The sequence below is a fragment of the Rhea pennata genome, unplaced genomic scaffold (genome assembly GCF_028389875.1).
Source record: "Rhea pennata isolate bPtePen1 unplaced genomic scaffold, bPtePen1.pri scaffold_40, whole genome shotgun sequence".
In the NCBI taxonomy this organism is placed as follows: domain Eukaryota; kingdom Metazoa; phylum Chordata; class Aves; order Rheiformes; family Rheidae; genus Rhea; species Rhea pennata.
The window spans coordinates 1,714,532-1,770,791 of record NW_026907681.1 but is presented as its reverse complement, the minus strand read 5'-3'; the positions used below and the strand labels follow the sequence as shown (position 1 = coordinate 1,770,791).

The window sequence follows — 56,260 nt, the reverse complement described above, 5'->3', positions numbered from 1 at the left end:
GTAAGTGTATCCATGCTGGGAACCCCGGATCACGTGCGCCTATCTGCATCCAGGCAGGGAAAAGCAACTCCCTGTTTGTCAGGCTTAGGCGGCCCTAAAACGAGGGTTGTCCCAGGAGCTGACAGCTCTAGCAGAGGGACAGTGGGACAGACGGAACTGAGGGGCAACGCAGAGCACTGAAATCTGCTGCAAGCAGATCCCTGTCCCGGCCTTTAGAGAGCCACTGCAGCTTCACAGACCACTTTGTGCCAGTGTTTTACGCTCAGCAGGAGCTGCGCACGGTCGAGGCGCAGGCGGGAAGTTCCCACAGCTCGACGGCTTGGGGTAAGGGTGAACGAGCCCCGCAGTTACGCTCCTGACAGCGAGCGATAACAGCACCAACGGTCTCTGCAGCTGTATCCACTCGTCAAGGTATAACAAAATACAACATAACACAATACAGTATAAATTGTTGCTCGTCCCTCTCCCCTGCTCCCTTTCCCTAAGAAGGACCACCCATCCAGCACTTCCAGCAGCGACCGACACGGTTCTGTCGCAGTAACCGAGTCTGTCGCACTGATTTCAAAACCCCCGGGGGAAGGAGGCGGCTGTGCTGGAGGCCACACTGGCCTTCTACAAACACCAGGAAGAGACATTGCTTCCTACTACGCCCAGCCTTCACTAGCTCCAGAGGGAAAAGCCAGCACCTGTTTTCTCACGGCCTAGACTACAATACGGCAGAGCACAGTCATTATTTCAGCGGAACTGAATTACTGAGGACTTTCCTCTTTTTCTTTCACACAACAAGCTCGGTGACCCCTAACTGCAAACAACCCAGGTTTCACAGCTTGACTCTGTGGATGCAGACCTCACTATGCCAGCATAAAACAACCTCTTTCAGCTTAGCCTATGGCATGGCAGAAGATGTTTAAGGTTTTTTCAAAAAAATCACAAGTGCTTTTATATTAAAATGAAGGTGCTCAGTTAGCAGAACTCAAGAGCGCAGGTACAGCAGCTTGCCACTGCGGTATAATCCAACCGGCAGTATTTTCCTATCGCGACAATAACACAGAAATTGTTCTGATCGTTCTGGCTACCTGGTTTGGCAAGGGACGGACTACGTATTTTCACCCAGGCTGTTCAGGGAAAGGAGTGTGAAGTGCGGAGACATTTTTCAAAGGCTTTAGGAAACTCCTCCACTGCTTTTCTAGCAGGACTCCTATCCACTATTGCTCAGGGCATGGACGAGTTAGTCTTGCTTCTGCTTTTCCCTCTGCAGGTGCCGAGAACATCACCTGCTACATGCCAGAAGGTCTACGCGGCTTGAAAATGCCCACAGTGGAGGCACAGCTCCAGCTGGACTGCCTGATCCAACTGCACAAGCAGGACTACATCTTTCTGTGTCTCGTTGGCTTCTGTATATTCTCAGCTGGCACTGTGGCAGCCTGGCTGGCTGGCATCTGTGCAGTGATAGATGAACTCCACACTGCAAAAGGGGAGGAGGATGAAGAGGAAGACACAACCACTTAGAACGGGCCCTGGAGAAGCTTCTGAATGCCTGTCCCGAGACCTGAAACCAGGTCCTTCCTGTCCAATTTTGCAAATTGTGCGTCCCCCTCCAGAAGTGATTTTTGTGAACCAAAATAAAACTACAGGAGAACAAAGTCCCTGTGTTACAGTTTTGCTCACTCTGCTGCCTCCACATTTATTCTTCCACCGGGGCGCAGGACATCATTGGCAAAATAGCGAGTGGCCACTAGAACTGTGGACAGTGCCTATCTGCCAACCAGGAGCATTAGCACTCCTCCTGTACCACATGACACCCGCTGAAAAGCAGGATCAGCATGGGGCCTACCACGTCCCACAAACAGGCTTGAGGAATTATGTCCCATGCACAGGAAAGGCCCCAGAACTGTGCTGTAGCCAGGGAGTTTACCTTTACCAAGGTCTTTGGGCCACAAAACCCAGCAGAGCTTGCTGGGACCAGCCCCAAGAGCTCACTGGTGCCCCAAAGAATCTGAGAATCTTCTGCTGTGCAAAGGCAGGTATATGAGCAAAGAGATTAAAAACAGGGTTGTCAAGTCAGGATCTTATATTTACATCTAGGCTCTAAAGCAGGGTGCTCCTGTCACCAGAAGCCCAGGGCTCCAGTTGGTGAGCAGTATTTGGGGCCAAAGGCTGCTGGAAACCAGGTCACCTGTTTCCAAGCCTTAATGCAAGCACAAGAGTTTAAGTTTAAGCTCTGAGTTTCTGAAAAGCTTGCATGTGCCCCCCCCACCCTTAAACCTGGGGAGCTCAATAAGAAAGAAACAAATTTTCTCCCCAGAGAAACTATAAAGAAGAAGCATCCACATGTCGCAGTTAAATGCAGAGACTGACACTTTGGGGGAAAAATAATCTGGCATTTTTGTAACTGTTGAAAAAAAAGACGCCCCTCGGTTGGATCCAAAAATCGATTTAATGGCCTAAATGAGGATTTTGACCAGTCGCTAAAATTCCAGAGGCGTCTAATTCCTGTAGCAGGTACTTCTTGGATTCTCCTGAGCGCCCCACGAGCCCCTTGCAGGCCAGCGAGGGGCAATGCCAACACCTGCCCTGCGCAGACGAGCACCCAGATCCTTCATGCGCCACAACTGGCATCAGCAGGTAGGTTTGGTCCCGACCCTAAGGGCTGCTCGGAGCGGGCCTCAATCACGCTGGATTAGCACGGGCTGAAGTGTTTTGCTCATTTAGGGTTTTCAGGAACCTGGGATCCCACCGGGTCCTGTTTTCTTCCTTTCTTACACCAGCAACGGTGAAAAGATGCCATCTGTCCTCCTGCAGTGGGACCCCACTACACCGCCACTGGTTTAGGAACATTTTGCATGTTTGTCCCCTTACAGACCTAGAAAATCCTCCTGAATTTAAAGGTTTGTATCATATATCGCTGAAGCTGGAATCTTTTAACATAAAACGTATTGCCTACACATTATCAAAGTATTCTTGGAAATGACTTGTGTTTTGATACCAAAGTGTATATACAGACCAGAATAAAGGGAGGTGCAAATAAAATCCTGTCATTTGCCTAACACTGCCATTTGCCTAGGGAGGTATCTGCTTGCATGAAAACACACAGCAACTCCACGTGCCAGACGCTGGCTTCTTCGTCCGACACCAGCGGGATCTGGTGAAATAAAAGGGAAAAGCATGATAAAATTCCATTAAGCATGCTAAACAGGCTATCTTATAACCATTACAGTGTGACCTGTCTGCAGACTGTGAATCAAAAGTGAAATTACCAAGAAGTGATCTTGCCTCTAATCCATAGGCCCCAAATAGGCAAGAGTGGACGCAGAGGCGCAGTCTAACGGGCGACAGACGTGTGTTTGTTCACGCGTATACCAGAGAAGTCTGTAAAGGCTAAAAAAAAAAAAAAAAATCACCGGTTAGTTGCAGTAAAGTTTCTGTGGGAAAAGCAAAGCTGAAACAGTTTTTAAAAAGCTAAAAATCATCTCCTGAACTATCACGTTACCGAGCTCCAAGACTAACCTGATCTTAAAGGCAGAAAGATGATCAATTAGCTGAACTGGAATTTAAACTATAGCCTATATCAAGGTACACTCACCAATTTTCGGGTCCTCTCTGCAATATCTGACTCTTTCAGGGGAAGAGCTACCTTATACTAAGCTAATCTCCCAGATGCAAGCCACAGTTAAGGTCGTACACCTCACTGCTATTTAAATCTCACTGATAGTTTCTCTGGAATGCCACAACTAGCAGATAAAATAGCAGTCTGTAGAAACTTAAAATATAGGGAAGGAAAACATTGTTGAAAAGCCACTGGGAGCATCGAGGAGGCAGGCAGCCGCAGGTGACTTGGAATAGGGGTGACAGATGGCACTAACTTCGGAAGGTTCTCTCCATCAGAGTGGGCAGGCAGCGCAGAAAACAAGAACACAGCCCATAGCTCCCAAGAGCCAAAACAGCTACCTCTGTACTACGCAGTGCTATCAGCACCCTTCTCTGTACTACCACGCCAAAGCCTTTTCGGCATGCTTGCATGTCTCACTTGCCATCCCAGCTCCATCCCAACCTGCAAATACTGGTGCCATTTTACTTCCTCTGCTCTCATCAGCCCTTGTGGTTTGTTACACACACCCAATCTTCTTTGCCAGAGGTCATGTTTTTACTTTGAGAAGGCCTACATTAATACACCAGCTCTCCAGTAATAAGAAGGTGAAACATGGTTAATATTAAAAGCAGACAGACGGCTTACAGTAGCACCTCCAAAAAAAATACTAACCAGATTTTCATTTCTCTGAAGTGACAGAAAAGGTTACCTGTGAAACCTAGAAGAAAGCTGCCCTTGCTGGAAAGTAGCACTCTTCCCTACCAACATCACCTTGGCTTTTTTTCTTTTTTTTTTTTTTCTTTTTTTTTTCTTTTTTTTTTTTTTTTTTTAAGAGTCTTTCCTTGGGTAACCCTTCTTAGGCCTCAGTCTATTTCCCAACATAGTTCACCCTCAGTTCTGAGTAAACCCTTCATATTCTGTTCCTTTTAACAAGAAAAGAGGTGCCTCTCCATTCACCACAACAATGTATTTCAAAAGAAAAGACCCTAGCTCTGATTCCAAGCATGTTTCACATCACTTATGGGTAAACAAAGAGGTAAGGGGAGGGATTAAAAAGAATGTGGTGTTGTAATACCTTTTTTGTTTTAAATCAGAAAAGTCCTCTTTATCCTTCACAAAAGTAGGGGAAGGGGACAAAACAAACAAAACCAACACAAAAATAAGGAACACCTGTGATCAGAAGCTACAGCAGCATTCCAGAGAAAGGGGTAAAGAGATCATACCGTTTTCCGACGATAGTCGTGGTTTAGCAGTTGCTGCAATTCCTGAATGTCATCAGACAGCTGCCTGAACTCTGCTTGCTCTTCTACAGGAACAGTGCTAAGCAAACGTAAATAAATAAATAACACAACCACACACTGAGATATTGACAGTTTCAGCATTATTAGTGAAATCGATAGATTGGTGAGGCTAGAACAACCACTCCAGAAAGAATTCATCCTTAAGAGCTTAGACGATCAAAATGATGGTTTCAAATTAAAGATCCACCACAGTCTCTGAGCTACAAAATACAGTTTTCCTCTCACAGCAACCAGGCACTCCCAAAGTCTTATTCTTTGCTCACAACAGCTCTTCTGGCCTCTCACCAGACAAGCCCCTCCTCTAACAGGGCACAACCCAACAGAAACTGCTTTATGCTTCCGGGCTTGCTTCCCAAAGAGGCTAAACAGCAAAGTCAAGTGCCAGTGGAGAAGCTGAGTCTGCCCAGACTAAGCTAAACAGGCTTGGAGGAAAGCTCAAAAATATTACTTCGCTTTGAGAACCAAGCTACAAAGCATGGAGGTGCACATGCTGAGAACGTGTGATGGGGTAAGGGAGAGAAGGTGGACAGTTTGAAAGAAAACTCTCCTAGGAAAGCAAGATATGTTTCACTGCCAGGAAACAAAGCTAACTACTGTCTCAGCTTACTGCCGCTACACCGTCTGCCCTTCACAGCAAGCTAGTCCCACACACACAAAAGCCCACACCCGTTACTCAAAGCAAGTACTTTTCGTCTAGTCCAAGAGGAACTACCACCTCAGCTGTCACAGACAAGCAGAAGGGAGGTAGAGGGGCCAAACTTCTGAGCACCGGTTGGGCTGTCCACTATCTACACCAGGTGCAGAGAAGCCTGTTGTTCTCGGTCTGCTCTATCAAACCACAAAGCTCAACTAGTAAGTTCCCAGTTGCACACCCCACACATGCACTGGGAACAGGAGAGCTAGCCAAGAAGGTTAGTGCAACTCAGCTCCTACTCCTTATACTCACTTCAGCTTCTCCAGCTTCACTGCTGCCTCTTGATTTGCTGTCTCCAGCTGTTGCAGTTTCTCCACAGCTCATTTCTGCAAGTTAATTACGTGGAGATGTTTTTATTCTAGGGGAACACGGTTTACATTTTGGGTTCTCTCTGAGCTCTACTAATCACGTATTTCACTTGAAACACACCATCTCTAAACCCACAGGAAAACCCCAGCGTGTTTTTAAAACATGCAATTAAGAAGTACAACCTCTATGTTCTCAAACTGAGGTTAACATTCCTTATGTTTTAGCAAGCATCAGGAGTAACACAGCCCCGAATCTTACATAGTTCGCCTGTAAATCCAAGTAGACTCCACGGCGTGATTCTCGGAAATGTATAAAGTTGAGAATGCCACTCAAGAAGCGAGCTGTCCTCTTTGCTTCTGAAATTAGAATTGCAAGTCATCACTGTTTTGGTCTCCATGCATATTGCAATCACTTAGGAAAAGGTGGGCCAAGCATAATTCACAGAGGAGGCAAGGGATCGCAGAAACAGGGCTTGTCTTCCTCTGCCCCCCCAGCAGGAACATCAGTAACGGGCAACACTCTCACAAGCTAAGACAGACCCAGAAGTGAAAGCGTTCTTCACAACAGCCTGTCCTAAGCTGTGCGGCGCAGCAGAATCGCCGCAGCTGGGAACCGTGGAGACGGAAGAGCAGCTTTCACCATCTAACCGCTCCCTGCGGAGGTATTTGCCTAAGGACTCCAGAGAGAACTCCACAGAGTTCAGGCTACTTTCCACGGCCACGTATTCCCACACCATTTCAAGAGTGCCACAGCTTGATGGACAAACTATTAGCAGTCGAGTGCCAAGCGGGCAGGAAAGCAGCCTGCCTGTCAAGTGCCACCACCCCAATCCCCCTACACTCCCACACGGGACAGACAGCATCACAAGCACTTGCTTACTTGGACTTAGAACATCAGCAATCTCAAAGTCATTAACACGGCACACCGGGAGAAAGCGCTCCCTGCAAGGAAGCAAAACATAGATCTATCTGCAGCGACCATTACAGTTTTTGTGCTATAGACGCTCACTCAAAAGAGATTTTCTCCTCTTACCCCAGAGCCCAGGTGCAGTAAGCACGCAACAGCAACAAGTCCTCTCAGGAGACTAACACAGTACGATCGCCCGCACAGATTAGTGTTTAACGCTCCCATCCCTGCAGCAAAGGTATCTCGAATTTGGGGGGGCAAGTTCACCTAACAAGGGCTTCAAACCCCTTTTTGGGTATGATGATGAACTTCTGGCCATTCGCGGTACCCCCAGGCGCTCCAACCCGCCCTTTCACTCCCCCACCCTCTAAATCAAGTCACTAACGCAGCCTCCTAGTCCTCACAGTAAAGGTAACGCATCGATTTAGACAAAAGACAGCTGCCAAGGTTTTTCTTTTCTATTACAACCTTGCTGCCTCTTGCTCGCCTGCAAATTTCATTTTGCTCCAAACCAGAGAGCACAGAGAGCGCTGCAGCCACCACCAGCTCACAGGTGCTCAAAAAAATAAAAAACAACCCGCCCCCACCCCCACCCCCATTCCCATTCCCTCTGAACTGAAGCCTTGGAAGAAGTAACAACCAAACGGATACAAACTTGTGTACTTACATGTGAATAAACAAGTTACAAACAGGGAGAAAGCCTTCAAATATTTGGGGATACACGATGTCAATGTTGACGGGCATCTAAAGAGGAAAGAGAGCAGAGTGAATACGCAGGCACAGCAGACTTCCAGAAAAACAGGCAGGTTTTCTCCACAACAGAACATCACTCAGACAGGCTGAAGACACACCTGATGGTCTCTGCACCCCTGGGGAACACAAGCTGCTAAGGCTCCATCTGCGGGACATGCATCTTCTCTCTAGTAAACTCCAAGCATGAAACACCCTCCCCTCCAGAAACACACACAAAAAGGGAGGGTGGGAGGAGGACAGAGGGAAGGAGGGAGGAGGACAGAGGGAGGGAGGGAGGAGGACAGAGGGAGGGAGGGAGGAAAGAAAACCTCCACATAGTCACTGCCAAGTAACAAACTCACCCTGGAGAGACACGTCCTAGGATTTGTCCAGAGGCTGCAAAACAAGGCCGTTGGAAAAATGCTCCCCGGACAGTGCCACCCAGAAGCCAGAACTGCTCCCTAAGACTGCACATTTCAGCTTAAAAACCTCTCCCTCTCAGGGCAAGGAAACGCAGCCGACCCTAAGGAGACAGCGCGCTGTGGCCACGTCAGGCGCCCCGCACGCAGGCCGCCTCTCGCGGCGGAGCTCAGGCCCGAGTCGCACAAACACGAACCCCTTGGCAAGGGGAGCTGCTCGGCTCCCCCCACACCACCACGAGTCCCAGCTCTTCCTCTGCTACGTTTTGGCCCGCGAGCTGACTCACAGCTCTGCTCAACGGACGCCGAAGGCTGCCCTCGCTTCTGCCAGCAGACTGCCTCGAGCACCGCTCTGGGCTGGTCACGCCGTAACAGGACGACGACAATCAACGTGACAGCGCACGAACAGCTGAGCTGCCACGAGCACGTGCTATCCACAAATGCCCCGAGACTACCATTTCCCACGGGCTTCCAGGAATAACTTCCCGCGTGGCGGAGGCACAAGACGCGCTTGGCCTCACCTCAGCACGGCATCCGTTTGCCGAGGCCACCGGCCACAGCCGCCCTCGGACGCTGCGCGGCAAACGCACAGCTGCAGTGGGCCGAGCTCCGCAGGTAGCGTTCACTGCCCTTCTCCACGGCGCCCACAGACCCTTGGAGCTGGCACCCTCCCTCCCACCGGGGCCAAAGGCAGAGGCCCGGACAGGGCAGGAAGCGAGGAGGAACCCTCACCCCACCCCACCCCCTAGAAGAAACCAGCCCCAAAAAACAAACCCATCAAAACAAAGATTTTTTTATTTAAGAAAAAAGAGCAACTCGGATGCAGCACACCCAAACCCCACTCTTTTGAGAAGCACCTTGACCTGAACCAAACTCCCAGAAAACAGGGAGAATCTTCTTTGATTTTCAGGTGCAGTCAGCCGTGCCACAGCAACAGTCCGCACACACATCATACTCCTGCTTCAAAGAGGTCTCTAGCAAAGGACCTACTGCAAGGACTATGCCGCAATACTGCACTCGCATCCCTGCCTACACACACACAGCAGCCGCTTCCCTGGACACGCGCACAGCAAATCCCCACGCTACACAGTGCCTCCAACGCTCTGGGCTTTCTGCAGCACAGGCAGGATTTCCAAGCTCCTCCTCACTGTCAGCACGTGGAAAACCGTACCTTCCTGGCGGCGTCCTCCTGACCTCACGACACGCAAAGGAGAGCAACGCTTCAACATTTCATCTCTACAGCCAACATTTATTATCTGCCCCACGCGTTCCACTGTACGTGAGCCACCACATTGCACACGAACCACATAGAAATGCTCCGGGCGGATCCCGTACACCTTCTGCAGGATTCTCATGAAAATCACGTGCGAGATTTCAGGCTGCGAAAGCAAAGACACAAACCAGCGTGTCACCCGCACCGCGCAGGGCTCCCGGGCCGCCCGGAAAAGCAGCCCCGCCGCTACCGCCCCGAGGCGAGGGAGCCGCGCGGCACCGCTCCGCCGCGCTCCGCAACACGAGCGGCGGCACCGCGCGCTCTGACAGCTGCGGGGCACCGGCCCCCCCCGCCCGCCCGCCCGCGCCGCGGGGGGCCAAAGCCCGCGCGTCGCCTCAGCGCCCGCCCCGCCCCGCCGCACCTTCGGGCTGGGGAACAGGTCGCCCTTGGCCAGGCTGCGGGCTTCGGAGCCGGCCCGGACGTGGCCGCGGAGGCAGGTAGCGATGTCGGCGGGGCTGCAGCGCCGGAACGTCAGCACCTCCATGGCGGCGCCGCCAACCGCCGCCGCCAACCGCCGCCGCCCTTTGAACCCGGCGCCGGCCCCGCCCCGCCCAGTCGTCACTTCCTCCACGCCCGGACCAATCCCCGCGCTCCGCCCCGCCCCCGCAGCCAATCAGCGGCAGCCGTGCGCGGCGGGACCGCCCCCCGGCCCCGGCCCCCTCCACGCGCTGCGAGGTCCCGGCAGCAGGAGGAGCAGCACGCCTGCCCGGCGATCCCGGGCTCTCCAGCCAGCTGCTTCTCCAGCCTGGAGAGCGCTCCTGCACGCTCCGGGCACTGGGGAGGCACGCAGTGAGCCCCAGGGAGCAGCTCCGCGCGGTGGGATTCAACTCCGCACCCTGGCACGCGTCCCACCCCGCTTCTCCTCACCCGTCTCTCCCCCTTCTGTGCTCCTCCTGGAGAACCTCCAGGGGAGTTCCCATCGCTCTTCTTTTCACCCACTCATCTTTTGGCAACAAGTCTCCGGGGAAAGGCTCCCGTGACCCTGGCCCAAAGGATCTCCGGTGGCCCCCCGACACCGCACCGTGCCCAGCGGCAGCATTACCTCATCTGGAGAAAGAGCGCCGTGAAGAGCGTGCCTGGAAGCTCCCGGTCCAGGTCGGGCTTCTCCAGCTCCGTGCACTGCAGAGGGAAATAAATGAATGAGTGAATAAAGCCGACTCGCAGAGGCTCTCTCCGCAGAGATCTCCTCTCCCAGGGAGCCGGGGCAGCACCTACCGACGTCGACAGAGAGGGGCAGATTTCCCAGGCTGAGGTGCAGACGGGACAGGGCCTGGGCCAGTTCTGCGGCGGTTAACGCCCCTCCTCCTCCAAAGGGCTCGACGCCGGAGCTAAGCTGGACGGCCGCCCGCCCGCCCGCTCTCCAGCCGCTCCTCCTGGCGGCCCAGCTCCTGGCAGCACTGCACATATTCCAGGTAGGACGCGAGGATCTAGAAAGGTCCAGACAGCAGAATGCACAAGACTGGATCTCACCAGGGTGACTCTCGGGCCTAGAGGGCCACAAACCCCACCGCCACTTTCGCTCTTCTCTTTCACTCGCACGCCTCCCACAGCCACAGCCTGCCCAAGGGTGACAGTCACGACACAAATCCAATGAGAGGAGCAGCCCAGAAGAACAGCAAGCCCCGTCTCCTGGGAGCTCGCAGAGAGAAGCCCCGGGACGGGGACGTCCCCGTCCTGTTTGGCCTCTCCTTGCCGGGGCAGACCCTGCGGCTGCTCTTGCCGGGCCGGGGGAAAGGAGCCGTGTCGGACGTGCGGCCGCCTGCTGCGGCTGCTGCGGTGCGGAGAAGGCACTCACGTGACTCGCGTCCTCGGACTCCTCGGCCGCGTTGACCCTCATGAGCGCTGCGAGGAGCGAGAGCCTCCGGCCGCTGGAAGTGTTCTCCAGGCTGAAGAGCTGCCGCAGCAAGGAAAGGCAGCGGCTCTGCTGGAACAGCCAGGGCAGCCTCTCCGTCCTGCCACGCAAGAGAAACTGCTGAGCCGCAGCCGTGAGCCGCGCGGGGCCGAGTCCGGCAGGGCCGGGGAGGCGCGAGGCCCACGAGGCGGCTGGGGCAGGCAGGGCTGCAGGGGCGGATGCAGGAGCACCGAGAAGCACCACGGGGAAAGGTGACTGCTCGCAAGGACGCGACGGCACTACAGCCCGCGGCGGCCCAGCAAAGCCGGGCACCGGCAGCAGAAGGGGTGCTGTGCGGCAGGCTGGCACCCAGCTGCGAGCCCTGAGCTCCCTCCTCCCCGCCCCTCGCCTCCGCTTCCCCCCGGGCCCACCGCCTGCTCCCTCCTGCACACTCTCTTTCCCTCTGCAGCCTGTGCACCCCTCTGCTCTCACCCACGCCGTCCCCCTCGAGACGACACAGCCCGCCTCCCCCGACAGCAGCCCCCAGCGCCCTGCGCAGCGTCGCCCTCGCCAGGACCTGACTCTAGCCCTAAGCCTAGGCAGCTGGCGGCCGAGGGGCTCAGCACCAGCAAGGAAAGGGCTCTTTCTGCCCTTCTCTTCTCCCTGAGCTCCTTACCCCGCCTCTGCGGGAGGGCAGGAGCCTCTGCTCTTCTGGTGAGAGGCGTGCGCCGACTGCTCCAGCAGGAGCTGAAAGAAGGCGCCAGCCGAGGTGCCCGGGAATTTCCGGCCCAGCAGGCTCAGCGCCTTCCTGAGGGTCGTCTTGGCCAGCTCCACGCGTCCCACGTTGTAGCACACCTGCCCAGGAGAAGGCTTCTTCAGGCGGTGCCCGAGGGCTCCGACTGAGCTCCCACCACATTTCCCGCCCCTGCCCGACGCGAGGCCGAGGGCCTCGACCGGCTGGGGCCGGAGGACGCGGCGGTCGCAGGCAGGGCTGCTCAATGCGGCCGGGCCTCAAAGTGCCAGAGGTGTCCCCCCCGCCGCCCCCGCCGGCTGCCCCGCGCCACCGCGGCATCCCGCTCCTCCCGCCCCGAGAGCCCTCGCGGCCGCCCTGCCGCTTTACCTCCCCTTGCAGGCTCAGGAAGGTGGCTTCTTCAAAGCAGGCTGGCACCGGGGCTTTCTGAGCCGCCGAGCTCCTCAGGGCCTCTGCTTTGCGCAGGCTCGTGAAGGCCTTGGAGCAAGCGCACGGAGAGCGGGTGAGCGGCGCTGCGGAGCCCGCCTCCAGCCCCAGCACTCCCACCCGCCTGCACAGCTCCCCGCGGAGGCCGTGCCCCTGCCCCTGCCGATGCCACCCCAGCGCACGCCGCGGGCACGAGCGCTCCTCCGCACCGCCTCCCTGCTGGGGCGCCTCGCGCGAAGGTCCCGCTCCCCTGCCCCGCGGCTCTTGCCCCGGGACACGCAAGCGGGAGGAAAACCCCGGCTCCGACCCCAGCCCTTCGCCCCCAAGGGCCCACAGAGGCCGGTCCTAGTGCAGGGGGGAAATGGGCTTGCCCTGGGCAAGGCCACCGAGAGGCCTCCACGTGCAGCGGCCTCTGGCACGCAGGACAACTCACCAGGTAGTTGTCGGAGACGTGCAAGCAGGCAGCCGCGCTCTCCAGCAGGTAGTAGAGGGCTCTGGCATCGTTGCCCATTGCCGTGTGGTGGTGAGCCAGGGGCACGAGCACCAGCTCCACGACGGCCTTGCACTCGCAGGAGCGCGCGGCCCCAGGCGTCCCTCTGCTCTGGCCGGGCACCGCAGGCACCCGTTCCGCCTGCGCCAGAAACCGCTCTGCCTCCCTACGCCGAGACGAGGGCACGGAGAAAGAAGAGACACGCTAGCACCCCCGCACTGCCCTGGCCGCCCGCACTAACACCGCGCTCCAGCGCGGCACACGGCCGCGTGCACGGCTGCCTCGTGCGGCTGCGCTGCGTTTCACAGCCTCCCCAGGCGCAGAGAGCGCTGCCCAGTTATTCTCGCTGCCCCACGCGGCAGCAGCCGCGCTCTCGCCCGGCTCCAAGCAAAGCCAATTTGGTCACCAATTGCTCCTTATTTGGAGAACAAAGTCATAGGTAGTAGAGCCTTTGAAGATCCCAGAAGTGCTCCATGGCGTGTATGTAAGAGCTAAGAATGGGTTGCATCTCTCCAGCAAAGCTAACTTAAATCACCCTGACCTTGTCCAGCTATGTCTTGAACCTCTCCAAGAACACAGGGCTCCCGCCTCTCTGGTGCCTCTCCCAGGGCTGCACCACTCTCAGGCACAAGAATAGTTTCCTTTCTACCAGTCCTAATTGCTCCAGGGGCACCTCAGGCCAGCTGCCTCTCGTGCCTTCACTGAGCACCTCTAAGAAGAGTCTGCCTCCATAGCCTCCTCCGGGTGCTGGATCACTGTCTTAGATCCCCCTTCATTATCCCTTCCTAAGACAGGACAAACGCAGCTCCTTCAGCCTTTCCTCCTACGTTGTGTTCTCCAGCCCTGACCATCTTCATGGGCTCTGCTGCACTTGCTCCAGCTTACTGGCAGCTCTCATGGTCCCTGCACAGGGCACTGCATTCCAGATGTGGCCTCACTGTTGCCACCTAGGGGGGATTCATCTGGCTCAACATCTCTGTGAGAAGACTTCTGGGAATAGTGGAAGGCTCCGAGACTCTCTGTCCAAGAGAGGCCATCAGCCAGGTCTGACACACTGGCCAGGTGATGCCGGGTGGCGGCTGCAAGCCATGTCCACACTGGCAATGCTCGAGGCCAGCCCAAGCTCTTCCACAGACCAGCTTGGTAATTTCAAAAGCACTTTGCCAAAACCACTGCAAACTCATCCTCTCTCTCATGCCACCCATTGAAAAAGCTAAGATCCTGCCCCAGTGCACCAGGCCATCTCCACTCTGGCCACGCAACAGGCCTGGGGCAGCTGCCACATCTGAAAGTGCCCCACCAAAGTCATGCAGTTGCCTCAAAAGACGAAAGGCTGAGAGAGTGCCTCTCCTCCGCGACAGAGCCCAGCATCAAAGGCACATTCCTCTTCCCACTTCTCACTTGTAGAGTCTGGCAAGGTCCAATCTGTTTCCCCTAAGCTTCGGGGCAATACAAAGCTGATCTGCCCTCTGCTTCAAATAGCTGCAGCTGGCAATAATAGCCCTGGCAAACAAGGGGGTGCATGTCAGAGCTTCCCCTGACCTGATCTGAGAGTGCCCTCTCCCGCCCTGAACATCCAAAACCACAGAGGCCTGACGCTGCTTGTCAGGGCAGGCAGAGCATGGCGCGCCTGCCTGGCTAAGGCCATAGGTCCCTGCCTGGTGCTACGTGCCAAGCTCTGCTGAGCCTGCCGCACAGCACTGCAAAGGTGACCTAACATGCAGTCCCAATGTGTCTGGGATGCAGCCATGGTTGCCTCATCGGGAGCCAAGGACAGTGCTGGGCCTGGAAGAGGGAACACAGGAGTCCCCATGCAGGCAGCAGGGACCACCACACAGGACAGCTTCCTTTGCTGGGTCCATCTGGATGAAGGAGCAGTTGGGAAGCCCTTGCAGAAAGTCTGCTGCTCATCTACTGCTCCAAGAGGCCACCCAAAGCAAGCAAGACAAGAGAAGGGAGAAAGGAGGGTCGGAGCCTCACCTCGGCTGGGGCTGGGGGCGGGGGGGAAGCAGACGCGGGGGAGGGGGTGGTGGGCTCTGTACACCCCAACATCCCACACCTTGCTTGGTGACTGTGTCACACCCTTGACTTTGGTGAGGATAGAGCTCTCCGGCTGTCTCCCATTCCTGGTAGCCCTTCTGAAGGATGAACACAGATGTATAGGGAAAGGACAGGAAAAGGAGCTCTCAGTGATCTCCTCGCCTCTGGGATCCAGAGTGCTGCATCCGTACTAGGTGATACTTGGTGGGAATGGTTCCTGTTGCAACTTTTGTATCCGTACTACGTGATACTTGGTGGGAATGGTCCATGCTGTAACTTTTGTGTGTCTAGAAAACTACCGCTGTGTTAAGCAGGATACAAATAAGTAACTAAGAAGGTCTTGGAAATCTGTGAGAAAGAACAGCGGTTGGTTACATAGAGATTCGGTGGCTCCCAGCCACAGAATAACCATGAGAAGCAGTCAACATGAAGGTCTCAAGTTGAAGAGTAATGAAATAGTGACCCCCAGAGTCAATGTGGCCCCCGAAATAAGTCTGCACACGTGCGCAGTGTCATAGCCCGGTTATGCAACTGGGACGGAGTTGGGCTAAACTCCCTGCACTTGCTGGGCCCACGTGCCGGGACTTCCGCCTACCATGAATAACCATAAGTACCAGAATTTTTCCAAAGGAGAGGGTGGCTGCTTCACAACAGAGGGCTACGTTGCCTCCTCGGGGACACCCGAAAGGATTGTGCCTGCCAACTCTCTTTCTTTCATCATGCAGATGATTGGGACAAGCATTGGAGTGGTCCTTCTCGAGATTTCCATTGGGTCGGTCTCTTTGTAAGTATTTACTAATTAACTGCTTGCTGCTGAAGAGTGCATGTGTGAGTGTGTGTGTGTGTGTGTGTATGTGTGTGTGTGTGTGTGTGTGTTAGTGCTGGCTTGCCAAAGCGGACACTCGGCCCCCGGGAACCGGAGTGGAACAAGTGCTCCCTAAACCATCTGTGGGCACCAGCACATGGGGCTAGGAGACACAGGGCTCTGCTGCCGTTTGAGGTATTTGAGGGCAGCAGGCAGGATGGGAAGGGCTCTGCTCGGCTACTTTGTTCACCAGGCACCTGTCATCCATCTCCTGCAGCTCTGGAAGTCCCTGGGATCTGGCACTGCAATGCTCCAGCTGCGCCTCCTCTTTCCTATCCCTCTGCTCCACTTCCAGTCACACTTCCAGGAGATCATGGTATGGGGCAATATGTGGGCAAGGAGGCAATCTCAGAGCCACCAAAGGCAGGCAGAGTGGACAGACAGCTAAGAGAGAGCTGCCACACTCGCCTTGCCCTGTACAGCAACACATGCCCACGGTCTCTGCGGTATCTCCCGCAGCCTGCGGGCATGGCCCCTCCGTTACCTGGTCCCAAGCAGCTTCTGGAGAGCATAGGCTCCAGCGCAGCTGCTTTGTGGCACAGGAGAGGGTGGAGGTGGTGGGCGGGGAGTCGTGCCAGGGCAAGCACCAACACCCTGCTCTCTCTGGCTGCCAGCAGAACCTGCTAATCTGGGCTTTGCACAGCTCAGGAAAGGTGAAAGTATCCCAAAGGCAGGGATGAGATGAGGACAGCGTCAGGTCCTCAGTGCCACAGGGGAGCTGCGGCAGCCACCTCAAACAGCCCTTGCCATGCTGCTCTGCACAGGCAAGCAGAGCGCCCCAGCAGGGCAGTCTCAGGAGAGCCAGCCTCCCTGGACTGAGGTTTGCACCTCACGGCTACCTTGCCCGTGCAGGGCAGGCCTTCGCGGTTGGCAGAAAGCACAGGCAGAGCTCTGCCACCCACTTCCTTCAGCAGCCAAGCATTACCCATCTCCTGCAGACGTAGAAATCCCTGGGATCCAGCATTGCCACGCTGCAGCCGTGCTATCCACAGGTGTGCATGCCAGGAGATGCTCTGCAAGCTGCTCAGGCAGGACTGGCTGGCTTGGGCACAAATCAATGAATAAACAGCCAGAAAGCACAGAGAGATGAACTTGTGCCAGATGGACTGAAAGGCACAAGTTATCACAGGGTTTTTCACTGGCTATTACAGGGGAGCTGCTCGCAGGAGGCCAGACGTCGTGGCAGGATGCACACATACCGGGGAGGAAATGGTGAGGGCAAAATCTCCAGCACAGCTGCAGTACATAGGCATAAGTGTCTCCTTCACACCATGACACTTCTTGCACACCTAGAGGCAAAGGGGTTTTAGCTGGGATAGCAGACAAGGCTGAGCAGCTCAGTCCTTTGACAGGGCTCTCTGGGGAGACACCACTGACACAAGGTCAATGGGTCAAGCCTCAGCCAGCCAGCAAAAGGCTGCAGCTATGTGCTGAGAAGAAGTGGAGAGCGCTCGAGCCAAACTCTCCTCATCATATCCCCACTGCATCACATCAGTCAGAGAAGTAAGGTTGGGCTGCTCGGTTTCAAGGAGCAGAGAGCAGCTTCAGCCCTCCTGCTGCAGCCTGCCACATCAAGGGCAGGCTCCTGCAGCGCAGCAGCCCAGCACTCACCAGGTCCTGCAGCAGCAAGGCCATTAGCTTCTTCTGCAGCGCTTCCACCAGTGCCATTTCAATGGAATCCGAGTCATACTGGGCCTGGCAGTTGGAGCATACCCAACTGGGCAGCACTGACCCATCCGAGGGGCAGAGAGAAGGGAGATGAACACAAGTGTGACTCTTCCCAAGAGAAAGCATGGTGCAGCCTCAGCCCTCGCAGCCTAACAAGAGCATTCAGAGAGCCCCGAGTGCCAGGAAGCCATAACCAATTTCGGGAGGGGATAAAGCATCAGCCAAAGCACCAGCACACCTCAAACTGTCACAGGCAGCTCGGAAAGGGGATGAGCAGAAAATAACCCTGAAGGGAGGTTTATCACTGTCACGGAACCTTCAAAGCAAAAGGATTGAGAGAGAGAGAAAGACAGACAACATGTGAGTTCACGACAGGCCAAGAGCACAACCATGCTAGGGCCTCTGGTGTCCCCAAGAGGGACTTCATGCATGCAGCCAGGGCAAAGGGGTTTTCCTGGGAAACGAAGGCTGTACCTGCGAGAGGGCAGGGTCCTTGCACAGGTCCAAGTCCCTGCAAAAATTGCAGTTCCTGCGGGTGACTTCAGGGAGCACATAGGAGCGGCAAGGGACCCGAAACTGGGCTTCTTCTGAGAACTCACCCACCTCAATGAGGCGCAGCAGGTCCAAGCACAGTTTGTTTACTTGGTTAGTTATTCTGGCATCCAGGGACAACACCTAGAGGAGAAAGTGTTAGGGAAGGCCACCAGCAGAGAAGACAGTCCTCATGGGGACTCACTCTGATGCGAGTGCTAGCTGGGCAAAACAAACTGATTGTAGAATTGCAACAGATTCTTTTTTAAAAAAGAAAAAAAGAAAAAAAAACACGGCCCACCCCACTAACCTTGCAGACGTATTTGATGAACTCTAGAGCTGGGTTGTTGAGTGGCAAGTAGGAGCCAGGTAGCACTGAGAACATGTCTGAGGGCTCAGTGGCATTACGGGAACCAGCCATCTTCTTCTGGATCTTCTGAGTGATGGTGAAGAAGCTCTGCGTGAGCTCGTTGGCCACGTAATCCTGTGAGAAAGTGATCATGCTTGGAGAGGAGGAGCAGAGAAAGCTCTTGAGCCATATGGAAGCATACGGGGACAGCAAGGTGGGCAGCTCTCTTCCTGCTGCAGGACTGGCCCAGCAGTGCTGCACACAGCTCTCCCATGCCTAACTGTGGCTAACCGTACTCACCAGGCATGGCTCCCGTCTCTCCCAATGCCTCCTGGGACACCTGGCTCGTGGCCCTCCTCTTGATGGGAGCGCTCCCAGGGGCATTGCACCGCAGCTCCTCCTTCATGCTGTGGTACACAGCCACAATGTAGGCTGCAAAGACACATAAGAAAAGCTCCAGATGCAGTCCACGATGGGAGAGTGGCACAAGTGCTACTGTGCTTGTTGACCCTCCTGGGGCACCAATGACTGATCAGGAACTAATGACATTTTTCCCCTCTCTGAGAGTTCACACTGGTGCTGAAACCACCCAAACAATGATATTTACAGACATGGAGGTGGTCCCTTCTGTACCACATCTAGCACAGTGCAATCTTTGACTGTAAGGGGTTTTTTGGATCAACATCAGAACCTTCTCAGTAGCACACAGAGCTTCAAGAAGCTGTGGGGAATGCTGTGGATATGGCTTGGGCAGCAGAAGAGTGGGGATAGCTCTAGTCACCAGAGGTAACATTCAAAGTAGGACCAGGTGAGCAGCAGACTGCACTCACCCAACACAATCCTGAGGAAGCAGTTCTGACAGGAGGCAGCCTGGGGGAGAAACTGCACAACGTTCCAACTATTCTCTAGCAAGTCCTCCACATTTGCTTCTCCATCCTCCTCCTCCTCTTCCTTATTCTCCTCTTCTTCCTCACTGTCCTCATCCAACACTTAACTCTTGCTAGTGTCCTGCTGGAATGGAGCACAAGCCATGCCCAGGCTTTCGGTTGGTGATATCATAGCAATTCCCTATATCCAAACCAATAGCTCCCTGCTCAACTCAACCCACTGCAACCCTGTCTCTGGAGCTGAGCACTTCCCATCTCTTACCTCCCCAGAGTGGACGCTAGAATGCACTCTTCCCTTGATACCTCCGTAATTTGCTGGATCCATGCAGAGCAGGAATTCCCAGCAGTGGCAGAAGGAAATAGTCAGAGAGTGGAAGATCTCCTTTGAGTGGATGCTGGAGGGAAGAGACTGCAGTCACACACAGTGTTGGCATCTTCCCTAGCTAATAACCTTCTCCATGGGAGGCAATGAGGAGCAGGCGATGTTAGCAAGAGAGCAGTTCACTTCTCACATCCAACCATGCTTCAGCGAATGGACTCAGTACAAAAGGCTGCAGAGCAGTCATTAGCAGAACTAAGGGCTGCAGAGGAATCATACCCACGCTTCAACTGCCTCTTGTGTCAAGACGCCTGTCTTAGCAGCCCACACATCATAGCTGGGATGCTGAGAGCTACCAGAGTATAAGAGACTGGGTAGAGCGCAACTGCTCACATTCTCCTGAAGGTCTCTTTAGATTGAATCACACAGATATTTTTGGAATATTGCCCCATACAGCACAGTTAAGGGACAGATCCCTACTCCGGGCATGATGGCGCAAGAACCAGGTGACCTTGTCCGCTTTCTTCCAAAGCTAACTTTGCAAGAAATGCAGTGCTGAGGACCAAGAAGAGGCAAGAATCAGCATCCTCCTTCCACACCTTGAGCCATGTCTTAGCTCAGCCTCCAGAAGATTATCTCCAGGCCTGGCTTGCTGAGCGTACCCTTTGGCAGCCAAGTGTGCCCCACCTGTTGATGATGTACTCCATGTAGCCAATGGCATCCTCAGTTCGCCGTTTCTTGGTGCACAAGATGATCTGGTTGAAGTTGGCATAAACCACTGAAGAACCCAGACGCTTGAACTCAGCCACTAACGGTCAAGCAGAACACAGGATCTGGAGGCAGCAGGCTGGAGGAACTGCTGCTATTTAGCTGCCATTAAACAGGGAACAGCAAACCACAGCACAACATACAATTCAGGAAGGATGTGCTGCTCCAGCACAGCCAGTAGTCAAATGCGTTGGTCTCGCCATCTAAGGGAGCTCCAACCACAGGATGGCAGGCACTCCAACAAAAGTTGGACCAACTATGCATCTGGAAGTTACTGGGCCTTTCCAGAGGTTGTGCCACAGGTGCTCAGAAAGACACAGCTATGGGTGCCAATGGAGTACCACCCATGGCTATGTCCGTCTGCTCCACGCACAGGGCATGGCAAGCTCCATTTTCACTTACTGTAGGAAAAGCTTCTTCATCACGTTGTGCAGAGGGCGATGCAAAGCTGGGTTATAAAGCAGTGAGGAAGGAGAGCAGAGCCAGCGGTAAAAACAAATCACCTGGTTCTCTGCACAGATGTTGGGATACTGTGTGATCTCCTTCACCCAGCTCACCACCATGCTCTTCAGAATCCTGCCACGGAGCAGAGATGAGCATCACACCAGGCACATGAGCCCTTCCTCCTTTCACACACTGACATGTTTTCAGATAATGCTAGAGCAAGTGGCAACTCTGCCAAAGCAGAGATGCACTAGCTCTCAGCACATAAGCCACAGGGCAATTATGTGCCCCTATGACCTTGTGGAGATGAAAAGAGAAACAGGAAAGGGCAAACTCTTCAAAAGCATCTCCTCACATATGCTGGCTGAGCCACTAGGGAGAGCTGATCCTCAAGCCTAAAAGGGAGGATGTCAACAGACAAAGCTGGGCTTCGCCTCCTTCCCTCTGCCAAGCCAGCTGCCTATTGTGCTTCAAGGCACCCCACAAACCACATGCTAGTAAGAATCTGGAGAGGCTAAAGCCAGCCAGTCAGCTGGGAAGGAGGACCCTGCCCTCTTGCAGGTACAGCCTGGGAAGCAGGACCCTGAGGGCATCAGGCAGGATGAAACAGATGCTCCATCTCATGCTGACCCTTACAGACATACCTGAAGGGGTTGGAGCACAGGGCACTCTCATCATAGCTGGCTGGAATGTTGGCACCTTGGTTCCCTGTCACCATGTCTTCTAGAGATGCCTGCTGGATCACATCAAAACTGATACTCACGCTGGGACCTTCTTCCATGTCATTGATGTGATGGGACTGTAACACTGTGTTTACAGCCAAGCTCTGAATATCCAGCTCCAGACACATTGTGAACAAACACAACCTGTCAACGGGCAAGCAGGGCAGAGAACCAGCAAGCACACAATCCCCTCTCCAGGTATGATGAATGCACCCACTTGCCAGGACTTTCCACAAGTTGTAAGAGCTCTTTACAGGTGTTGCTGCATCTACCGAGTGCAACATCAAGATATTCATATAAGGAAATGGTGAAAGCCTGTATGCTACTGCAGCAGCATGGGAAACTGTGCTGCTCTCCAGACTGCCACACACCTTGTGTTACAGGCCTTAAAGGACACTTTTGGCACATGGCCAGACCTCTCCCCTCTACGGCCGTGATGCTATGTACAGACGGCCCCATTCACTGCACAGTTAAACAGCAGAGCACCTTCCAACAGAACTTGGATCTACTTCCCCTCCAGGGGCCACCAGCTTTTTCTGGAAACTGCAGCAGAGGTGCTCAGAAGAACTATCAGTCAGCTTGTTTTGCATCACAGAAAGATTCATCCTAGGGACCACCAGAAGTGATCTTCTGAATGCTGCTATGAGAGGCCACAAACTAGAAAATAATCTGTACTTAAATGCCTACATGCATTTTTCTATTGCATACAGGACTCTATCCCCAGGAGATGCCAATTGCATATATCCTGTCCAGATCATTGCTCAACTTCTGAAGCTGTCAGAAACTGCAGAACTGCTCAGATACTCTTCTGCCACTGCAGCCATCCTTCTCCTGAGCTCATAGAAGAGCACTTGGCTCGGCTCCCACTCAGTGCTATCCTACCTGTGGAGTAGCAGCCAGGGTTGTTTATCTCCACTGAGGCTCTCTCGTCAAACTCCGTAACTAAACGGTTGTCATCAGCCTCTTTACCCCCCAGCTCTGGGCGGGCCGTGGGTGAGAGCCACGCCAAATGGTTGTGGCGATGGAGGTGGTGGGAGAAAAACAGGTCAGAACCAAAGGTAGACATGTCATCAGGGAGATTCCCAATGGGGATGTGGTAATATCTGAGGAAAGGAAAGAGGTACAGTCATCGGGGTAAACACATCAATAGAAGAACTGTGCCAGCATCATAGTTGCTTGTCCCAACAAGCGCAAGAGCACAGAAGGTGACAGCATCTGGCCTAATCTTGGCCTCAGGCTCCTGCAGTCTCCCTTTCCCACCCAACCAGGAACAAAGTAACCTCCCTAGGGGAATGTGGCCATGGCAGCAGGTGGGCCCAGGATCTCTCACCAGGACTGGGACAGTTCCAGATACTGGGACACCTGCTGGATTTCCTCTGCCATAGGGACCTGCTTCCCTTTATTTGCGACTGGAACCAATGGCTGAAGGGGCTTAGCAGCCCCCAAATCCTCTATGTCTCCAGTCTGGGAACTGGGTGTTCCCCCCTGGTGCTGGTTAGCTAGGACCTGAGAGAAATGACAGCAGGAAGATTTGGGGGCTGAGGCCACACTATCAGCAAGAGATGCCCATCAGCACAGCCAACTCCTTTCTCTCACTCTTATTACCTGTCTCTTGCCTTCAGAAGTGAAGAGCTCATTAATTTTCTTTTGTTTGTACACATCATTCTTCTCTAGGAGTTTCTTGTGCAGCCAGTCGGGATGCCGGACCCATGTGACAGGATTCTTTACCTGAGGAATATTGTCAAATCACACATAAGAAGTCCCCAGAGCCAATGCCCTCTGCCTTTCCTCCCGTCACCACAGACCTGCAGCCCTCCTGTCCTTTCCCACCTCCACACCTGCTGCAGTGCTGCAGCAAGAGTGATGATTTTCTGCATGGTGCTGCCTAGTCTCTCAATATAGTAGTCCCAGTCCAGAATCTGGGCAAGACGCACAATAGTAGACAGTGAAGTAGATGGAGTAGAAAGTGAAGTAGATGGAGTAGAAAGGTGCTGCTCTGGGCTCTGCTGGGTGATGCAGGGACCAGCATTTCTCCTTGCTTGCAGCACTCTCCACAGCACTTCACTTTGTGACAACAAGTAACTGCTGCCCACATAGTGCCTCCTGAGGGAGGAGCTGCAGCCTAGTGCAGGAGAATCAAAGGCTGTGCTGCTCCATAGGGGCGTTCAACTCACCGCCCGCATGCTGAAGTCCTGCAGTGAGGGGCTCTCCAGCCATTTCCGGAGGTAGTGCTTCCGTACACTGGGCTCTGCTTGGAAGACAGCAAGTGGGATGGCCCTGGAGAAGATAGGGAAGCACCAACCAGCAGCAAGGTCACTGGCAGCACAGCACCCCATCTTCTCAGCCTGCACACACCTCTCTGGGCTTCTCCTCTCACCCCTCTGCTATGCCAACAAACAGCAGGCAATTGCACAGCATTACTCACCATTACAGTCTCTTTTATGGTCTAAACCAGTACACCAGCAATCACTTGGTCATGCCACATCAATTCACCCTGCCATTCCCTTCACATCCTCCCAAAAGTCCTGGCCCCTCAAGACAGGTTTACCTTTCTGTGACTGGAGACCCTTCTGCTTTCTTAGCAATGATAAACCGGCAGCTTAGCCCTGCATCCTTCACCATCTGGGCTCCCAAGAATTCTGCCAGACGCTTGGAAGTGCTGATGCAAGTGGATTTCTGCTCCCCGGAGTCTTCTAGCCTGTGAGACATGGAACGGTTCTCTGAGATCAGCTCAAACAGCTCTCAATCAGGCATGTTGGCAGCCTGAAAAAAGTAGCAAGGAGAAAAAAACACTATCAGGAACCTCATGATCAAACCTCATTGCTATTACATACATGGAACATTTAAACTGATTGTCACGGCTGTCTTTATGAGGAGTTTGTGAGCAATCTCTGCTCCAGTTGCCAACATGACCTATGGAATATAGAGATCATGGACATGAGGTCAGCATCAGAACTCCTGCTGTGAATGCAATGCTTTGAAATGATGTTGTACGGCAAACTCTTAGTGGGCCCAGCTCTGTAGTGCCAGATGCAAAATACAAAGGGGAAGTGCTCCCAATAAACTCCCAAGCAGAGCAGTCGCTCCGGTTTCTCATCTCTCCTGCTCCCCAGTTTGAGGCTCTGTTTTCTGGCATTGTCTCTGCTCTTGCTGGTTATTTTAAAGCTAATCTCTTCTGGGCTCCTCAGAAAACATTCTGCAGGCAAACGGTTCTGCCATCCTCTGTCTCAGTGAGTGGCTCTAGAGAAAGTCCTTGGTGGAAGAGGACCACCAGGCTACCTCTGTGAAAGAGGTGACTGGAGGACAACGCTTACCCACAGTTAAGCGGTAACAGCTGAAAACAGTGTTGTAATAACAGGTCTGGTGATAAAAGACCCTAAAGAGCAGCCCTAGAGAATCAAAGGGGCAGAAATTACAGGCAAACAGCCATCAGAGGCACAACGGACCAACCATTCTCTTCAGACAAAGTCCATCCTCCCTACAGTGTTGGGGCAGCTTTGACATCTCTTCTTTGGCCCCAGCCTGAGAAGACAAACATGCAGCGGATGCATATCCTGCAAACCCTACACTCACCTTGCTCTACAGTACATCCAACCAGTAATCAGCCACCTTGGCTACAGAGGCAGAGACCTCCTCCAGTGTGGTGCCTTTCAGAAAGGCCTCAAATACAGAAGACTGGAATATCTTCACCAACTGCAGCTCTCCCCGTCACTTCACCTCAAACCCTTTCAGTTCAGCCAACGATCCATCTTCACTGAAGACTGCATACCTAGGATATAGAGCTTGTGCAAAACCTGGTCTATGCCAAGGAACACATCACCCAGGATGCTACTTACTACCCTCCTGCCAAAGTACTTCCAGTATTGCCAAACTAGGCAGCCACCAGGTAAGTTAATCCAAGCTGTGGGGCTCTGGACTAGCAGGATCTAGGCATATTTACACAGCTAGAGACAGTAACATCATGAACTACTTCACCTCCAGCTGCAAAAGCACATCAGCCTCTGCCCCCAACTTGCCAATACTAACTGGCAAAATGTTCTTAAATGCACACAAATAAAGGGCAAGAAGTGAGAGTCAGGGTGAGAGGAGTAGAGAAATGGAGTGAGATACTAGGAAAAGCCTTATAGAGGAGAATCAAGCTTTGTTTGGAAAATAGGAGGGGATGCTGGCAAAATGGACTCAGAGGAAACTGGACATCGCTATTGAAACACCTATGACAATACACTGTCCACTTTTTTTCTATTGTGTTTCGTGGATTTCATATGCCTGCCAATTATTTGTATCGCTCAATATAACCATCACAGGAAGCTTCAGTGGAACAGAGGTGAGACTCAAGCGTACATTGCTTTGTCACCCCTCCTCCAGGCAGTCTTTTCTTCCTCAGCTGGCAGTGGTTCCTGCCAGCCAGCTCCACACTACTGCTCTTTCCACTTGGAGAGTGGGCAAGAAATAAGTGCACTTGCTGACATCCCTAAAATCACAGAAAAAAATCAAGGGCCCCGGAGATAAGACTCCATGAGCAGAGTTCATTCAGTGCTTGACATCATCTTGACTTCTGCGACAGACTCCCTTGGCATGCAAAGGCACTCACAGTGGATGCTGGAGTTCATCCAACAGAGACATTCAAGCAGAAACAAACATAGTCTTGTAAGAGCAGGGAGTGCTGGAGGACAGTGACAGTATTTTTTGAACCCAGACCCAGGTCTGTGGGCAGTCCTCTCGTGATTGCTCGTGCTCGTATTTAAGCAGGCTGCATGAGAAAGTCAGTGAAGTCAAGTGCAATTGCTTTTCTAGAACATGACTGCAATGGCAAGATCCATTCCTTCCCCTAGATGGGGATTAAAGTGGAAACCTCTGGGAAAAGTATTACTAGAGGTCTGTAATTTTGAGAGAGGGACAGACAGATTAGTGAATTTAAAGAGAAAAGATAGAAAGAAAAATTTGCCTGTGCATCTCAGAACCAAACAGGCAGACCATGACTAATCAGAAAGTTTGAGAAGTGCTGTTTCACAGTTATCTTCAGAAATTTACTGTCAGAGTGTGTCAATTAAGGCCAGGGCATAGCTGGATTCAAAGACTGATCTCATGCAAGGAACTTGCCGTTTAAAGACAGCATGATCTCGGTGGAATGCAGCAACAAGCAAACCAAACATGCTGCCAGCTCCAGAGGACTGGCAACACGGGGCAAGGACTAACATGCCTCAAATGTAGTCAAGGAAGAGGACCCTCAATCCCTTCCCTTGGGGAAGTGGTGATTTTTCAAGCTTTGAACTCTTACCTTTTCTTCAGCTTCTTGCCCTCCTCCTTGGACGCTGGGAGGATCATGGCCAAATAGCGCCCATCCACTTCAAAGAAGATGCTGTTCTCTGAGCGTGTGACATAGGTGAGAGAGGCTGGGTCCGCCAGCTCCTGGTACTCATCATTTGTGAAGCCTTCCTGCCGGCACAGCCCCAACAGAATAGCCTCACTCAACAGCTCGGCTGATTATACGAGCAGACTGCCCCCAGATACATCATCCTGTCTGAAGGGATCACTGACGGCCTTTGTTCCTTCCGGATGATGGGAAAGATCAATCCCTGCTCTCCTGAGGGAACATACTTTATTCTCTGCTAAGATAGGGTAAGTTAGCTTGATCCCTTGTGACCAAACAACTCCTTGGAAAGCTACAGAACAATTTAGCAGGTAGGACTCAAACATGTGACTTGAAGAAAAGTGCAGGAGACTCTGAAGTCACTTCTTTCGGCTTATAGCCATAAATGGCTGAGCAAGCAGAGCATGGGACCTTGTTCTTGTCTTGACTCCTGCTGCTTCTGGCAGTCTATGCACAGAAGGAGACACCAACCCTGGTCTCTTACACTATACCCTCCCTGCTATATCAGACTCTCTCCTTCCACTCAAACGCCAGTTTGAGCTATGAGCTGTGCAGGGCAGAGAGTAGCTGTGTAGCAAGCAAAGCTGTCAGCCCCAACGTCCTGCTCATTACACAGGGGGCCAGAGACAAAAGAGAGGCTGTCCTCTCGGCTGAAGCCAACTCCAAGAACAAAGATGCATACTCCGCTGCCAGTAGAGCTACTCCATTCACAAGAACTGCCTGATTGGCTTGCAGGCCTACAGAAGGCTAAAACATTTTCTTCCCTTTCACTGTTTTCACCAGACTGTACAGCTGGCTGGTACAGATGCGAGACTCACCTTCACCGGGATGTTCGGCATGGCACCTGGGTAGCAGATTGTCACCTTTGGCTTCTTTGCATTGGTTGACTTGATGACAAAGTTTTCCGGGAAGCTGTTGGGAAGGACGTACCAAATCCCATCTCTATCCAGTTCTAGAGGTCTCCTAAGAACGGAAGAAAAAAAAGTCACCATCAGGAAGAGATTGGAAAATATGCCAAAGAACTGTTCTCTGTCCACAAGTCAGGCAGAGGCAGTGTCCTTTCTGCAAAGGAAGTCCTAGTCATACAACAGCAGTTGCATTAATAAGCCATGGCAATGTCAGAAATCTGCATCTCCAGAACACCAGAGCTTCCACTGATTAATCCCACATCTATCCCACTGCTCCTCTTCTCTGCCGGTCAAATTCTGCCCTTACCCATCTGCTCACACTACATACAGGAGAACCTTTCTTCCTCAGCTCAGCACATACTCACCCAATCTGCTCAATCAGCTCCCTAGCCTGTGTGATCATATTTGCTCCAGTGAAGCACACAATCCCAGCCATTTCTAGGGAGTACCAGCGAGCTCTGTGAATGGAGGAGGGACAGTCAAAAGGATGCAGTGCCACCTCTTAAGTACTGCTGCGGGGAAGCGCATCAGGTCGTACAGAAAATAAAGTCTCAGGGAAAAAAGACAACCACAACAGCCCTTAGGAGATCATTTTCCTTTCCTTCCCTGTGATACTTCAGGAAACCGCACACCCTGAAGAATCACCTATAGACAAACCCTGCCACTCATTGCCAATGCTACAGGGCCTTGTTTAGCAAAAGTCCCTGCTAAGGGGACTAATAAATAAGAAGTCATTAGTAGGAACAAAAACAAGTGTTACAGGGATCACCTATTGTCGCGAAGAAAATGAGACATCACCACACATTCAATGTGAACGCTGGAGAATGTCCGACTTCATTGTGCAAGCGGACATACTTACAAGCTGCAATCAAGCTGCAGAGTCTGTGTAAAATCACGTGAGAGCATATAACAGCATAGTTGGCAAGTACCCAGGGAGAGTACAACGGGAGCTCATTAAAAAGTCCACTAAAACAAATCAGAAGCCGCTTATCCTTCCAGAACTCCTCCATGTCCTGTCTCACATCTTGTTTTAGTTTCACAAGAAGGTCACCAGAAATTCTCATACTTGTACATTTCCATCACATCTGTCTTTATACAACAATCCTACTGTTTCACTTGAGACAAGCAAATCCCACAACCTATCATCCCCCTTGTGCTTCGGAAGCAGGTTAAGAAGGTGACAGCCTCACTAGAACAGCTCTGGTTTACAAGGCTCCTTGTTGGAGGACTCCAGCAATGACCACAGGTGAGACTCACCCTTTACGCATGACATAGCCATAGAAAGAACTGAGGACACACTTGTGTGCCAGCTGCAGGGAGTCATAGAGGATTTCCATATTCTTGCAGCGCTTCCCTTCAGAGGCATCGCCTGTCTCCACAGCAGCACACAGTTTTTTCTTCCACACCTGACGGCAAGAGGCAGAGTCAGGACAACCCTACATTCCACTACAGGCAGCATCAATAGTCAGATATTCCCCCCATCGCAATCCTAATTTGACACTGTGATCTAGAACAGTATCAGTTATTAAGATAATTCCTCTTTCTTTTTGCTCCTTCTGCATTTGAGGGGGAAGCGTTGGGCATAGGCATCATGCTATATTAGGGAAGAGTCTTGCAGCATCAACTGTAACTCACACCCATAGTTAGAATTACCTAATCCCAGCAGAACTGCCATCCTACATCAATTCTGCCACACCATGTATTGTGCTGGCAAGAACTAAATGCTTGCAGCAAGAGATTATATTGAGACTAACAGCAGAACCATTTCAGCAGAAAAGGCCTCCCAGCAACCTCCGTGATTCACAACAGAACTAGCAACAACTGCAAAGCAAATGGCTCTTTATGAAACTCTTCCAGAGACAGAGTCCCAGGGTCTTGTCATTTCTTTCAATATATTAGCAATTACATTTCAGTCTCCTCCCTCTGCCACAAGACTCCAAACATTTGAGAACTAGAACATGCTGCTTCTTTCTCCTAGAATCAATCATTTCTTAACCTAAGATCAAGTTTGTTTCTCTGCTTGTCTCATCCTTCTGTTTGAAGAGTACCCTACAGTGAACACAAACCAGATCACAAAATAGTTGAGCTGAGGATTTTCTAGATCCAGTAAAAGCCAAAAAAACCCTAGTTGTTTTCTTTCCTAGCACTGAAAGTGATTGCATCAGAGAGCTAGGAACCACTGTGGTAGCAGTTGTTTAGGATTCAGCAGGGGAAAAACTTGCACTTGCACCAGAGCTGTCAGGAAAGCTAATATTTCTTATTGACCATACAGATTGAGCAAAACGATCCTTTAGGGTTCAAGTTTTCAGTGAGAGGTGAGGACCTTCTAGCTTTGGCAGCACAAATAAAACAGAAATTCAAGCCCAGCACCTTATGCAGCCCCTTGAACTCACAGCGACAGTCTCTGAAAGCTCGTACACTGTCTACACAGAAAGAGTTCTCTCGCTGGCAGATGGTGGTGACACGCTCCTCCACTTTGGTGACGTGGATCTTCTCATAAGCCTTGTGGCAATAATCTAGTTAAGGGAATAAATAAAGCTTTCTCAGAGATCAGTGCCCCACTATGGATGGGAAGGATGAACACAACGGCATTGGGCAAACCACACAGATCCACAGATCTGAAGCTTTCAAGGCACCAGTCTGAGAAAAATTCCATCAATGCAAATAAACACCATACCTAGAAAAGCAAGGAAGCAGACCTGCTACACAGGCAAGGGCAGGAAGATACTAATGTGGGGAGAAACAGCACCTCTCTATAGAGATGCAGAGGTGTGTGTGGGAAATAAATTGCCCATGAGGGCTCACCCACAAATTCAGCCTCTGCTCAGAGCCCCCACTACCTAGATGCTTCTGCTGAGTAGTATCACTTTAGGAGCAAAAAGTGAAAGGATATTGATGCATGTGTTTCACTGACATGCTTTAATTAGCGCTCATTAAAGAACAACAACAAAAACAAAACCAAACAAAAACCACCTTTCATGTTTCTCAGCTCAAATACATGGCTCTCAGTGAGAAAAGAGAAACACTGAGACAAAAAACAGCACTTGCCTCCTCCTCAAAAAACGTACAGGAATTGGTTGGGATCCTAGGGGAAAACTGTTGCAGCACAAAACTGAGATCAAATTCAGTCTGAGCCAGCATGAACTAAGTAGTCCCAGACCTGAGAGAGAAGTAATTAATGATGTGTTTATAGTCTAGGCAGCAAAAACCTGCTCCACATAACGCCATTTATTTTTACCTGCCAGTCGCTTCTTCTCATACTTGGCCTGCTCTTCACGGGAAAGCTCGTGGAACGCCCGGGGTGCTCCATCTGGATACAGAGGAGGAAACTTCTCAGGCTCCAGCCATTGCTGGATGTGGTGATACTCGCTGCAGCTTGCAGGCACTGCAAAGGAACAGCAACTAGGAGCTTTCCAGGGGAGGAACAGGAAGCGGTCTCTGTGTCTTCAGCTCACACTGCAAGCTCTATCCATGCTGCCATGCAACAGGGAACTTGACAAAGCAGACAGCAGAATTACACTTACTGAATTCTCCTCTCCACTGCCAAGTCATCCGGCACTGACGATTAGCACCTGGCTTGTTGAAGTCACAGGCAGCACACGTGGCCTCATCCACCATTGCTGAGGGCTGGACACAGGTCAGGCACATCCATGTTAGAGATAACAGAACTGCCTCCAGTGACATATGCCAGAAGGAATCGATGTTGGGTACTAGAAGAACACAAATGTGAACATCACAGAGGTGATGTTCAGTAAGTTTTCCTTTCTAGAAGCTTTTTAGAACACAAGTTACAGAAAGAACAATGACTATTCTTTGGAAGAAGCCAGCTAAAGCTATTGCTCTACCTTGGACAGACCTTTCGGCTCTGCACACCTGCCAACTGTAACAGCCTGACTGGATTTCAAACCGAGCCTTATTTTATCCCCCTGTCCAGGGCAGAAAGTTTATTGTTTGCCGCTAAGGGGATCAAATCGGAGGGACCTCCTAGACCATCCGCAAGACAAAACAGAAGACTCCTTCCTGACTGGACTGAGGTTACCCACCTGCAACCTGTTGGTCAGAATGATGTTGGGGTACATGGCCCCTACATCTAAATGGTAGACAAGGGGGCATTCAATTCCGTTAGGAACATCCTTCAAGGAATTCAGCTTGACTTTGATTTCATCACAAGCCTGCGGGGAGATGTAAAAAAGTAAAATTCAAACAAGAAGGAATTAATGATGCAGTCACATATGCACTATATTTGGTCCTTTACTTCCGACATGCACAGAGACACCTGCCACTGATTCTGGGGAACACAGGAAGAGTATGAAGAACTAAACGAATAGGATTAAGAAGAGTGGCAGCGGCGAGTCTTCTTTAGCCACCAATCTTTAAGGTTTTCTTTTGGACCTCCAAGGTAAGTTTCATCTACACTGCAAATGTCTACAGATAAGTTTCTCCTGTCTCTCTCCATGGAGTATCAAATGAGTCTAAACAGGCATCTTTAACATGTGCTGTCTCACCAGACATATTCAGGACGAGAAAAATCAGCCTTGCCTCCAGCCTACACCAGTTCTTCATTAATATGAGAAATCAGGCATAGATGTACATGGGGCAGAACTCAAAGTTGAAGAAAGTTGTTATACAACACCAACATATGTGCACAGGACCCAGGCTTGCCTAAAGAAACGTGCTGCAACTCCACCCTCACAGTTCTGCTCTCCCTGGAAAGCCCGGTCATGCCTCTGGCCCTGCAGGCTGAGGCAGGACGACAGACCTCCTGGAAGTTGGTGACTTGATCCAATGGCAAACCTGCTTCCTCTTTGACAGCATGCCGGAGCGTCTTCTCCACATACTGCACCAGGAAGTCAAAGCCAGCAGGATTCTGCAAGGATACAGGAATGATACTGAGACCTCTTCTAGGCACGACACCCATCCTCGCACACCGCCCAGGGAAGGGGGGCAGGGGGTGACAGCTTCTGCAAGATTATCCATGCTCCAGCGTAACTTCGGGGATATTTGAAAACGGGCTCACTACTTAGCAGAGCATGTCTCAGTATGGGTAGAGAGCAATTCATCTCATCTGAAGGGCAGATGGCTGAAACAGGTCAGCTGAATGGCATCTTGAAATGCCCCTTCGTTCACTGATCAGCTCCGATGTGAGCAGGCAGATAATGTTGGCCAATTAGCTGGCCTGACCTCCATAGCCAACTTGAGCTCTCTAGAACTGAAGGACGGTGGCTTTCTGCTAAGAACTCTACAACTCACAAAAGTCTACACCACTGGCACTAGGGCAAAACACAAAGCAGAGAAGAGATGGTGGCTGCTCCCCGGCCCTTGGAGTTCTCCTGCAAAGGAGGCTATATAGGGCAGCTAACAAGAAGAGATGATTGCATGTATGTTCCACAGGGCAACACTTATGAGGCGGGGCTGACCCAGTAGTCAGCTGCTCACACATCTCACTGCTCTAAGGGGCCAAGGAGTTAGATTTAAGATCCTTCTAAATTCACAGTGCACGTTCCCTTAAGATCATTTACGAGATTAAGGCCACTAAAATAAGCAGCGCTGAGGTGTGGTGTATCACACAGCAGAGAGAGAAGTTGCCTCTAAAACTTACAATTCAGACAGTAGTAGTAATCAGAAACAGGTAAAAGAGGCCAAATGAAGAGGGCAAAAGAAGCTTGGCTTGAGTGGGAGAAGGACAAAGATATAATCCTGATGAGACAAAAACAGAGTCATCTCTGCCAACAACCACTGGCTCAAAGAAAACCAACCCTCCCCCCCCCCCAAAAAAAAACCCTTCAACCAACCAATAAACAAACCCACACAACAATGAACCACTCTCCTTGCTGTAACACTGTCTTTACCCAATAGCCAGCCTGAGGTCATGAAGAGCAACTTCTCCAACCCTTCCCACCTAAACTCTAAGCAGGTTCATGCACTCAAGCCATAAATTAGGTATCCAAGTTTTATAATAAGTATTGCTATTGGGTATCCCCCAAAAGAACAGAGGATGGTAATTCCAGTTGGAGGGTTATTCCCTACTGCCATGTTCTCCAGAAAGAAGAGCATGATTGCATTACCATTTTAAAGCCTCCGTTGCAACACCTTGATTGTGTCCTTACCATTTTAAAGCAGCAAGGGATGTCACTGCGAAAAAACTCAGATTACAGAGCTTCCACGTGGCCTCCTACATACATCTCCGAGTCCAGCACATGGCCATCATCTGTAAGTTTGTTGAACTCCTGCTCCTGCTTGTTGCGGAAGATGATGTTGGCGGGATAGGCCTGAACCATCAGCAATGCCTCACACAGTGTCCTAGAAACTTTTCTTAACACCTGTAAAAAGACAGACATCAAAAACTGGACTTAGAAAGAAGAGCTGTAAAGGGTGCTGCTGGAATTAGGCTGGCCTTATCACTGCATCATTGAACTTAAATGTCTGATTTGGTGCCCAACATGATGTGTTTATTCAGGTAGTATTGAAGCCCAAGGCAAGGAGCACAGTAAGGAAACAAAACCAACTCCTTCACTTAGGCTACCCATAACTGGTCTATGGAAAAACAGCTATGACTGCTGTACTGCAGAAAGGAAGCGCATTTGGAGACTACTTTCCCTCCTTTCCTTGTGTAAAACTATCCAAACTGTAGAAATCAGTTCTATTGCCAATGTGTCACTGTTGCAGGAAGGATGCAGCTCTTTGCCCAGAAAAGAAATTGTTTCAGGCATGCACTCACCTCATCAGGCTCCATGGGAAGGATGGTGCACAACGCGAAAATGAAAGGGTGCACATACTTCATATACATGTAATAGGTAGCAACTGCATCAGACACCGAACAGGTGGCCAGAGTCTGTTGAGGAGAAAGACAAATCAATCCCAGTCACATTTAATACAGCAGTTAACACGTACAACGGGAAACAAGGAAAGGTTGAAATCAGCAGGAAGATGCAAAAGGTATATTTCTGCACACAAACATCCCAGCGTGTAAAGAGTTATCAGTTGGCTTAAGACTGCATTCTGCTTTAACCCGAATTACATAAGCCAGCTCCGAATTAGCAGAAATGGGGAAGATGAGCTCACTGCCACATATCTGCACAGATGCCACTCCTGAGTGGTCAGGAGGCCACTCTTGGCCTAGAGAGATCTCCAGGGCTTCAGCAGAAACCTCATTAAGGTGTCTCCTGGACTCTAGCAAACTACTGCTCCGTTGCAATGCCCCGAGTACTACCATTTTGCAGAAGTGTAAATAACACAAATATACAGTGCAACACCAATGCCAGAAACACATCAAAGAAATTCTATTCTTCCCTAAGCTTAAATTCTTTCAGGTGTCTGAAATTCAGCAAGATACACTGACAACTTCTCAAAGACACTGCATTAACTTAAAGGATTTCACAAAGCTCTAACTCAAAGGTTCACTAATATTGCAGATGCCCAGAGATACAGCACAGGGTGGGAATACCTGAGGCTCCTCTGTAGCCATCCGGCACATCTCTTCAGGGTCCAGCTCCCCTGCATCATAACCCAGTTTTGCTTTCGCTGCTGCTTTCAGGTTGTGACTTCCCACTGGTAGGTAACTCTCTCTCTTCACCCACCTAGACAGAATAATGAAAATGCCAGTCTACGAAGAGACAGCCCTGCACTTCAGAAAGGGCTGCTACGTACACGTACAAAAAAGATCTGGATTACTGTAACAGGGAAACGTGAGAGCAGAACATCCAAGTGCAGTGGAATAAGAAGCTGCACAGCTTTAGACAGTCTGCATATCTACCCATGCTCTTAAATCCTGACTCGTACAAATTCTGCCATTCAGATCATTTCTATTGCTCAGATTTTTCTCAACCCTCATACTTCAGAGACTTCAAAGATAAACGTTTTAACACAGGAGGAGGTATCAGCAGGACTGTAAAGAGAGGCAGTTGTTTTCCAGAGTCTGGACACTGGTCCAAACATTCAAGTCACAACTGCCAAGACAGACAGCCCTCTCCTGCACGCACACACACACACACACACACACACACACACACACCCTTTCTTTTCCTCTCTGTGCGAGGCAGGCTGTTGGGTTAGAATATGGCCCTGTGCCCACTACAACAGTTTGGTCTTATCCTGTCCTTTTACCTGCTATCCAGGACAGTTCTCAAGCCCCCAGTGACAGCCACCAGCAGACTGTATAAACACAGTTAGTCATTCAGGCTAGTGTGGATGAGACGTAACTTCTGTACATAATGGCACACAACGGAGTACCGAGTAGAAGCAGCACAACCAAAGATGGGGGTGCTAGTCCTTTCCTAATAAGATGTAACCCATGATAGCAGTGCACAGAGATGGAAAAGGGACAGCATTCAAATACATCAATTGTAGGCATTTTATACAAATTAACAGATAAAGATGCAGTTATACGGTACAGAGGCAGCATTCGGTACCTCAGACAATCCATGTGGATGCACTGCGGGGCTTTGTACTCTCCCTGGCTGCCCTTCTGAAATCCAATCTCCTGATACATATTAATTCCATGAGCTGCTGCTCTTGCTTCCACAAAAGGCCTGAGGAGAGAGACAATGCAGAAGAGAAGAAACAAAGCAGTCCCTTTCCTCCACCCCAACCCCATCCCAAGGGTTTCAGAATTGCTTTCTTGTAAGCTACTTAATGAGGAATTTTTCTTGTGAAGTCTCCTTTGCTCCAGACCTTACCCGTGAGAGCTGGCCACAGTGAAAACTCCCTGTAGGGCAGAGCTACTGCATGAAGGAAGCTGCTTGCTTACATCCTATACCAGGAGGCAGAACATTATGATCGAGTTTCCCTCGCTCCCCAAAGGCTTGGTTGCTCTGGTCTCCCTATTGTTCTGCAGTTCTCTTTTGACACTTTGCCTGTTCTCCAGTTACTGAGGTCATCAGTGTACAAACATTGCCAAATCAACAATCTAGAAGTAGCTCCGCAATCCCAGGACCAACTGAGGAGACTCTATAGAAGTTCATATTTCAAAGCCAATAAACATAGCTCTGCTCAGGGAAAAAAAAAAAGTTCTGAATTCCACCTCCCCCTCTTCGACAGTCCTCTGCAGGCTGGCGATCCAAGACTCAGCCCAGCACTCCAGATAAAGAGCACATAATCAGGATGTAAACAGGTTCCCAAACTGGTTGGATAGTCTGTGTAGATAAGAACACACGTGGCCGCTATGTGACCTCCAGACAAAGGACATACAGGCTGGTATCCGATCGCACCCCATGGCCTAGGCAACATTTCCTTTTAGAAACCAGGTCAGTTTTCATTCCTGATCTTACCAGTCAAAGAAGTCTCCATCGTATGTGACAATGATAGTAGGTTTGGTCTCCTGGACATGTTCAAACCACCTCTGGATTAAACGAGCCTAGTATGCAACAGAGGATTAAAAAAAAAAAACCCAAAACAAAAAACATCTCCCCCCCAAACACAAACACTCAGCAAATTCACCTCCTGCAGGCAGGCACTGGATATAATACAATTGATGCAGTCCTTCCCCTCTGCTCTTGACCTAGCTAGAGCCCGATCTGCCTCATCATCACACCACGAAATGAAAGCATCACCAGCACCGTGACTGTACGCTGTGCTCCCCAAAGATACACTCTATTGGGTGATAAGCTCTCTTTGGCCTACAAGAGACCAAGGCAGATAAAAAGCAGCCTGATTTCCCAAGTAGAACCTACTTACCTCATCTGGTTCATTAGACACAGAATGGACCCTCACACTCCGGCTTGGGAGCAAATTCAAAGTCCTCAATATCCTCACAGACAATCTCCTTGTTTGTGATCAGATAGCCCTAGAGAGTTGACAAAGGAAGAGTTACTGAGGACTCAGATCCCTGCTACACCAGGGACACGTTCCTGAACAACCTAACTAAAGGATGAAATAGATATTTCATCCCTAAAGGATGAAATAGTCTTCCATCGATGAGATAATCCTTGCACAGCTTGATAGGTAGAGCTTTTGTCAAGTGGGAACGGCTCTTTGGAGGTCACCTTCTGAACAATTGCTTACAATCAACTAAGGGTGCCAAAAGGGAGACAACTTAAGGACTATACTCTCCGAATTACTACTGCCCCTCAAAAGGGGCACCAATAGCCTTAGCTGGGTTCTCCAACATACAAAATGAGGAAATCCTTATGCATCATTCAGACTAGACTTCAATTTTATTTCCACAGACATTACATATAGACCAAGCAACTAGCAACAAAGCAAGCCAGGGACGAGACGGCCAAAGGTGACATGCTCGTTTGCTGTCTAGTATTTTGCTCCAAAGCATGAAGAAAAGAACTGTTGTTCCATTACCTGCCCATCAATCCTGTAGGAGATCATCATGATCCAGTCTGCCTCTGCATCAGGAAACTTCAAAGGGAGTTTGGTAGTTTCAATGTCAAAGGCGAGAACAACCGGATCCTGAATATGACCACATACATCAAACTCAAATCAGCTTTAGAATATGATTTAACGAGCAGTTCTCATCAGATTAACAACTAATTTACGTAAGTAGGTTTATGCACATCTCAGACCCAGCAGGCTTGACTGTAGGAGACAAGGTAGCAACAGTGGTACCCACTGATAACCAAACAGCAAAATTCATTAACAGGAGAGAACGGAATAACAAAAGCTTCTCTTTTATGCAACAACCCCCTTCGAGAAAGAGAGTCATCAGGATTGACAGCATGTGAGGAAACATTGCGCAGGCAAAAAACACTTATTACCTCTATGCCTTTATAATAAAGGTTTCTTATGGCACTGGATTTATAAAGCATAGCAACGAGTTTAAGAATAGTTGGGCACCCCAGGAATCACCTGGAACAAAAAATGTACACCTCTCAGTGGGGCAGGGAGTGCTCACTTCACTAGATTCCTCTGCCTTTGAAATGGTTTAACTGAAATCAGACATCAGGTGTAGGAAACCAAAGAGAAGATTGGAATTCTCATTTGTACTTTTTAGTCTGTGTGACTAGGGGAATCCTAAGAAGCCGATGGGCCAACCGTCCTAAGGAGACCTCTTTCCTTGACAGCATAGACGTATAGACATCGCTCGCCTGGTCTCGCTCTCTGTTTTTCCTCACAGCAGGAGAGATCTCTTTCCGCATCTTCACCAAGTCATCCACCACGTGGAAGGATAACTTAATGTAGTTCCGCTTAAGACCCACCAAGTGATTTGGCTACAAAGCAACAAGACAGTGCCAGCTAAGGGTGGAAAAGAGTAATGAGGGAAAGGGAAGACTGCTAACAGTAAGAAAGCGTTGGGAAGGCAAATTATACTGGCACACATGGAAGAACTGGCCAAAGAAGAGGTAGTAATTGGATGGAAAGACTAGGAGCGAGAAGAGATGCTAGCAAGCACGTAAGCCAGCAAAGAACATGTGATCTATGCCAGTTCACACCAAGGGCCATCTTGTCTTGTTGTCTGTTTCCAAGCGCAATCACCAGTACACACCCAAGAAAGAGTAAATGTATAGTATTTCCTTCTGCCACAACACTCTTAATCTCCAACCATTTCTAGCTCAGGAAGTTTCTTGAGCATCCTGTGAAAAAGACTATGTGCTGGAGCAGAACATATATTTTATTTACTATTACTATAATAAGCAATTACTATCAATAAGCAATAATTAGCCTATTCATGATATGCAATGCAAACAGTGCTTGAAGATTAAAGGTAAGCATACTGCTTCCCTTTACTGCTTAGCCCCTTTCTACTCCACTTGAGCTCGAAAGAAAGAAAGAAAGAAAGAAAGATTAGGGTTATTCAATAGTACAGCAGGCAGAGGAATACTGACCAGATCCAAATCTTCTTTGGGGACAGTTTCTAGCTCTGAAATGTTCCCTTGAAACTTCTTGGAGAGGAAGGATGACACTTCTTGTTCACAGCCCTGCAAAGAAACTGGAGAATGAGCAACAAAGCCAGACACTTTTCCAGAGGAGAAGACAGGCTCACAAGAGGTTCTGGTACTAGTGTCCTAGAAGATGGTTGGTCACAAGGCCTCTCAGCTTACTGGGGGACCCTTCAAGTCAAACCTGCCCTTGTCTCTGGGACCTCGGCCACTAGTTTACTCAAGACCCCACTTGCCAGTGCGCACCTTCCAAGTCCATACTCGCCTTCTGGGTAGCGATGTAGAAATACGGCTTATAGGGCAGGGCCACCCAGGAGAAATCAAAACCGGTGAACATTGCGCGACCCCGCAGCCAAGGAGAGAAACCAACCCAATGGTTCCCAACGGAAGCAACGGGCACTTGCTTCCGTGCACTGCCCTTGCTGCGCGTTGCTGGCATTTGTGCGCCACATACACATCCCTGCATCTCTGCAGCACCCACATTGGCCCCCAAGGGTCCCAGGTGGACCCAGCGTAGGGCAGACAGCGCTGCTGCCTTGTGGGTGATGCCTGGGGCCCAGAACAGCCAAACCGGTGGGGGCAGGCAGGACGCCCAGCCCGGGCACCAGCGCTGCGCTGGAGGAACGGGATGCACCTCGAAGCGGCTCCCATCCTCCGGGATGAAGTAGTCCACAGCGCTCACCAGCCGCCGGTCCTCGCCCAGCACCTCCGTCTGCACATGCACATGGCCTGTTACGACACACGACCCCCCCCGCCCCCTCCCACCCCAGTCCTACCGGGTGCCTGTCAGTGACACCTCCCCTGCCCCAGTCCTACTGGGTGTCTATTGGTGACACCTCCCCTCACACCCAGGTCCTACCAGGTGCCTGTCGGAGACATCTCCCCCTCTCGTCGGTGACATTCGCCCCCTGTCCTACAAGGTGCATGTCGGTGACCCCCCCATCGTTGTCCCCCCTAGTCCTACCAGGTGCCTGTGGGTGACACCCCCCGCCGGTGACATCCCCCCCCGGCCCAGTCCTACCGGGAGCATGTTGATGAGCCAGCCCGTGCGCTCGCCACGCTCCGTGGGCCGCTCGAAGCCGAACAGTGTGTCCAGCCGCTCCGTGCGCTGCGAGCGCTCCAGGCGCTTGAGGGAGGACAGCGAGGAGCCATCGTCCCTGCAGGACGCCGCGCCGCCAGCCGCCGCCCAGTCCCCGCCGCGACCCACCACCCCCTCCCCACACACACCTCCCGCTGCCGCCTGGCCCCAGTGCTCACTGCCCCCCCCAGCCGCCGCCGCCGCCGCCGCCCGGCTCCGCGCCGCCCCGCAGCACCATCCCGCCGCGGCCTGAGCAGCCCCGCGCGCTGCCCCCACCTCCCGCGAGCGGGAAGCCTGCCAGCCCCGCCTCCCCAGGGAGAGCACCAATCAGAGAGCGGCACCGCAGCCAATGGTCGCTCTCTTCCTCGACCTCTGCCCCGCAGCAGGGCGGCTGCGCTGGCCACGCCCCTCGCGGCACCTTCCCGGGCAGGCCCCGCCCCCGCCCCGGCTGCCGCTGCCGCGCACGCGCCTGCGCGGCGGTGCCCGGCGCCGCCCGACCCGACCCGGCCCGGCGCGGCGCGGCCTGTCGTGGGGCGGCGGCGCTGCGCGGGAAGCGGCGCCGTCGCAGGGGCAGTTGCGGACCGGCGCCGCCGTCTTGGCCGCCTCTCCAGGTAGCCCTCCGGCTGCGAGGGAGCTGGGAGCCGGCTGCGCCCCCGAGGAGCCCTGGCCGGCCTTGAGGCGCGTGCCGGGCTCCTTGGGCCGTGCGAGTCTTCCTGCCTGGAGGCCGGACGGGCTGCGGGGAGCCGTCGGGGGCCGAGGCGCAGCGTGCGAGCTCCGTCCTTGCTGCGCTTTGGCGGGGCGGGCTGAAGCCCTGGCGAGCTGCGCGGAGCAGGCCTGGCATGGGCTCGGCGAGCCTGGCCCGCCCCGTCTCGCTGAGGTGCTGTCCGGCCGTTCAGGGCGCGGGAGGGAGCTGGCCGCTGAAGCTGGCTGGCTTGCAGTGAAACAACAAGCAGCACTGCGGTCAGTCTGTGGAGTCACTGCCTGGGAGAAGAGAAGAGGGGCAGGTGCTCTGCAGGGACCCTAAAAAAAATGTCTCAGACGTCGGAAAACTGCACTGTGGAGGTCGTGCACAGGAAGCGCTTTCTGCACGGCTGTACGAACCGTGTGTTTGGGGTTTTAAGCATATGCAGTGTGGAAGTTGGGAGGCTCCTGGGAAGTTTCTTTCTGGGCCCCAGCCAGCTGTGAGCCGGCACTGCCAGCTTGAGCAGCCCGGATTGCGTTGTCCTTCCGTGGTGCTCGGGCGGTGTTGGGAGCACGTAGGAAGCACCGCTGCCTTTTGCCCAGGCTGTGCTCTGTCAGCGGCCCCTTCGGCACAGCCCCCGCTACTAAAGCAAGCCTCTTCTGTGTTGGCCGTTGCTAAGGCTTTTGTAAATAAACTAGGAGGAGCACACTGTTTTTTTGAATTTCCTTGTTTGTATTCAGTTGAACTTCTTGAACTGGATCCTTTCTAATGACCCAATACTAGTATTATTTTAATAAGAGTGTAAATTACCAAAGTTGTTGTTTTTTTCCAGATATGAATGTCATCATTATAAGATAGATGGGATGTACAGGGTTTGTGCTTCCTCATCATAATTAAATAAGCAAATATTAAAGAAAAACGTGGGGAGAAAACAGGTGGTTAACATAAATCTGATTTTAACCAAAACTATGACCATTGAGTTGCTGAGGACTTCTCAGTGGGGGATGTTTTGGAAGGAAGGGCACTTTCTTTCTCTCTCCCCAAACTGTACTGCCAGCCATCTGTTGATAATTATTGTCCAGTCTCTGCTGAGAACTTGTGATAGTTAATATTTCCTCACCGCTTGAACAAATTAGCGATAATAACTGCAAGGTACTTGACCACAGGAGTAGAAAGATGAATAGCGTGGAAGAGTCAATGTATACCTTGGTTTGTGAAAACAGCTCAGTTTTCTATTAGTGATTATGACAAATTCAAATTCTTGAGGACTTGGAGAATGAGTACATTGAGTTACATAGTATCTCTGGAAAACATAAGTTAAAAGATCAAAATTATCAAAAATCTTAAAAATTCTCCATTCCTGTTTGTTTCGTATTATTTTTAGTTTACTTTATCCTTTCTCAGAAGAAATATTGAATGTTTATAGCTAAGCTGGGGATAGCTCACTTCATTGCAATGTTTATTCTCTTAACCTGTCAAATCTTTATAGTTTTATTGAGCCCTATGTAACAGGAGAGCAGAAATCATTCACTCTGGTTTAAAAATGGCCTCTGAAACTGTCCAAAATCATTGTTGTGATTTTGTTTTTTTTTTTTCAGTTATGTTAATAATACATACTAATAGGCTATGCCTTTGGTTCAAAGACCTGTAGGTTTACAAATAACAGCTCTTTCAACTTTGTAATACTCTTGATGTGATAGCTTCTAAGTTTGTCTAAGAGTGGTCTGGGAATTTTTTTTTTTTTTTTTTTTTTTTTTTTGAGGCTTCACAGTTGGACTTTTTCTATCTCTACAGTGACAATCCCTGTGAACCTCATTGCTCAGTTTTTTCCCAACACGTAAAACTCAAGATTTTAAAAACTTATTTCTGGACCCACAGAAAACTTAGATCTTAGCTCTTTGAAAACCCACTCCCTTTCAAAATGCCACAGAGTACATTTTGCTGATAGCAAGAAAAATGTGTGTTGCTGTTGAAATGGCTTTGGGTAATTTGATCAAAATGTCATCAGGCCTGATCCATTTGAGTGTATACTTTATGTTTATTTTTTGGTTATTAACTTTCCTTTTCTTCATAGGTTTCAGTAGGTACAAGTCCTTGACGGCTTGCAGCACCTTTTCCAGAGGAAATGAACTGGGCAGCGCTGGTGTGCCCCGGTGGGCATGAGAAGCGTCTCAGGGCTCCTGGGACCTCAGAGGCCTGCCCTGAGGTGAGGTGGGCCTTGGGAAGAGGAATGGAGAGGATGGCGGGTTACAGAGATGTGTGGAGCTGCCAGCAGAGACCCCAGGACAGTCAGTGCGGAGCTGCACGTGGACGTGATGTTGGTGCCTGTAGCTCTCCTCTGCCGCTACCAGTTTGTGGCAGGGATCCCCCTGCCTGCCTTGGCTTGGGCACTGTTTGCGGGCTGCTGAGTGAGGGATCACGGGAGGGGAGAGGTGTGGAGACTGAGCGGAGCTTGCTGGCGGATGCAGAGACGTGGGGAATGCTAGTGAGCACAGCTGCCCCTGGCTCAGTTCCCATGCAAGGAAATGGAGAAGAGGGTTGACTGTCTACTCCGGAGGACACACCAAGGAAAGCCCTGCTAGAGTAGGGCCACTGCAGGCACGCTTAACGGCTGCTTACCCCAGGCAGCTTGCAAGGGCTGGCACCCATGCAGAGATGGGGAAGCACATGGGGTGCCCCATCCCCTCTGCAGCCACAGCGTAGGACTACCAGGTGCATGTCCTGTTCTCACCATGTCCCCCATGACCCTGCAGGGGCTAACAGTTTGCAGTGCTGTATGCAGCTGCGACCATGACTGCACCCCTGGCGACATGGACATGTTGGGCCACAGAGAGCTGGGCATGTGCAGGGACAAGTGATCTGTGCAGCACTGCACACTGGGCAGGATCCCATTTGCCAGGAAGTTCAGCGTTGTGTGTTTGTCCTCACAGGGCAGAAGACAGGGCGCTGCGTGCCCAGTGCTGGCGGCACCGAGAAGAGCTCTGAAATGCTGGCTTGGTGTCCAGCAGAGGAAGTGAGTGTCGGGCACGGGCGCCAAAGATGGGTCGTGGCACTGGGGAGGAGAGTCCTCTGCTAGGATGGAACAGGCACCAAAAGGCTGGCCCATCTTCGAGGTCCCGTTGGACACCAGGGGATGCTCTGGGCGGGACACCTCTGAGGGTGCTCTTGAAGGTTTGTCCCTTTCAGCAACAGGCCATGGCCTAGGGAGGGGGTGCCATGGCCCTTGATGCCACTTCCCAATGGCAGCATGGGAGCGGACTCTTGCCCTTTCTGCAGTGACCTGGGACAAGCCTGGGGCAGCGTGGGGCGCGTTGACACAGAGCAAGGGGCCAGCAGGCATCCTGGGCCATGGCCCGGGCACGGCCCCGCAGCAGGAGGCGCAGCTGCCCTGGGGTGCTGGGCACAGGGGCTGCAGCAGGGCCGGCAGCCCCGGGGCCTTGTGCCACGCCGACGCTGGGCCGGCAGACGGCTGGCAGGGAGGCTGCAGCGCGGCCCCGGGGCCCCCATGTCGCAGCACTGTGACCCGGCAGCGCAGTCACAGTGCTCGCGGCACGAGCAGGGCTATAAGGCGCCCGCGCCCCTGCCGCTCTGCCAGGCTCCGCAGCCGGCTCGCAGCTGGCTGCCGCCCAGGGCCGAGGCTCTCTGCAGGCTGTCCTTGGGCGCAGGCGCACCCACCGCCACGAGGGCAGCAGGGCTCTCGACGGCCACCCAGCGCGACGTCGCAGGACTTGCGGGGGCACGGCTGCCTGCACCTCAGGCCGCCAAACGATGGACGTGCTCAGCAGCTGCACCTCCCTTTGGTATGGAGACCTCTTTGTGGCCTTCCTCTGACCTTACTGCCAGCTCTTGCTTTGCACCTTCTCTGCCCTGCTTTGGTGCTCAGAGCACTCCCTGCCGTGGCCGTGCCCCGTGCCTCGCAGGCTTGGAAAGTGCCTATGTCTGCTGCTTCACTCCCTAACACTGCCTAACGCTGCCTCCTGTGCCGGCTGCCTCTTCCCCAACACAAATAGGCACGACCAACCCCTTCCTCCTGCAGCCCTTGACCCCTTCCAGCACCGGCTCTAAGACTGGCTCTTTGGCTTGCCTCAGCCTCAGAAAGACTGTGGATCCTCTTCCTCTTCCGCCTGGCACTCCTCCAAAGACGCACAGAGCAATACCAAGTGACAGCAAGGTTTTCACAGTGTTTTCACTCTCAGGAAAGCAGAGGGAGGTCAGCATCTGCCAGCTCCAGGTCTCTTCTAAGCTGCCTCAGCTGAGCTGACGCAAAGGGGCCAAGGCAAGCAGGCTTTCTGCTTTTGTTGCTGTACTCGTGTGGCACTGCTGGGCACAGCTGGCCTGTGCATGCCTCCTGTGGGAAATGGAAGTGACCCCTGCCACCACTGTCAGCAGCCATTCTTGTGCGAGCGCAGACTGTGCCCAGGCATTTGCTCACGGGCAGGCAGCGCGCTGAAGCTCACAGCTGATTCAGCCCTTGTGCACCATCCGATCGTGGAAGGTTTTCTGTTGGAAGAGCTCGCTGGAGGCCCTGCGATCCAATCTGTGCTCCGAGCAGGCTCGGATTCAAAGCCGGATGTAACTTTGGTCTTTCAGAGACCGGAGCAAGCCCTTGGGAGCGGGAGAAGACCCCTCACACGCCCCTCAAGCTCCGCAAGGGCTCCAGGCCTTTTCAGCTGGAGATCAGTGGAGAAAGTTAACTCGATGGCCCGCAAAGAGCAAGGGCATCCACTCTCGGAGCCGGAGACCCTTCCAAAGATCCCCATGCCTATCTGCTTTGGCGCCACATGCAGCACCCAGGAAATGCAGGCCATGCGATGCGAAGATGCTCCAAGTGCTCATCATCAGTGTCATAGGTCTCGGGCAACACTCTGGAGCACCCGGCCAGCTGGTCTCCTGCAGCGCCCAGGAAAGAGTTTTTTCCCCCAGGCTCTATCAGGTCTGGTTTTTGCTTTTTTTTCTTCCTTTCTTTTTTTCTTCCTTTCTTTTTTTCTTCCTTTTTTTCTTCCTTTCTTTTTTTCTTCCTTTTCTTTTTTTCTTTCTTAAATTTTGCCATGCTCTGGAGCCCCTAAAGTGGCTTCAGTTTGAGAAAGAGAGGAAAGGAGCTGGGCAGCGCTGGTGTGCCCCGGTGGGCGTGAGAAGCGTCGCAGGGCTGGCCGGGAGGCAGGCCTTGCTCACATGCGCAGGGAACAGCCGATCGCCAGCTTTGGGGTCAGGAAGGAATTTTCCCCCAGCACAGATTGGCAGCAGTGCCTGGGGGTTTTTCGCCTTCCTCTGCAGCACTGAGCACGGCCCACTCCCAGGGCTCCTCGGAGCCCTTTCAGGCCACTGATTGCCTGCTCTTGCAGCACCAAGACACCAGCTGTGCCCTGCAGCTCTCTCGCTCTCTGCCCTGGGGCAAGCTCAGGCACTTCCATGCATTCCATATGCTTGGGCTGTTCTGCCTTGTGCAAAACAATGTGCGTTTGCAAAGGCTCCGGGCTTGATGCTGCATCAGGAAGCAGCTGCCGCTTGTCAGCTCTCTCTGCATGTAATAAAAGTGCAATGCTTGTAACCTCTGCTGGCTCTGCTGTGTGTGTCGTGTGAGCTGTGGCTGTGGCCTGAGAGCTTTGTCGTGCAGCTGTGCTGTCAGGAAGCGCAGGTACCCTGCTGCCTGCAGGGTCTGTTGTGGGGCTTGCAGGGTTGCTCTGCACCACAGGGAGTTTAGCCCAACTCCGCCCCGGTTGCATAACCGGGCTATGACACTGCGCGCGTGTGCAGATTTATTTTGGGGGCCACATTGACTTTGGGGTTTGCTATTTCATTACTCTTCAACTTCAGACCTTCTGGTTGACTGTTTCTCACAGTTATTCTGTGGCTGGAAGCCACCGGATCTGTTCGCTGTTCTTTCTCACAGATTTCCAGGACCTTGTTAGTTACTTATTCGTATTCTGCTTAACACAGCGGTAGTGTTCTAGACACCCAAAAGTTACAGCAGGGACCGTTCCCACCAAGTATCATGTAGTATGGATACAAAAGTTGCAACACAGACGGTTCCCACCAAGTATCCCGTAGTACGGATGCAGCACTCTGGGTCCCAGAGGCGAGGAGATCACTGATAGTGCCTTTTCCTGTCATCCTTCAGAAGGGCTACCAGGAATGGGAGACAAGCCCGCAGAGCTCTGTCCTCACCAAAGTCAAGGGCGTGACACAGTCACCAAGCAAGGTGTGCGATGTCGGGGTGTACATAGCCCACAACCACCCCCCCCGCCTCCGCTCTCCCCCCACACACACACACACAGCCGAGGTGAGGCTCCGACCCGCCTTTCTCCCTTCTCTTCTCTTGTCTTGCTTGCTTTGGGTGGCCTCTTGGAGCAGTAGATGAGCAGCAGACTTTCTGCAAGGGCTTCCCAACTGCTCCTTCATCCAGATGGACCCAGCAAAGGAAGCTGTCCTGTGTGGTGGTCCCCGCTGCCTGCATGGGGACTCCTGTGTTCCCTCCTCCAGGCCCAGCACTGTCCTTGGCTCCCGATGAGGCAACCATAGCTGCATCCCAGACACATTGGGACTGCATGTTAGGTCACCTTTGCAGTGCTGTGCAGCAGGCTCAGCGGAGCTTGGGGAGCTTGGCACGTAGCACCGGGCAGGGCCCTATGGCCTTAGCCAGGCAGGTGCGCCATGCTCTGCCTGCCCTGACAAGCAGCGTCAGGCCTCTGTGGTTTTGGATGTTCAGGGCGGGAGAGGGCACTCTCAGATCAGGTCAGGGGAGGCTCTGACATTCACCCCCTTGTTTGCCAGGGCTATTATTGCCAGCTGCAGCTTTTTGTAGCAGAGGGCAGATCAGCTTTGTATTGCCCCAAAGCTTGCGGGAAACAGATTGGACCTTGCCAGACTCTGCAAGTGAGAAGCGGGAAGAAGACCGTGCCTTTGATGCTGGGCTCTGTCGCGGAGGAGAGGCACTCTCTCAGCTTTTCGTCTTTCGAGGCAACCGCATGACTTTGGTGGGGCACTTTCAGATGTGGCAGCTGCCCCAGGCCTGTTGCATGGCCAGAGTGCAGATGGCCTGGTGCACTGGGGCAGGATCTTAGCTTTTTCAAGGGGTGCCATGAGAGCTAGGATGAGTTTGCAGTGGTTTTGGCCAAGTGCTTTTGAAATTACCAAGCTGGTCTGTGGAAGAGCTTGGGCTGGCCTCGAGCATTGCCAGTGTGGACATGGCTTGCAGCCACCACCCAGCATCACCTGGCCAGTGTGTCAGACCTGCTTGATGGCCTCTCTCGCACAGAGAGTCTCGGAGCCTTCCACTATCCCCAGAAGTCTTCTCACAGAGATGTTGAGCCAGATGAATCCCCTCTCGGTGGCAACAGCGAGGCCACATCTGGAATGCAGTGCCCTGTGCAGGGACCATGAGAGCTGCCAGTAAGCTGGAGCAAGTGCAGCAGAGCCCATGAAGATGGTCAGGGCTGGAGAACACAACGTAGGAGGAAAGGCTGAAGGAGCTGCGTTTGTTCTGTCTCGGGAAAGGATAATGAAGGGGGATCTAAGACAGTGATCCAGCACCCGGAGGAGGCTATGGAGGCAGACTCTTCTTAGAGGTGCTCAGTGAAGGCACGAGAGGCAGCTGGCCTGAGGTGCCCCTGGGGCAATTAGGACTGGTAGAAAGGAAACTGTTCTTGTGCCTGAGAGTGGTGCAGCCCTGGGAGAGGCACCAGAGAGGCAGGAGCCCTGTGTCCTTGGAGAGGTTCAAAACATAGCTGGACAAGGTCCTGAGCAGCCTGCTTTACGTGGAGTTAGCCCTGCCTAGAGCAGAGGGGTGGACTAGAGGCCTGCAAACCTCCTGCCCACCTCAGGCTTTCGGCAATCTGTGATTAAAAGCAGCAAGAACCCGTGGAGAAATGACTTTGAAGGCAGAATGCATCTTGCTGTTGCACTGAAGCAGATCGGAGCTTTCAGGAGGCAGGTGATTTGGGGATAGTGGTGACCCTGGTGTGAGGACTCAGCGCTGGAGTTTTTCCCTGCCACTGCCATTCTCGACAGGATTTGGTCGTTTCCAAAGAGCAAAGGTTGGCTCAAGCCTGTTGGGTACGTGGGACAGCAGCTCTGCCCTGTGTGCTGCCTGCAGAACCAGCTCCAGATTCAGCAAAGTGCTGCCAGGGGGTGCTTTCCACAGCAGTGCAAAGTCACGGCTTGCATGTCCCTGTGTGAATAGGCATGTGTACGTGGTGGTATGAGCACAGGTGTGAACCTGTGTGCACTGTCCCAGTGTGTGTGTGTGTGTGCCCCTGTGTGCATGCATGTGCAAATGCATGTGTGCACAGCTGCACGTGACTCTCCATGAGAATGCATGTGGTCTCATCTCCATGTGCATACGCTTGTGTGACCCTTTGTCAAAGCATAGCTCTGCCTTCCTACAAACAGCATGATCTCTGCTGGTTGCTTCCTGCGGTGGGAGCACCTTCCGCCTCCTTGCGTGGGTGGAGGTCAGCCCTGCGCAGACGATAGAGACCTGCCCTGAGGTGAGGTGGGCCCGGAAAGAGGAATGGAGAGGATGGTGTGTTACAGAGATGTGTGGAGATAACTGGAGCTGCCAGCAGGGACCCCGGGACAGACAGTGCGGAGCTGCACGTGGACGTGATGTTGGTGCCTGTAGCTCTCCTCTGCCGCTACCAGTTTGTGGCAGGGATCCCCCTGCCTGCCTTGGCTTGGGCACTGTTTGCGGGCTGCTGAGTGAGGGATCACGGGAGGGGAGAGGTGTGGAGACTGAGCGGAGCTTGCTGGCGGATGCAGAGACGTGGGGAATCCTAGTGAGCACAGCTGCCCCTGGCTCAGTTCCCATGCCAGGAAATGGAGAAGAGGGTTGACTGTCTACTCCGGAGGACACACCAAGGAAAGCCATGCTAGAGTAGGGCCACCGCAGGCACGCTTAACAGCTGCTGACTCCAGGCAGCTTGCAAGGGCTGGCACCCCTGCAGAGATGGGGAAGCACATGGGGTGCCCCGTCCCCTCTGTAGCCACAGTGTAGGACTACCAGGTGCATGTCCTGTTCTCATCATGTCCCCCATGACCCTGCAGGGGCTAGCAGTTTGCAGTGCTGTGTTCAACTGCGACCATGACTGCACCCCTGGCGACATGGACATGTTGGGCCACAGAGAGCTGGGCATGTGCAGGGACAAGTGATCTGTGCAGCACTGCACACTGGGCAGGATCCCATTTGCCAGGAAGTTCAGCGGTGTGTGTTCATCCTCACAGGGCAGAAGGCAGGGCGCTGCGTGCCCAGTGCTGGTGGCACCGAGAAGAGCTGTGAGATGCTGGCTTGGTGTCTAGCAGAGGAAGCAAGTGTCGGGTGCGGGCCGGCAACGCAGTCACAGTGCCTGCGGCACAAGCAGGGCTAGAAGCCGCCCGCGCCCCTGCTGCTCTGCCACTTAGGTTCCCGGTGGCTGGGTGTCCGCTTTGGCAAGTCAGCACTAATGTTGGAGAAATCCTGTGAAAAAACCTTGCAAATAGTTAACAGGACTCAAGGACAAGGCGGAAAGAAAAACAGTAGTGCAAAGGATAACGAGCTCTGGCTAAATAACCTTGATGAAACCACAGCGCTTTGAAGAATGTGAGGGGGAGGTAAGACAAAAACGTCAGAGTAACCCAGAATTCACCTTAGGTTCATTAAGGCTTATTAACATATTAAACTAGACACCCCTAAATGAATAATGAGATGGAAATGACAAGATAATGATGTTACAACCTCTTCTTCGCTTCCAATGCTAATTAACAGGAATGTGAAAGCACAAGCGCAGAGCGATTACCTGATGTAATGAAACTGTAACCAATAGAAAGATTTGCATAAAGTATTCCCTGAAAAGTGTGTATAAATCAAGAATAAGAGGGGGAGAAAGTGTGCCAGCATTGTGGATTTATCACCTAGCACCCATCTCTGCGCAGAAATGAAATAAACAAACATCTTGACACCGTGTGTCTATTGGTTGCTTCCACACCGGGTAACAGAACCCAGATTTGGGACAACACATACAGTGTCTCATCTCCAGGACAGTGCTTTTTGATGTGTCCTGACTTCATGAGGAGACACCCTGGATCCATACCAATTGGAGAATGTTGCTCTCCCTTATTCTGCAAGCTGAAAAAGAAGCAGAAGCAGCAGCAGCAGAAGCTGCAGAAGCAGAAGGAGGAGAAGAAAGCACACTAGAAGCAGAAAGATGGGCGTATTAGGGAAGACTGTCTTTCAGCTGGGACACTCCCCAAACCTCTGCATTTAGCCGTACAAGCCTTGAAGAAAATTAAAGGGAGAGCGGTGGTTCATCAGGGCTTTCTGCATTTTAATGAGCCCCATGGGGTTCTGGTGCTGAGTGCATGGACTCAGCTTCTGAGAGCAGATTGAACCAAATGGTCAAGAAGTCAAAGTCAGAAGCCCAGCCCAAAGGTTTGCAGAGCGTGAATGGGTCCCCCTGAAGGCCATTAGCAACAAGGGGGGCTGATGAGAGCAGAACATTGTGATCCCCAATCACAGGCAGGCAGAGGAAATGCGCAGGTGGCTCTGACACCACGTAACCTCTTCCTGTGTTTCATCAAGCAAAATGGCCAGGCACGGACACCCAGCCCCTGGGAAGGGAGTTCCTTTCCGTTGCACATTGCTCAAGGCTCTTCCTGGGGCAGTGTGAGGGTGGGGGCGTGCAATGGCGAGTGCAGGGCAAGGACACAACACCTTGCAGGCTGCCCAGTGGGGCGAGGGAATGGCAAGGCCCCGGTGTCTCCTGGTTGGCCCTGGTGGCCCACACAACAGCCCTAGCCGAGGGCACCAAGCCCTCAGTTCCGATGGAGGCTTTCAGCCTTGCCAGAGCCCTCTGCTGTCTCCAGCACAGGCTGCCCTATGCTGTCCCACGCCTCTTGTGCGTGTGTCCCTGTAGATCGCTAGCCTGCTTCCCCACCTTGCTCTCACCCTGGCATCTCCCTGCCTTCACTGATGTCTCTTCCCTCTTACTGGCTGCTCCTTGAAACACAAAGCCACGGGATGATGACACACTCACTGCCTCAGGGGGACCTCTTACACCAAAGCACCACCCTTCAGGCGACGTTTCTTCATCCTCACAAACTAACTAAGCTGCACTTTGTGGCTCTCCTCTTCTCATGCTGTTTCCCACTGCCAAGGAAAGCTCCTGGGAGCCCCCAAATCAGACATGTTAGTGCTGAGTCAAGGGGCATAGCAACTCCCCTGGTCTGCACGGCCACCCTCCTCCCAGCACAGACCCATGCGTATCTGGCCTTATGCACCTCGGGTGCACACCACAGGCTCCCACAGCACCCTTGTAACACCCAGGCCCTTCTTGCCACGCCTCAGCCTGTCAGGTCCCAGCCTGCCCTGACGCACAGCAGTCCTCTTCCCACGACTTGCCCCTTCTGCTTGTAAATCCTCATGAAGGTGCCGCTGGCTGAATCCCCGGGCTTCTCAGGATTCCACCAGACAGAAGCTCCTTGGTGTCAGCTGCTCATGTGTGTGTGCAGACGGCTCACCCACACTTTGTGGTGCCTCTGACAAGATAACAGCGGGCAGAACTAACTGCAGCACAGCACCACTACTAGCAGGAGCTGCTAGTGTAATGGCATTGCTGGCCAAGGTAGGAATTACCATCTCAAAGGCATCTCAAAAACACCAGAAGACGGTTCAAGACAAGCAAAACCTTTCCCTGTGGGGAAAGAGCAAACAGAGACGGGCTGTTTGGAGGCAAGGCTATGTGGATGGCAAGAGGGAAGAACTTAGACTGGGGAAAAGAGCGAGAAAGAGACTAAGAGGTGAAGCAAAGCAGGACCCAGGGCAGATCGTGCTTGTGTCTGATGTACTTCCATGGTCCCACGGAACCTCAGTGCTTTCTCCAACATCAGCAAGAGAAGAGCTGGAGCAGAAGGAATCACAGGCTTGCTGAGGCAAGGCAGGACCTCCGGCGGCCTCTAGCCCAACCTCTGGCTCCCAGCAGGGTCAGCTATGGTGGCAGAGTAGGTTTCCCAGGCCCTGAGGTGCTCTTGAAAGCTCTTCTCCAGGCTGAACAAGCCCCCTTGCCTCACCCAGCAAGCACTTCTGATCCCCAGCCATCTTGGGAGCAGTCCATCGAACTCACTCACCCGTTCCAGGTGTACCCGCTGACCCTTTCAACCTGCAATGAGTTTTAGCAGTTAGCTGTGGGCTGCAGAAAGGTCCCAGGGAGGAGGGAGGCAGTACCCCAGCTCATACTAGGCCTCAGCGACTTGTAGACCAGTTGGACAGGCATCAGTCTGCATGCTGAGGGAGCTGGCTGTTGTCATGGTGATGCTGGAGCGATGCTGAGAGGAAACCCCTGCAAATAGTTAACACGACTCAAGGCCAAGGCGGAGAGAAAAACAGCATTGCAAGGGATAACCAGCTGCAGCGGAATGACCTTGCTGAAACCACAGCACGTCAAAGAATGTGAGAGGTAGGCAACTCAAAAACAGCGGAATAACCCACAAGTGACTGTCGGTTCATGAAGGCTTATTAACATGTTATCCTAGACACCCCTAAATGAATAATGAGATGGAAATGCCATGATAATGATGTCACCGCCTCTTCTCCACTTCGTAAGCTAATTAACAGGAAGGTGAAAGTGCAAGCGCAGAGCGAATAATGAAATTGTAACCGGTAGGAAAATTGGTATGAAGTACTCCCTGAAAAGCGTATATAAAACTGGGGGAGGTTCCTGAGCTCTGGAAGAAAGTAAAAATCACTCCTACCCACAAGCACGGCAAGAAGGAGGATGCAGACCTGGCAGCCTGTCTGCCTGTCAGCCTCAGCTTGATCCCTGAGAAGGTGATAGAGAAAATCCTCCCCGGAGCCCTTTCCACACATATTTTCCCCAGAAGGGGACTGGGAATACTCAGCATGGCATAAGAAAGGTAACTCTACAATGAATGGATGGGCTCAGTGCGTAAGGGCAGTAGGGCAGCGGGTGCTGTTTATGGGGCTTTCGTAAGCGGTTGATACACCAGAGAGTTGTGCAGCCATTCAGGAGGACCTCACTTTAATGAATGACTTCTACTCCAAAGTGCATGGGGAGCCCCGGGAACCGCGCAGAGCGGTCACAGCTGGGAAGCTGCTGGACACCCAGGTTGGATGGCCAGCCAGGAGTCACTCCGCGTCCCCTAAAGGCCCTTTTCACAGAACGGGTAAGGTTGGAAGGGACCTCTGGAGATCTTCTAGTCCAACCCCCCTGCTCAAGCAGGGTCACCTACAGCAGGTTAGACAGGGGTGCATCTGGGCGCGCTTTGAATAGCTCCAGAGAAGGAGATTCCACAACCTCTGTGGGCAACACGTTCCAGTGCTCTGTCACTCTCACAGTAGAGAACTCCCTCCTCATATTCAGGCAGAACTGCCTGTGTTTCGGGTTGTGCCCGTTGCCTCACGTCCTGCCGCATGGCACTACCGACAAGAGTCCGGCCCCATCCCCTTGACACTCTCCCTTCAGATCCTTATACACACTGAGGAGCGTTACACACTTGGTCAGACTAGAGCTATTTCTTCATCTCGACCGTATGCAGCTGGAGTAGCAACTGGCTGCAAAGCAGCTAGACATCATTGACAAAGGGCAATATGCATGTCCGCCCTGACTGGATTGGTCAGTGGGTAGAGAGCACCCTTTGGGGCTGCTCTCACGTGCTCTGCCAGTTGCCTGAGTCCTCACCAGATCTTCCACAGGTGCTCTTACTACACATGGGCACATCTGAATGCATGCAAAAAGAGCCAGTGTGGGAAAAGGAACATCACAGACAACATTGCTGCTGCTGCCAAGACCCTAATGAGGTTCTAACCTCTTCCTAATGCACCCCAGGATACCTGTGGCTGCCTTGGCCACAGGGGCACGTTGCGGGCTCATAATTAACTTGTTGTCCAGCAGCACTCCCAGGTCCTTCTCTGCAGAGCTGCTTTCTAGCAGGTCAGGCCCCAGCTAGTATTGGTGCCTCGCGTTATTCCTCCCTCAGTGCAGCACTCCGCACTTGCCCTTGTCAGACCTCAGGACATTCTTCTCTGCCCCAGTCCCCAGCCTGGCCAGGTCTCTCTGAATGGCAGCACAGCACTCAGCTGTATCAGCCACTCCTCCCAGCTTGGTATCGTCAGCAAACGTGCTGAGGAGATACTCTGTCCCTTCAACCAGGTCATTGATGAATAAGCTGAGCAGGATGGGACCAAGTCCTGAGCCCTGGGGAACTCCACTAGCCACAGGCCTCCAACTAGACTCTGCACAACGGACGACAACCGTCTGAGCTCTGCCGTTCAGCCAGTTCTCAATCCTCAATCAACCTCACAGTCCACCCTGTTTTCCTCCATATGCTTGGAGATGGCATCCAGAATGAGCTGTTCTATCACCTTTTGAGGGATGGAGGTGAGGCTGACTGGCCTGTAGTTACCTGGGACCTCTTTCTTGCCCCTTTTGAAGACTGGAGTGACATTGGCTTTCTTCCAGTCCTCAGGCACCTCTCCTGTTCTCCAGGACCTTTCAAAGATGATGGAGAGTGGTCTGGCAAGAGCATCTGCAGCTCAGTACTCGTGGGTGTATCCCATTAGGACCCATGGGTTTGTGAACATTAAGCTTGCCCAGAAGATCTCTAATCCGATCCTCCTGAAGCAAGGGAAAATCTTCCTTTCTACAGACTTTCTCCCTTGTCTTCAGCCTCTGGGATTCTTGAGGGCTGCCATTAGCAGTGGAGACTGAAGCAAAGAAGGCATTCAGTAATTCTGCCTTCTCTGCAGCCTTCGTCACCAGGGCTTTTGCCCCATTCAGCAGCACGCCCACATTTTCCCCAGCCTTCCTCTTGCTGCTGCGGTATAGGAGGAAGTCCTTCTTGTTGTCCTTAACATCCCTCGCTGGACTTAATTCCAGCTGGGCCTTAGGCTTCCTCGTCACATCTCTACATACTCTGACAGCATTCCTATAATCCTCCCAACTAGCCTCTTCCTGCTTCCACATTCTGTGTACTTTCTTCTTCTGTCTGAATTTGGCCAAGAGCTCTTTGCTTATCCATGCCAGTGTCCTGCCCCATCTGCTGGACTTCTTTCTCCTTGGGATGCCTCACTCGAGCTTGGAGGAAGTGATGCTTG

The 56,260-nt window shown here is 52.3% G+C and overlaps 1 protein-coding gene and 1 pseudogene across 1 annotated transcript; both read right to left on the bottom strand.

Moving 5' to 3' along the window:
• Window positions 1–10,543: 10,543 nt before the first annotated feature.
• On the bottom strand, window positions 10,544–37,928 carry LOC134154752 (DNA polymerase epsilon catalytic subunit A-like; annotated as a pseudogene).
• A 587-nt stretch (window positions 37,929–38,515) lies between these two features.
• On the bottom strand, window positions 38,516–54,579 carry LOC134154751 (DNA polymerase epsilon catalytic subunit A-like). The gene is made up of 6 exons (XM_062601424.1): window positions 54,568–54,579; window positions 40,440–40,631; window positions 40,054–40,130; window positions 39,684–39,729; window positions 39,365–39,457; window positions 38,516–38,749 (listed from the first exon to the last, which is right to left on the bottom strand). The coding sequence occupies exons 1-6, from the start codon at window positions 54,577–54,579 to the stop codon at window positions 38,516–38,518; spliced, it is 654 nt and encodes a 217-aa protein (XP_062457408.1).
• Window positions 54,580–56,260: the final 1,681 nt, after the last annotated feature.

Excerpts from the sequence above, each read along its gene's own strand:
- LOC134154751 (XM_062601424.1), bottom strand. Across the intron at positions 39,730-40,053 it reads GAGGATGGGAGCCGCTTCGA|GGTGGCCCTGCCCTATAAGC; the intron begins GGTGCATCCCGT and ends TGATTTCTCCTG. Across the intron at positions 38,750-39,364 it reads CCAAAGAAGATTTGGATCTG|CCAAATCACTTGGTGGGTCT; the intron begins GTCAGTATTCCT and ends GTTGCTTTGTAG.